Source organism: Oryx dammah, unplaced genomic scaffold, assembly GCF_014754425.2.
Source record: "Oryx dammah isolate SB20612 unplaced genomic scaffold, SCBI_Odam_1.1 HiC_scaffold_28, whole genome shotgun sequence".
Taxonomy (NCBI): Eukaryota; Metazoa; Chordata; class Mammalia; order Artiodactyla; family Bovidae; genus Oryx; species Oryx dammah.
Window position 1 is genome coordinate 54,351,349 of NW_024070212.1, and position 72,089 is coordinate 54,423,437.

Consider the following 72,089-nt stretch of genomic DNA (forward strand, 5'->3'; position numbering starts at 1 on the left):
CTGGGAGACATACAATGTCAGGTTTTCCTGTGTGATAAGTGTATTGGAATTCCGTTTCTGATATGTAGTATGGGAAAATTAGCCACTTTATCCCTCTGCACCTCAACTGTCTTCTCTGTCAAATGGACTGAATACAATATCTCCCCCAAGGAATGGTCCCTAAGGATTGTCATATAGTAACTTTATGAAATGGCTATTACTTGTGGAAATAGCCCACATTTTGGAACCATATGATAAAAGTCAGTCTAATCAAGCACAGGGTTCTGCCCCAATCCTTTAAGTATCAAAAGTAATATTCATTGTTCAAATTCTGATAGTCAAATTTCTTTAGTAAATGTTAAAAGCAGTGGGCCTCTTCACCAGTCTGCCTTGACTATTTTAAACTCAAGTGAATGCAAATGTTTTTAGTGGGATGTCAGTTGTGTCAGTGAGTGAAACTGAAGTCACTCCAGCAAATGATACAAACAGATTGTTGTAGCCTGGATGAGCGTCATAGAGCCAAACAGAGGAAGAGCATACAAAATCCCTAGATATGTCCTTCCTTTTGTGACCCAGTCCCCCTGACTGTTGTCGTGGGCGATATTCAGCTGGCAGGTGCTGTCACCTGCCATTTATGATCACCCCTTGGAGAGCTCTCAGAAGAATATTGTCATTCTGAGATTCCATACTCACCTCTTGTCTGATTTCAGCTCCACTTGAAACTGAACGGAATCCCATTAATTATCACTTCAGGTAGTAAGTCAGTTTCTCATGTGTGAAAGGAATGCGGCAACTAAAGTCCTTCTTTTTGTTTGGGATCGCCAGAGGGTTATTACAGATGGTATTGAACTCATAAGAATAATTTTAGCATTACCACAGCAACAAAGCATTTTGTAAATGTATAACCTTGTTTTTCTTAAAAAGCCCTGAATAACTGGGAAGTCATATTGCTGGCTTAAGTGCGATAGCTCTTCTCTCTCTCTTTCCCCTCCAACTTTAAAAGCATGCATTCAGTCCCCTGCTTTAAAGTCAAGGCAATGTGCCGATTGACTGTGCTGACATAATTGTGTTAATGACAAGACACGACGGCTACATTGTTAGATGGGTCGCTTATCATCACTATTTATTTAGTTCACTCTGCCAAGTCTGAATTATACTTTTATACATTGTGGTTAGACTCAGTCATTTAAAGTGCTTCACTGTTGAAACAACATTTTTTTACAAGTCTTTTAGCTGTAGTTCAACAGAAAAAAAAAAGTCCTCTACAGCATCATTAAACAGGGTTCAAAGTAAGTCCTTGCTGAAAGATGTGAAGTTTGAGCTCTTAGGAAATGAAATCTTTGATCTCCAAGATGATTAGTGAAAACATTTTTTGTCCACAGGCCCATTTTTATCTCATGGTAAAGAAAATAATACAATTTAATCGACATAATACTTCTCATTTTGAGGCCTCCAGTCAGCCTCTGGCCCCAGTGTCTACAAGTTCTCCCTGATCTTTGCTGGAGGAAGAAACTGGAGACAGGCCTATCTTTCACAGCATCAGCTCTCTTTGGCTGAATAGAGAAGGACCTCAAATAACATGGTGCCACCACATTTCAAGGCTGTGACATTCCCAGGGCTTTATTTTTTTCAGGTGAAAGTTAATTTAAAAATTAATATAAAAATGAATAACCTTGAGTCATTAGAGCTGTTGAAGCAATGGGTCTTCCACAAGCCATCCAGTGACCATAAGAAGTTCAGTCTTAGGGATAAGTGAAAGTGAAAGCATTAGCTGCTCAGTCTGGTCCGACTCCTTGCGATACTACAGACTGTAGCCCGCCAGGCTCCTCTGTCCATGGAAATCTCCAGGCAAGATACTGGAGTGGGTTGCCATTCCCTTCTCCAGGGGATCATCTCAACTCAGAGATTGAACCCAGATCTCCCACATTGCAGGCAGATTCTTTACCATCTGAGCCACCTGAAAAAAGAGAATAAATGCTAGTGTAGTTAGCACATGGGCTGAAGAACTCCAAATTGGCTTGCCAGAAAAGGATGTAAAAGAGTGGTTAAACCAAATGCTCAGATTGCCCTTAAAATTCATAGATCTGACTTCCATTCCAGTCTCATCTTTAATTTTGCTTTAGATGTATTTTAATACAATGTTTATTTACCAGGTACCAGACCCTACTCTAGTCTCTGAGCTATACTAATAAACAAAACCAAGCTCCCATCCTCATGCAGTTTCCATTCTACAGGAGAGACACCAGAGCAATCTTGTACATGAATGTTAAACACTTGAACTAGACTTTCTCTAGAATATATTATAAGGATGCAGTTGCTGGGCAAATGATATGCTTATCTTTAGCTTTATTGACATTACCAAACTGGTTTTCAACATAGTTGTGTCAATTTATATGTATGAGAGCTCACCTTCATCTCACCAACATTTGATAGTTCATTCTTTTAGATTTTGCAAATCTGATGGATAATAAATTTTATGCCATTATAAATTAAACTTGTTTTTCATGACTGTTAAGGAGGTTAGCATGTTTGTTGTTCAATCACTCAGCTTACTGGGTGTTAGCTGCTCTGTTTCTTCTTTTGCCTGTTTGTGTCTCCTGCTCAGTTATTTTTGCCACTTGCTTATTTTTAAATGAGGCTGCTTGTCTTTTCCTCATTGATTTGTTGGGAGTTTTTATATGTTCAGATAATGCTTGTTGGTTTATAAACTGCAAATAATTTCACCCAGTCTGCACTTTTTATTCTCTTTATAGTATCATTTTCAGGACAGAAGTTTCTAGTGCTGACAAATGTTTCCACTTTTTTCCTTATGACTTTATTATTGAATTGACTTGTTTGTCATTTATATCATAAAGATATTTTCTAATTTCTTCTGGATTTGTTAAGTTTTGCTTTCATCTTTAGATCATTAATTCACCAGGAATGACTTTGTGTGTTTTGTATGAGGCAGGAGTTCAGCTTTTTCTCATGTGGTTAATAAGTATTAACATGACAGATCGTAGATTTGTAGTGCCACCTGAGTCACACATATTTCTGTATTTCCATGGATCTCTTCTGGACATTGGGTCTAATTGCTTCTATTCTACTGGTCTAACATATCTACTGTGTCTGCAAGATCACTCTCAGTCATGTCCAACTCTTCGAGACCACGTGGACTGTAGCCTTCCAGGTTCCTCTCCCCATGGAATTTTTCAAATAAGAATACTGGAGCAGATTGCCATTTTCCACTCCAGGGAATGTGTCTACTACTGACCCAGTATTACACTGTCTTAATTCCTGTAAGTACAATTATAATGATAATGTTCCTTGTATATAATATGATGTGTGTGCTCAGTTGTGTCCAACCCTTTTGTGACCTCATGGACCGTAGCCAGGCAGGCTCCTCTGTCCATGGGATTTTCCAGGCAAGAATATTGGAGTGGGTTGTCATTTCCTTTTCCAGGCGATCTTTCTGACCCAGGGATCGAACCTGCATTTCCTGCATCTCAGGCTGATTCTTTACCATTGAGCCACCTGGGAAGCCCTCTATATAATATGACCTGCCCCATCTTATTCTTATCCTTCTAAATCAATGTATTTCTTTGAATTTGTATATTATTTTTATAATAATTTGTCATATAAGATTTTAAGTTCTATTTACATTTGATTCGGCTTCATAGATTAATTGGGAAAAAAATCTATCATTATAATAATGTCTTCTTATGGACATTATAATAATGTCCATAAACATGGTCTCTCCATTTACTTCTCCTTGAAAGTTTAAATATTTCTGTTTTAAACTTTGCCCTTCTCAAAATTTTTTTTGGAATCTCTTTTCTAAATATTTATCTGATTGTTCGCTAATTTACAGGCATGCACTGCATTTTTTATATTGATCATTTAGCAAAAAATTTGAAGGTTTCTTTGAAATCTTAAAATTTATTAGTACATGATCTTTGTTTTCTTTTTAATAAGTTAATGATAAATTATAAATTTTTATATTTTTATTTTAAAAAATTTCTTCATCTTATGTAATAGGTACAGAATCTCCAACACAAAAGTGAGAGCAAATCTACATTGTTTCTGAAATTTTTTAAATGTTTCACTATTAAGAATGATGTTGGCTACAGATTTAGTCATTGTTTTATTCATTTTGAAGAATTTTCTCTTTACAGGTTGTTATGGGGCTTCCCAGGTGGCGCTAGTGGTAAAGAACTCACCTACCGAAGCAGGAGCTGTAACAAACACAGGTTTGATTCCTGGATGGAGAAGATCCCCTGGAGGAGGGCATGGCAACCCACTCAAGTATTCTTGCTTGGAAAATCCCATGGACAGAGGAGCCTGGGAGGCTACAGTTCATAGGATTGCAAGAGCCAGACACAACTGATGCGACTTCTCATGCATGCACAGAGGTTGTTATGAGTTTTTATCATAAAGTATTAAGTTTCTTCAGTTTTTCCACATTTGGTAAGTGGTCTTATGCCATTTTTTTTCCTTTAATTTGTTAGTGTAGTGAGTTGTTTCCATAGATTTTAATATTAAGAAAAACTCACATTCCTGAAATGTATTTAATCTGGACATGATGCATTTATTTTTAATATAGTAACATATTATTGGATATATTTTATTCATAATTTATTTTGTTTCATTTTAATTATAGTAAAATACACATAACATAAAATTTTCTTTCTTAACAGTTTTAAAGTGTACAGTTCAGTATTGCTAAGTATATCCACATTGTTGTGCAATCAATCTCCAGAACTTTTTATCTTGTAAAACTGAAACTCTACACCTATTAAAAAAACAAGTCTCCCTTTTCTTCTCCTCCCAGCCCTCAACAATTACCATTCTATGCTACCTATTTATTTGACTACTTTAGGTATGTTATAGAAGTAGAATCACAGATAAAAATGTGTCTTATTTGTAGTTGCCTTATTTCATTTAGCATGTCCTCAAGATTCATAGGTTCATCTGATATGTTGTAGCATGTGTCAAAATTTCCTTTTTAAGGCTGAATAATATTCCATTGTACATTTCATTGTTTTATAGCCTCCACCTTTCAGCTATTGTGAATAATGCTTTTATGAACATAGTGTACAAATATCTCCTTTGTTTTATGATTTTTAATCTATATTTCACAAATGAGATATGGTCTCAATATTTTTTCTCACAATGTCCTTATCTGGTTCACATTACAATACTAATAAAATTAATCATAAACAATTTACTTTTTTCCTTCCTAGAACAGTTTATTTTTATTGAGATTTTCTGTTCCATAAATGTTTGAAAGTGTTAGTTGCTCAGTCATGTGTGACTCTTTGGAACCCTACAGCTTATAGCCTGCCAGACTCCTCTGTCCATGGGATTCTCTAGGCAAGAATACTGGAGTGGATTACCATACCCTCCTCCACGGGATCTTCTCAACCCAGGGACTGAACCCAGGTCTCCTGCATTGCAGGCAAATTCTTTACTGTCTGAGCCACCAGGGAAATCTCAGGTGTTTAGTAGAAACAATCTTTAAAAACCATTTGGATCTAATATTTTTCTTGTGGTATAATCTTAACTATTTTATGATTTATTTATTATTCCAAGGTCTATGCAGACTTTCTATTACATTTTTAGTCAATTGTGGTAAATTAGTTTTCTAGAAATTTGTCTACATCATCTATTTTTTTCAGATGTATTCACAAAACATGTCTCACACCATTTTCTTCTTAATTTGTACTTGTTATAATTATTCCTTAGTTTTTTTCTTAATATTTTTATTTCTTTTCCCTTATATCTTACTTTTTTCAACCAACTTGCCCCATGTTTGACAATAGTTTAGTAACCAGGATTTTTAAGTTCTTTTTCTTGTATTTTTAAAAATTTTTTATTAATTGTGGCTCTACTTTTGAATGTTTCCTTTCTTTGTCTTTATCTGGCTTTATTCTTGTGTTTTTTCTAACTTTTTGAGTTTAATAATAATTCAATAACATTCAGTCTTTCTTCTCTTATAAGAATTTAAGACTACAATTTTTCTTCTATATATCACTTTAGCTTTACTCTTGGCTGGATGAATCACAAGCTGGAATCAAGATTACCAGGAGAAAAATCAACAATCTCTGATATGCAGATGATACCACCCTAATGGCAGTAAGCAAAAAGGAACTTAAAAACCTCTTGACAAGGGTGAAAGAGGAGAGTGAAAAAGCTGGCTTAAAACTCAGCATTCAAAAAACTAACATCATGGCATCCCCCATCACTTCATGGCAAATAGATGGGGAAAAGTGGAAACAGTGGCAGATTTTATTTTCTTGGGCTCCTAAATCACTGTGGATGGTAACTGCAGCCTTGAAACTAAAATTTGATGCTTAGTCCTTGGAAGAAAAGCTATGAAAAATCTAAACAGTGTATTGAAAAAATCAGAGATATCACTTTGCTGGCGAAGATCCGTATAGCCAGAGCTATGGTTTTTCCAGTGGTCATATACGGGTATGAGATTTGGACCATAAAGAAGGCTGAGAACTGAAGAATTGATGCTTTCAAATTGTGGTACTGGAGAAGACTCAAGAGTCCCTTGGATAGCAAGAAGATCAAACCAGTCAATCCTAAAGAAAATCAATGTTGAATATTGACTGGAAGGACTGATGCTGGAGCTGAAGGGCCAGTACATTGACTGCCTGGTGTGAAGAGCCTACCTCATTTGAAAAGACTCTAATGCTGGGAAGGATTGAGAGCAGGAAGAGAAGATGGCAACAGAGGATGAAATGGTTGGATGACATTACCAATTCGGTGGACATGAGTATAGCAAACTCTGGGAGATAGTGAAGGACAGGGAAGCCTGGCGTGCTGCAGTCCATGGAGTCACAATAGTTGGACACAACTTAGTGACTGAAGAACAACAACAACAAATTTTATGTAGTATTTTTATTTTTATTAAATTTTAAATATTTTCAATATTGGTTATAATTTCTTTTGACACTTTTTTTAAAAATTTAATTTAAAATAAGGAATTTAAAAAATATTTTTCTTTCTTTTGGATTGTTAAATTATTCACCATCTTTAACTTTACTAATTGTTAACTTGAACTAATAAATTTTTAATTTTCTAAGTGACTTTTAATAATTGAATTTTAAAATGTATCTCCATCACCAGTAGCAGCAGACATTTTGGGTTTTGTCAGTTTCATAGTAAACAAAATAAAGTTCTATAATATAAAACTCAAGTAAATTGTTGGCTCTTAAAAATTTCTCTTTCTGTGTAATTTTTTAAAATGTATCTTCTTTTGATGAAATTTGGTAGTTAGTTCTAATAGTATACATGCTGGAGCAGAATATTTTAATGATTAAATCTTGTTAACCCTACCATTTTACCAGATTCCTAAAGAATATAATCATAAAAAAATATTAAAGGCAGAGACAATGTGGGGCTGAAGCCTGTAACCCATATGGTGACCTAGTCTACTGATCTCTCTTATCCCATGGAAGAATCAAGGGCTTCTATTGCCAACTCAGCAAACTCAGAAGTGGAAGATACATAAGCATTTCTCAATATTCACTTCCCAGGGACCAACTCTGCTATCTCTTGTGATCTTCTGAAGGTAGAAGGGTTCCTTTATCAAGATAAGGCTTTGGAACTGGCCCTACTATATCAGTCCCATGAAAGAAAAGTCAAAGAGAAAACATAAGGGGGAACCAAAAAGAAAGAAAGTGAAGTCATTCAGTTGTGTCCGACTCTTTGTGACCCACCAGGCTCCTCCATCCATGGAATTTTCTAGGCAAGAGTATTGGAGTGGGTTGCCATTTCCTTCTTCAGGGGATCTTCCCAACCCAGGGATTGAACCCAGGTCTCCCACATTGCGGGCAGAGGGGAACCAAAAAGAGGAATGTGTTTAACTCAAGTAGGTTCATTTTATCGTCTTGTTCATTCCTTTCAATAAAAGCATCACATTCCAGAAAAGGAGGGACACTTTCCATGCATAAGGACTTCGTTTTTGTCTCTGATCCACTTCAGAATTCCTTTTTCTTGAGGAGGAGATAGAAGCAATGGCATTGGTCTCCCGCCCCACACCTCAGTCCTCAATAGTCGAACTGATGACTGCAGGCAAGAGCACTTGGTACATCCAAATAGGGTTGCACCAGGACTGAAGAATCGAATGCTTCCTACAGCCAGATCTTAGCCTTGACCTTGTGATTAATTCAAGATAGAAGTGGAAAAGTGAGTTCATAAGAGAACTCAGGTGCTTGGGATTTTATAAAGTGAATTGAATGGAGGAAGGATATGAGTCTGGGAAGAAAAATGAGGATGGTATCTCTAGTGAGAGGGGGATGTCTAGCACAAATTAGGCAAATGTGATACTGAAGTTGGTTGATGGATCATTCATTATTACTGAATATTTATAATAATAATAGCAAGTATTTATATAGCATCTACTATATATTAAGTTCTTGATATTTATTAAATTATTTAACATTTATAAAAACTCTATGATGTTATTGCCATCTCTAATTTATACATGCTACAACTGCAGCATGGAAAAATTAAAGATCACATAACTAGTAGGTGACAGAACTGATATTCTGACCTAGGCAGACTAGTCATAGAGCCCATGCTCTCCTTAACCACTATGCTACATATGGTCTTTTAACATATTATTAATTGAAGTAATGCTCAAGTAAATGTTAAGTGAAATATAGCATTGAATTGTAACATACCTAAGAAAAAGTAGCTACCAAAGAATCTAAGAGAAGAACACAATGATTCTTATAGATTCATCCCAAATGGATAAAATTATATCTGAGACCTAAAAAAACAAATAGTAATTGTTCAAGAAGACAGTCAGAGGTGGATTCCAGGCAGATGAAAGAAGAATGTGAAAAGGACCCCAGGCTTGAACTATGTGCATCTAAAAGGTTCATTGAAGACACTATGGGGAGAAGCAATAGGAAAAGGCACTGTAGTAAACTGTGGCATAGCCCTACTAGAGAGGTATTACCAGAGTTGGACCCAACTAGATAAGAAATAAAATTGACAAAATTTAAAAAACCCATAAAACCCAAGAGAAACCATCCTCCTCGTGGGTAAGAAAACAAATGCTTGAAGGATAAGGGAAACAAAGACAGAAACTGTTTTCCTGACTTCTGGCAAGTTGATAGCCTGAAACATGTCAGACACATAAATTACAGTGTTCAATAATTTTTCATGTGTTTCCCTTTAGTTTTTCTACAAGACTTTAAGTTACTAAAGTACAGAAATCATGTTGAAATTATGTCTATATTCCATTAAAAAATAACCCAAAGAAAACATCATAGGTGTACGAGCATTACTTACTGTGAGCAGTAAGTCTCCACTCTAATTATTTACATCTTTATAAATATGCTTTGTTTGTTAACATTCTTCTAGACCTTGGTGTCATTGACTTCTAAGGAAGTAAATAATAAAAATTTTAAGACCACTTGATATACTATCTTTGAAATAATCTGCTGAGAGTGAATTTTATCCCTCAGAATATAATAGCTCCTTATGATCACAGTCGGAGAAGGCAATGGCACCCCACTCCAGTACTCTTGCCTGGAAAATCCCATGGACGGAGGAGCCTGGTAGGCTGCAATCTATGGGGTCGCACAGAGTCGGACACGACTAAAGCGACTTAGCAGCAGCATGATCACAATAGTGTGAGAAAGCATGGATTTCCATGGAGGAAAAGTGAAAGTTGCTCAGTCATGTCCAGTTCTTTGTGACTCCATGGAATGTAGCCTGCCAGGCTCCTCTGTCCGTGGGTTTCTCTGGGCATGAATACTGGAGTGGGTAGCCATTCCCTTCTCTAGTGGATCTTCCCAACCCAGGGATCAAACCCAGGCTTCCTGCATCACAGGCAGATTCTTTACTGTCTGAGCTACCAGAAATGGATACTAAATTGACATTATTTTTCCTATATTTTACTCTGTCACAAGAATAAATGGGCAATATAATTTTGTTGCACACTTTTTTTCTTGTACCTTCAGACAAATTCTAAGCCATTAGAAAAATCAGCATTTCCGATACTTGTTAAAAACAATAGACATACTTTACATTGTAGGCTAAAGATGCAATTTTTCTCAGATTCTTTGGGAGCTTTTGAGACCACAAGGTCATTGTGGCCATGCTACCTGAGTTTGGAAGTGAAGCACTCTTAATTTTCTTTAATACAGTGGGGACACATAGGCAAAAAGATTTCTGTTGTCCTCATTTAGCTCTGTTTTTAGAATATGGTGGGTGGTTGTATGACACAGAGTGACTTTCCTAGAAATCACTGTAAAAATTATTCACATATACATATCTGTGAGTATAAATATGTATTCTTTCTCCTCTCTTTCTCTTTGTTTCTTTCTCTCTATATATAAATATGTACATCCATAAATTATATCAGAATATCAGGAGTTTATTAACTATGAAGAAAAAAAGTCACCAGAGGAAAAAAGATACTTTTACAGAAAGTTTTTTTTTTTTAATTAATAAGACAGACCCAACTATTCCCACTATTTACTAATCTCAGGTATCATTTATTCCAAGTATAGTTACTGAGCTCTTACAAGGTGCCAGGCACTGTATTAGGCCTTGGGAATATAGTAGTATGTAAGACAAACAATCTACTCCTAGAGAGTCAGGTCTTACTGCAGAATAAATAGTCCCTTTAGGGTAAATTTGAGAGTAGGTGATGTATATGAAAGATATACCTTCTGCGGGAAGCCAATTAATAAATAGCTTCTGTCATTACCTTTGTCTGAAGCAAACACTGGGAGCTAAATCAATTGTCTCCTAAATTCATTTTGTTCAATCCTTAACTCATTCAAACAGGACAAACACCAAACAAAATCTCTGCGACTGCTGTTAAGTCACTTCAGTCGTGTCCGACTCTGTGTGACCCCATAGACGGCAGCCCACCAGGCTCTCCCGTCCCTGGGATTCTCCAGGCAAGAATACTGGAGTGGGTTGCCATCTCCTTCTCCAATGCATGAAAGTGAAAAGTGAAAGTGAAGTCGCTCAGTTGTGTCCGACTCTTCGCAACCCCCTGGACTGCAGCCTACCAGGCTCCTCTGAACATGGGATTTTCCAGGCAAGGGTACTGGAGTGGGTTGCCATTGCCTTCTCCAACAAAATCTCTACATACAAGTAAATATTCAGCAAGTTTTGACAATGCTTTTTAAAACTGCTCCATGCTAAATTTCCTTATGTGCCCATGTCTAAATGTCTCCTGCTTACCTGCATGCAGTAAAGAAACTAACATCTGGTTTTTGCTAATTGGACTCTCACATCAGACCATATCATTTAACCAACTCCAGAACTAAAAAAGATTCTTCCTTATCACATGTCAAGTTTAGTAACTGCTACAAGGAAAACATGACCATGCTTCCAAAGAGTAATCCACTTCAGTGTAACTCAAGGTTTGGTTTCAAGGGAGTTTAAAAAAAAAAAAAAGTCCTGTAGCCTACCATGAAGTTAAAGATCAGCCTAAGTGGGTATTGTGGCATTGTTTGCCTTATTATAATTCTTCATCATCTAATTATAATTAAAGAATGCTAGTAGAATTTTGTTTTCAAGTTTCTTAATAACAGTTTTTTTGTTCAAGCTCATTTCTTGTTTTTAATATTTTTTTTAAGCAATATATTTCTTCAAGAGTATTGTCTGTCTTTCAAAATAGAAACTATGAACCTTTAAGTGATTTATCCATTCTGAACTCATTCCCTTGTGAAGGCTGCCATATGTCTTTTCTTTTCCTCATACTTGGAATTATATTTTGTATTTGAGTGGTATTGTTTCTTTTTATATCAGTGATGAAAAGTTTGGCAAATTTCTAAAAGTCTACATATTATATTTTACTATCATTTTGATCAAAATAAATGGAATATATCCTGTTAATATTTTTACAGAACAAGAAAGAGAGGTAAATTCTTTAAAGTAACTTGAGAAGTTTCCTAGACAAAATGTAAGGATTTACAAAATTCTAATCTGGGAAAGATGACCATACAAACCAGTCCCGGGGAATTAGTATTTGACTTGGACTATTGTTACCCCATTGCAAAATTCTTAACTGGTAATTCCTGGTGATTCATAATTTCCCAGAAAAATTTCAGGGTGATCAGCATTTTTTAAAGAAAGTCAAATACTTTTGCAGTCATTGGTGTCATACAGTCAATGATTTATTTTTTAAAAAACAATCTGTGTGAGATTAAGTAAATTCTCTTTTATTCTCAGTTTATGAAGAACTTCTTTATGATCATTAATGGATACAATTTTTTATCCATTCTTTAATATTCATTGAAGTGACCATATTATTTTTCTCATATTTTTATTAAAGTGGGTGACTCACTGATTGATTTTTGAATGTTAACCTTGCATTGTTGGGATAAATTTGACTCCATTATGACAAACTTATTACATTTATATATTACTAGTTTCCATTTTCTAATGTATTGTTTAGGATTATTGAAGCAATATTTGTATAAGCCATTAGTCTGTACTTATTTATCCTTTCTTTAAAAGTCCTTGACAGGTTTTAATATTAAGGTTATCTTAGTCTTTTAAAATGAATTTGAAAGTGTTTTCAGTTTGATTGTCTAGGAGAATTATAAAATTAGTGTAATTTTTCTAAAATGTTTGGAATAATTCACAGGTGAAGCCATCTTGAGTTAAAAACTTTTTGTAGAAAATTTTTTATTAAGGATTCAATTTATTTAATGGATGTTAAATCACTGCAGATATTGACTGCAGCCATGAAATTAAAAGACGCTTACTCCTTGGAAGAAAAGTTATGACCAATTTAGATAGCATATTGAAAAGCACAGACATTACTTTGCCAACAAAGTTCCGTCTAGTCAAGGCTATGGTTTTTCCAGTGGTCACGTATGGATGTGAGAGTTGGACTGTGAAGAAAGCTGAGTGCCGAAGAATTGATGCTTTTGAACTGTGGTGTTGGAGAGGACTCTTGAGAGTCCCTTGGACTGCAAGGAGGTCCAACCAGTCCATCCTAAAGGAGACCAGTCCTGGGTGTTCATTGGAAGGACTGATGCTGAGGCTGAAACTCCAATACTTTGGGCCACCTCATGGGAAGAGCTGACTCATTGGAAAAGACTCTGATGCTGGGAGGGCTGGGGGGCAGGAGGAGAAGAGGACGACAGAAAATGAGATGGCTGGATGGCATCATTGACTCGATGGACATGAGTCTGACTGAGCTCCGGGAGTTGGTGATGGACAGGGAAGCCTGGCGTGCTGCAATTCATGGGGTTGCAAAGAGTTGGACATTACTGAGCGACCGAACTGAACTGAGAACTATTCAAATTTTCTATTTATTATTTTATTAGTTTTGAAAATTTGTGTTTTTCTAGAAATTTATCTATTTCATCTAAATTTTCAAGTATAACAGCTTAAAGTTTTTTCACATTATGCTCTTAGTATCCTTTCAATGTTTCTAGGATTGTAATAATATCCTATTTTTTTTAGTTCTTACATTAGTAATTTGTATCTTTTTATCAGCCTATCTGTCTGAGAGTCTTTTCAAAGAACAAACTTTTGGCTTTGTTGATTTCTTATAAATATTTGTCTTTTTCATTACTTTTTGCTTTTATCTTTAATAGTTTCTTTATTTTGTTGTGGGTTCTTATACATTTCTTCAAATGAATTCTCACAATATGGATTTTCAGCCCTTCTTCTTTTCTAGTCTATCTATTTAAGTTTATAAATTTCCCTCTGATCAGAAATCTGGGAAATTCCTAAAAGTTTTGATATGTTATAGTTTCATCTTCATTTAGATCAAAATATTTTCAATTTTCCCAGCAATCTCTTATTTTCTACAGAGATGATTTATAAATATGGTGGTTGACTTCCAATCATTTGGATTTTAAAAAAATACTACTTTTTATTGATCTCTAGTTTAATTCCACTGAGGTCAAAGAACATACTCTAATTTGAATTGTCTTCTAAAATTTGAGACTTCCTTGATTATCCAGGGTATGGTCAATTTGAGTAAATATCCCACATATACTTTAATATAATAAATAGTTTCAGCTTCCCTTCCCCCACCTCGATGGGAGCGGGGGCGTCCCGCCGCAGACCGAGGAGACCAAGCCGGGGCCCCTCACTTCGGAGTTGGGGCTGAGGCGTCCTCTGGGGAGAGGGCGCCAAGACCGCTGCAGCAGCTGGCCGAGTATTATTGTGCATGTTAGGATTCTCTTTGGAGAAGGAAATGGCAACCCACTCCAGTATTCTTGCCTCGAGAATCCCACGGACAGAGGAGCCTGGTGGCTACAGTCCATGGGGTCACAAAGAGTTGGACACAACTGAGTGACTGAGCAGCAATAAATAGTTTTAGGGTTAGATATTTATTGTCTGCTTTATCCGTTAATGTGATGTATTATACTCTCTTACTATGATTATGCATATTTATACTTTTGGGCTTCCTTGGTGACTCAGCTGGTAAAGAATCTGCCTGCAATTCGGGAGACTTGGATTCCATCCCCAGGTTGGGATGATCCTCTGGAGAAGGGAATAGCTACCCACTCCAGTGTTCTGACCTGGAGAATTCCATGGACTGTATAGACCACAGGGTCACAAAGAGTCAGAAATGGCTAAGCAACTTTCACTTTCCATTTATACTTTCATTTCTGTCAGTTTTTAACATGTATAATTTGAAACTATATTTTCAAGAGTTCATGAATTTAGATTATATAAACCTGGCAGTTTGATCATTCTATCATTTTGAAAAGTCATTACTTGTCCCTAAAACTACTCATTTCTCTGATAATATTATAAATACATTAGTTTTCTTATGGTTATGATTTGCATTATTCCTTTGTCCATTTTTCACTTTCAAATTTTATATTTACATATATTTAAAATGAGCCTTATATAAGCAACATACAGTTGGCTTTTGTTTTTCATCTAAGCTGCAAATCTTTACCTTTGATTTGGAGTTCTGGGGCCTTTAACATTAAATATAGTTAGTAATATTTACAGTTATATAGCTATAATATTCCTACTTCTTTTCTATTTGTTCCTTCTGACTTATACAGATTTTTTTTCTCTCCTTCCCCCCCCCCCTCATTTAAACTAGTTAGTTCCTGGAGGAGAAAATGGCAACTCACTCAAGTATCCTTGCTGGGAAAATCCCATGGACAGTGGAGCTTGGCAAGATACAGTCCAAAGGGTCATAAAGAGTTGGACAGGACTGAGCATACACACACAGACTAGATATTTTCAAGCATTTAATTTTCTATTAGTTTGTTAGTATTTTACAATTGTTTTAAATCATTACACTAAAGTATGAATTCTTGCTTTCTTACAGTCCAACATAAATTAATGTTTTCATCCTTTCCCAAATAATGCTGTTATTACATGTTTACGGACTTTACCCTTTCTCCCATTCACTGTTATTTTCCATGTATTTTAATTTTAGATATATTTATGCTACACAAGAAATTATATTATCATTTTTTAATCAGTTCAGTTCACTTCAGTCACTCAGCCATGTCCAACTCTTTGCAAACCCATGGACTGCAGCACATCAGGCCTCCGTATCCATCACCAACTCCCAGAGTTTACTCAAACTCATGTCCTTTGAGTCCATGATGCCATCCATCCATCTCGTCCTCTGTCATCCCCTTCACCTCCTGCCTTCAATCTTTCCCAGCATCAGGGTCTTTTCAAATGAGTCAGAACTTTGCATCAGGTGGCAAAAGTATTGAAGTTTCAGCTTCAACATACGTCCTTCCAATGAACACTCAGGACTGATCTCCTTTAGGATGGACTGGTTGGATCTCATTGCAGTCCAAGGGACTCTCAAAAGTCTTCTCTAACACCACAGTTCAGAAGCATCAATTTTTCAGTGCTCAGCTTTCTTTATAGTCCAACTCTCACATGCATACATGACTACTGGAAAAACCATAGCCTTAACTAGATGGGCCTTTGTTGACAAAGTAATGTCTCGGCTTTTTAATATGCTGTCTAGGTTGGTCATAGCTTTTTTCCCAAGGAGCAAGCGTCTTTTAATTTCATGGCTTCAGTCACCATTGGCAGTGATTTTGGAGCCCCCTAAAATAAAGTCTGTCACTGTTTCCCCATCTATTTGCCATGAAGTGATGGGACCTGATGCCATGATCTTCATTTTCTGAATGTTGAGCTTTAAGCCAACTTTTTCACTCTCTTCTTTCACTTTCATCAACAGGCTCTTTAGTTCTTCTTTGCTTTCTGCCATAAGGGTGGTGTCATCTGCATATCTGAGGTTATTGCTACTTCTCCCGGCAATCTTGATTCCAGCTTGTGCTTCATCCAGCACAGAATTTCTCATGATGTACTCTGCATAGAAGTTAAATAAGCAGGGTGACAATATACAGCCTTGACGTACTCCTTTCCCAATTTGGAACTAGTCCGTTGTTCCATGTCCAGTTCTAACTGTTGTTTCCTGACCTGCATACAGATTTCTCAAGAGGCAGGTCAGGTGGCCTGGTATTCCCATCTCTTTCAAAATTTCCACAGTTTGTTGTGATCCACAGTCAAAGGCTTTGGCATAGTCAATAAAGCAGAAGTAGATTTTTTTTTGGAACTCCCTTGCTTTTTTGATGATCCAGCAGATGTTGGCAATTTGACCTGTGGTTCCTCTGCCTTTTCTAAATCCAGCTTGAACATCTGGAAGTTCACAATTCATGTATTGCTGAAGACTGGCTCACAGAATTTTGAGCATTACTTTACTGACACGTGCTGCTAAGCTGCTTAAGTCACTGCAGTCGTGTCCTACTCTGTGCGACCCATAGATGGCAGCCCACCAGGCTCCGCAGTCCCTGGGATTCTCCAGGCAAGAGTACTGGAGTGGGTTGCCATTGCCTTCTCCATAGTGACGTGTGAGATGAGTGCAACTGTACGGTAGTTTGAACATTCTTTGGCATTGCCTTTCTTTGGGATTGGAATGAAATTTGACCTTTTCCAGTCCTGTGGCCACTGTTGAGTTTTCCAAATTTGCTGGCATATTGAGTGCAACACTTTCACAGCAACATCTTTTAGGATTGAAATTGCTCAAGTGGAACTCTGTCACCTCCACTAGCTTTATTCGTAGTAATGCTTTCTAAGGCCCACTTGACTACACATTCCAGGATGTCTGGCTGTAGGTGAGTGATCACATCATTGCATTTTTTCATAGCAAATATTAATTTTGTTTACTTGCATTATTTAACAATGGTCATTGATTTCTTTTCTTCTCCCTTTTTTCCTGTTTTTTTCTTTACACTGAGCTTTCTTAGAGGTAAGTCAGTCTGGTACTAGACAAGCTAACAAAGAAACCATTCCCACAACAAATTAGAGTTTCAGCATAGCAATTTCCTGCATGAAGACTAATAAAAGGCAACCAAGAAAGGAGTCTGAAAACCTGAATTTTATGCTAGGCACCACTGGGGGCTATAGAATATTGAACAAGTTTATCAACTTGTCTATATCCATATTTCCTTTAAAATAAGGGAATGGGAGTACAGAAAGGTGATTTCAATTTTGATTTTCTAAGATGTTTTTCCTTGCCAGGACTAGTTGAGTAGACTGTCATATCTTAATTGTTACTAATATAATTACATTAAATTAAAGAATAGAGTTTATTTTATTAAATTATCTTAATGCAATTAGAGCCACAAGTATCATTAATGTGAATTTTTTACTGTTGCTACTCACATCTAAAAGTTGAACCAACTAAAATATTTCCATTTTTTTTTCCAAATCATTATATGAAAATTATGTTCTCAGTTACATTTAACATTCTAATGACTATTAAAACATTTGCCGCTTTTCTGATTACATAATTTTATAGATTATGTATTATCTTCTGTTTATCTGTAATGGTTACTTCCAATACTAAGCATATATTCATTCACAGACAGCTATAAAGGCAAGTTTTCTTTTGTGGTGTGTTATTTTATGTTGTCAGTTATGTCAAGAGATGTATTAAAATTCTCAAACTTTCATTTTAGCTCACTTTAATTTAAAAAATACACATGCCACATACCTTTCTGGGTGCTGAACGGAATAAGAGGTAAAATATTTGGTTAAAGCAATCCAAAGAATTGATGCTTTTGAACTGTGGTATTGGAGAAGACTCTTGACAGTCCCTTGGCCTGCAAAGGGATCCAAATCAATCCATTGTGAAGGAGATCAGCCCTGGGATTTCTTTGGAAGGAATGATGCTAAAGCTGAAACTCCAGTACTTTGGCCAACTCATGCAAAGAGTTGACTCATTGGAAAAGACTCTGATGCTGGAAGGGATTGGGGGCAGGGGGAGAAGGGGACAACAGAGGATGGGATGGCTGGATGGCATCACTGACTCAATAGATGTGAGTCTGAGTGAACTCAGGGAGTTGGCGATGGACAGGGAGGCCTGGCATGCTGCAATTCATTGGGTCGCAAAGAGCAGACACAACTAAGCAACTGAACTGAACTGAACTGAACTGAACTGAACTGAAAGCAATCCCTATGAGGTTAGAAATAAAATTTAAAGAAACACTAAAATTTCTTGTTTCTTTATACATAACAGGAATTTGGTAAATATTGAATAAATGAATGAATGAATGTGAAAACAAGGGAATTAAATTTTACAGAATTTAAATTTAAACAGGGACATAATTGTGAGTGAATGAAACACATCTTGGCAATATCTGGGACCATCAGAGTTACTTGATTCATATGTTTAAAAAGAAACTTTTCCTGAATGGACCAGCATTTTTGTCATCACAAGCCCATGCTATAGTAATTAGTATCTGCCAGCACTATTCCATTGTAATCATGTAGAAATGAATACTTATCTAGGGAAGTTCAAGGCTAGGAATGTCATTCTGCTTTAAACACTGCTCCTTCTCATTTGCTCTTATCTTGGAAACTTCATGCTGAACTCTATCCATAATGTTTGACTTGTTAAAGTTACACATTATCATTCACAAAGTTTTTACAAAGAAAAGAGCATTCTATATTGTATACCTATGTTCACTGTCCAAAATTCAGCTCACTCAAAGAACAATTAGTCTTATTTGACTTAAGCAGGAAGAAAATGTTCAGTTTTCTAATAAGTTCTTACAATCAACATATTTTTTCTCTTGGAAATATATTCAAAATGCTCATTTCTTTTCCATGGTTTTCTAATGGCTGTTCTTTCATATCTCTTCATAAAACATTGTCTTTGCTTCCCTGGTGGCTCAGAGGTTAAAGTGTCTGCCTGGAATGAGGGAGAACCAGGTTCGATCCCTGGGTTGGGAAGATCCCCTGGAGAAGGAAATGGCAACCCACTCCAGTACTCTTGCCTGGAAAATCCCATGGAAGGAGGAGCCTGGTAGGCTACAGTCCATGGGTTGCAAAGAGTCGGACACGACTGAGCGACTTCACTTTCACTTTCACTTTCTTCTAGAATTTACTATGGGAGAGTGAAGAAAAGGCATCACTAGCTTCAGCAATTGGGAATGGACATTGAGATCAAAAGGGATAAGTCTTGTTCTCACAGAGAAAGGGACAAACCATGTCCTCATGAAAGAAAGTTCTTCTGGATGGATCTTCAGCATGTCCACAGCATTCTAAAGAACTCTGCGTGCACCTTCTCCTGGGCTGTGCTCTGCTGTGCTTAGTTGCTCAGTCATGTCACACCCTTTGGGACCCAATGGACTGCAACCGAATAGGCTCCTCTATCCATGAGAATTCTCCAGGCAAGAATACTGGAGTGGGTTGCCATGCCTGCTCAGAGATAGGTGGATCTTCCCAACTCAGAGATAGGTGGGTTGGGCAGGTGGATTCTTTATTGTCTGAGCCACCAGCGAACCCCAAGAATAGTGGAGTGGGTAGCCTCTCCCTTTTCCAGGGGATCTTTCCCACCCAGGAATCAAATGGGGGTCTCCTGGATTGCTGGCTGATTCTTTACCAGCTGAGCTGCCCGGGAAGCCTTACCTTCTCCTAGTAACTATAAAAACAATACATTTTCATTGTATGAAGCTTGGAGAAATAGTGTATGAAGAGGAAAACTTTAAAAGCATGAGTAATTTTGCCACACAGAATATTTGATAATTCTGTCATGATTTTCTTCATGCTAAATCAATATTGTATGTGCAATTTTATATCCAGTATTTTTTTATTATAAGTTATAGATGTACTAAAATGTATTTATTAATGTCCCTATTAATGAGCATTTAGGCTATTTTTACATTTTAAATTTTTTAATAATTTTAGATGTACATCATCATTGTCCACAAATCTTTATATTCATAGTTAATTATTTTCATATGATGAATTACTAGTCATGGAGTTAAGTCTACTTTGAGCATAGCATTTTATAGCTCTAAAATTTCCAAATTACCAAGAAGACAATTTTTTTTTGTACTCCAAGCTGTGATGAACAAGAATAGCTATTTTTAGCAACCTCAACAAACCAGATATGATAGCTTTCTTTGCTCTTTGCCAATTTGTAGAAGAATAAATGTATCTGTTAGTTTCATATGTGTTTGTTTCACAACTTCTTTGAAACAAAGAAGTTTAGCTGTATTGTAGAAAAAGGGTTTAATCAGAAACTGAAGCTAGTGAAATGCAGATACTTGCATCGGCTGAACACATTTGGTTTCCTCACTTCTCCAATTGTACAGGTATCTGCATGTGGGTCATTGCTACCATGTTACACATGGTGCCACTTTTTCTCTGCCTAGCTGGCCCACCAGCTACCTATAATCTATGCAATTGAAAGGTTCTTTTGTGCAGAGATGATCAAGCTATTGATCATCTTTGAACTAGATGTCAATGACTTTTCTCTGACAGGGTAAGTTTGTTCTGCATTTAATACAGGACACCAAGGGTGCTTAAGACTCAGGTCCATGGAACCTGAGATTACCGTATAGATGTGTATCACTACATTGTGTGATGAGAAGGAAAGGATAAGTGCTGGACCTGATGCCAAGAGCAATGATGTTACATATTCATCAAACATTATAAATTTATTTCAAAAACTGTCAGTGTAAGTCAGTACCTTCTTATTTGATCCACAACCTCAAGGTTTTCCAGAAAATAAATATGCTGTGGACAAGTTGTTTGACTTTTGGGCAGAGGTTAATCATTTGATCATAAACTTATTTTTATGCTTTCTGATGATTTTTGTTTTGTTTCCTGAGCTAAGTATTCTTAAGAAATTCTGCAGTGGTAAGTGAAATCACATTATAACTGCTAAAAATCTCCTTCTGGCTTATTCAACATTCAAACAATATTTATTAACCACAGGTAGTTAGAGTGTATGGATGAAGAACATAATCTCTGTGGTCTGACCAGACTACCCGGCTCCAATCCAGCTTCTCCACTTAGTAACTGTGACTTTGGACAATTTAGTTAGCCTCTCAGTGCCTCAGTTTCCTCTGTAAAATGGGGAGAATTCAGATCCTACTTCAAGAGGTGCTATGATTAAATAACTTGTGCTTATAACAATCTCTGAAATATGTAGCTGTTTATAGATGGTATTGATGTATGTAATGCATCTACGCACCAAACATTTTGCTCAAGATAATAATATAAATAAACACAAATTAGAGGTAGTGACTAATCTCAACTAATTTACATCACAGTAGTGAAAATAGAACATACACGCAAAGGTTACAAATTCTTCAGTGCTCATATAAATGAATTAAAGTGTTCATTAATTTCACCTTGTTCATTGTAATCTAGCACTGCACCTTAAATGGACTTCTCCTTAACAGGTTCTTAACTATGTACCTGTCTGACTACGTACCTGACTGTGTGGATCACAATAAACTGTGGAAAATTCTGAAAGAGATGGGAATACCAGACCACCTGACCTGCCTCTTGAGAAACCTGTATGCGGGTCAGGAAGCAACAGTTAGAACGGAACATGGAACAACAGACTGGTTCCAAATAGGAAAAGGAGTATGTCAAGGCTATATATTGTCACCCTGCTTATTTAACTTCTATGCAGAGTACATCATGAGAAACGCTGGGGTGGAAGAAGAACAAGCTGGAATCAAGATTGCTGGGAGAAATATCAGTCACCTCAGATATGCAGATGACACCACCCTTATGGCAGAAAGTGAAGAGGAACTAAAAAGCCTCTTGATGAAAGTGAAAGAGGAGAGTGAAAAAAGTTGGCTTAACGCTCAACATTCAGAAAACGGAGATCATGGCATCTGGTCCCATCACTTCATGGTAAATAGATGGGGAAACAGAGGAAACAGTGTCAGACTTTATATTATGGGCTCCAAAATCACTGCAGATGGTGATTGCAGTTATGAAATTAAAAGATGCTTACTCCTTGGAAGGAAAGTTATGACCAACCTAGATAGCATATTCAAAAGCAGAGACATTACTTTGCTAACAAAGGTCCATCTAGTCAAGGCTATGGTTTTTCCAGTGGTCATGTATGACTGTGAAGAAAGCTGAGTGCTGAAGAATTGATGCTTTTGAACTGTGGTGTTGGAGAAGACTCTTAGGGTCCCTTGGACTGCAAGGAGATCCAACCAGTCCATTCTGAAGGAGATCAGTCCTGGGTGTTCATTGGAAGGACTGATGTTGAAGCTGAAACTCCAGTACTTTGGCCACCACATGCAAAGAGTTGACTCATTGGAAAAGACCCTGATGCTGGGAGGGATTGGGGGCAGGAGGAGAAGGGGATGACAGAGGATGAGATGGCTGGATGGCATTACCGACTCGATGGACATGAGTTTGGGTAAACTCTGGGAGTTGGTGATGGACAGGGAGGCCTGGCATGCTGCAATTCATGGGCCACAAAGAGCTGGACACAACTGAGTGACTGAACTGAGCTGAACTGATGTACCTGTCTGTTCTTTCCTACCAGATTTTGATCTGCTTGAAACTCATGTATTTCATCCTCTCCCTCCTTGCTTCGTTCCTTGGCTGGCACATACTAAATGTGCAGTAAATGAAAAATACAAGACAGTCTATGGCAATTGCCACAGGATCAGCACAATCAACCCAGGTGGTGCTAGTGGTAAAGAACCCTCCTGCCAATGCAGGTTAGACATAAGAGACATGGGTTTGATCTCTGGATCGGGAAGATCCTGGAGGAGGGCATGGCAACTCACTCCAGTATTTTTGCCTGGAGAATCCCATGGACAGAGGAGCATGCCAGGCTACAGTCCATAGGGTCACAGAGAGTCATTCATAATGGAAGCAACTGAGCACACATGCATCACAGAACACTGCGGACACTCACCTTCATCTCTTGCCATGAAAGCTGGAGAGTCCAGAAATACTAGCCCTGATTTGCATCACTAAAGTTTTATGAAAAACATGGCACTGAAGGAGATTCTTAAACAACTGTGTAAGGTGCTCAATCCCATTGAGTTTTGTCTTCTTTAATCAGCCTTTTATGACTATTTCTCTTCATGTGAAATTCAGGAAATATGCATTTCTTTACTGAGCACATGCATCCTCAAATTTGCAGAAATAATCCAAGCATTGATTTTGAAGATGAAGTTCACCCCCAGTGCACACGTTCTGGGAAATGGAGAGATATATGACAGAGATACACATCATGCATCCAAAGATAACTTCATAATGGTTTCTGGGTTGTTAACGTTGGAGGAAACCATCGCCTTTTAGACGAAAGTTACAGTAAATGTCACCATATGAATAAACATTGTAGTGACATGCTTAAGCCTGGTTTTACTTGTTATGATTATGTTGCCTCTTACCATCAGAAGCGACTCCCTCATATTTTCCTTCACATTAACATTTACGATGAAGGGGCAGCATTCCCTTGGCGCACATGGGCCAAAATGAGCCCCATTACACCCAGCAATATTTCAACAGTCACAGACCAGTGAGAGACCAGCCTAAACCCAGCTTGCTCCGAACCTTAGCATGTTCCACCAGCTTTACCCCAGCCAACAGAACTGCCATTTGAAATCCATCTGCTACATTTCATGGACCTCAATTCTGATGTAGCACGTAGTTGTTGAGCTCAAACTGAGCAGAAAGGACCAGAGGTTCTAAGGGGAAACATTCTTCAGCTCTGCTACACGATCCCAAAGACATGAAACACCTAAGACAGCGCCGTGAGGCATAGTTTTCAGTGCAGAAGCAGCAGAAAAAAGAACATGACTCCCCACCCCTTCCTTATATACCAATGAGATTTGCTAGTTTAACCAGGGCTGCAGTACAAAAGCACTCATGGTTCATGTTATATTAATAGTGTGGCCTGATTATCAAAAACCATTACTCTTAGTTATCTAGCAGCGACTGTATGAAGCTGCTATAAGTCAGAGTGACTGCCCACACAGCATTTGCTCCCTGCTTATGATAACAGTATTCTTAATGCAAAAGTGCATTTGTAAAATTATTGCCATTTAAAGATCAGGTTTGTTATAAATGAGATGTGATCACACAATTGCTTTTCCCTGTATAAAAAAAATTAAATGCATAAATTACACATCAGTATCCTCCACTGTCATGGCTTCACAAGGGTCAGTTTCCTTGTGGTCAAACTCGGAGGTATGGCTTTCAAAGCAGACGTGTTGTTAGCTGAATCCTGGCCAGGGGCACAAGCAGTGGCTTTTCTTCTCCTGTTCTTTGATGTTGTCTTCTGTAGTACTGATTGAAGGCCCTGTGGATCCAACCCTTTTTTATGCTGGTTGAGGGGTGCTTTGTTTAGTTTAGTTTTGTTTTTTAAAAGCAGTAATGATAATGGATCGGAAGCCATACCATTTCCCCATAGATTCAGATCATTGTTTCCGGCTCTTTGCAGAATTCCATGTGGCTCGGAGTGACTGCATTCACCGCTTCTTTGAGCTAATGCCACTGGTTGACTTTTTAATTCCACCCCCCTTACTGTGACACTTTCACAGGCTCAGGGTTTGTATGGAAGAAGAGACAAAGACAGGAAGGAAAGCAACTCTAATAAAGTAAAAGAACTCAGTTATAATGCTCACTAATCTCCTTCTCTGGGTTATATGTTTCATTATACACATTACCCCAACTGGGAATAAGAGAGCTATGGCTTTACTTGTGAAAACGCAAGGGACGCTTACTGTGCATCTTTCCAAGCTCCTGAGTTTCCTTGTAAACAAACATATAAGGGGTAAATATACAGGACACTCTCTCCCCTTATGCTTTTCCTATTTGAACAGCATTTTAGAATCTTTGATTGTTATAGACAGTTAAGCTTTTCAGCCCTAATTCATTAAAAAATATATATTCATGACAAGTTGTTTGAAATGTGGTCCCTTAAGCTTTTTCTGTCTTTTAGAAACTGTTTCATATCACTATCTAAGAAGAAAAGCCAGCCAAGATTTACATTTTAATTTAGTTAACCAAATAGTTCAGACTGTGTTCTCCAAAGACAAAGACTGGTCTGTAAGTGGGCCGGATTTTCCTGTATTTTATTGCTGTAATTTGCATGAGAAACACCAGATCCTGTATAATTGTTGCTTTGTTGTTGTGATCCGAGTAGCTGTTTCCAATGTCAATAATTATAACTTGAAATGAAATTTAGTAGCAGTTAGGGGGTGGGGAGTGGAGGCGACTGCCAGCCAGTCAGAATTTCACATCAAACTAACCACAGTCTAGCCTCCTAATGTGATGCGTGCAGCCACCAGGCTTCCAACAGAACTCCACATAAAGTCCCTGGAAAGAGCCAGTCACTTGAGCCTGGCTGCACTCAGCATCTTGTGCTGTGCCATTTTGTTTGGTGTCTAATGAAAAATGAGCATGTTTTATATATGATGGCTGCTAATTGCTTCATTACCCATGCAAATTATAAAGGCAAACTGTCTCTTATCATAAAATTGGTAACTAGGCCATTGAAAACCAAAGCTTAGGAAAGCACTGTGATGTCCATGCTTCTTTTGCTCCTGTATTCTCTTTCTCTCTCTCTCTTTTTTTTTATGACTTTGTGTTAAGTTGGAGCACTTTCTCTGTGGTCATTTACTCTTTTATTCTTCAATTATGATAAGCTTGTAATATACGGAGCAAAGGGCTGTGTCAGATTGCCACTGTTGCTGAGGCTCTTAGCCCAGTGGCATCAGCGGACCTACCCACTGCTTTGCCCTGATGCTCCCAACATATGCGAGAGGAAGGACATTTCAAGGGAGGCTGCAACATCCTAGAGCCATGTGCCTACACTGACCCTTCGTCAATATGGGAAGACGCTATGGCTGGTGGTCACTCACTGCTATACCAACTGTATTCAAAGTAACATGAAGCCAACAGTGTGGAAAAAGTAGAATGAGAGGGTAAGCCAGCTGGGGAACGGAATGCCTCCTAAGACCTCCAGGAAGAGTGGGGTGTCATGACAGACACTCATCTCCTCATTGCTTGAAATTTGGGACCTCCTAAGCCCCTTCCAGCCTTGACTCAGGCTACTTTCCAATTTCCCTGATAATCAGCCCAGAGCTAACAGACAGCCATTTGTTGTCTTCCATGTTGTTTTTCTTATTGGAGGAAAAAGAAAGGTCTTCACTGAAGAAATTCCCAAAAACCAATTAATATATGACATACAACCAAAATCTTATAATACAGTTTTCATGGGGGTCCCCACCTCAAGGATGTCAGGGGTATAAATGAGAGGAAGGAAGAATCTTTTACACTCCACATAATTCCCCACTAACCAGCAGAAGTGGTGTCAAGGTAACAAAGAAATTCTGCCTATGCACTAATTCCTCACCGCAGCTGTTGGGGTGTTAGATTAGGAGGCTGTACACCTTTCCCAGGAATATTAAAGCAGACTGTCTCACCGCCTGTGTTTGTCCTCATAGCCTCATTCTTGCTGCTAGCAGAGCATGTCCCAACTGTTGTCAATTTATCAATGTAGCCTGCACTGGTGGGCACAGTGTGAGCAGCCATTAGGACAGGTGCCTCTATCCATCACAGCCAGTCACTTATTCCACCTTGTCAAGGAAACTAAATGGAGCTTTTGGAGAAATGTAAACAACTCTCTAATGGACAATCAAAGCGCCACTTTCTGAAGCAAACAAGAGGAAGAAATCTGACAAGACATTTGGGGGGGGTGGATAATATTTAAGTGTTTTCTGAAAGAACTTTTTAATGGTTGTGGTTTGAAAACACTGGGGCAGTGTGGGCAGGAGAGGAAGTAAACGGGAAAAGTCAAAGAATTCAAGCAAAGTCCTTCTTGTGGCCAAAGACGGAGAAAAAGGCTTGTGAAGTGGTGACGTGCTGAGTGAAGGAAGGGTCGACTGTTCTGGGGGAAGAGCCATAAAACTGACAAGAAATCAACTTCAAAAAAATCAAGAAACTTCTAGTGGAAATTGAAGGCTTGCAGTTGATTTTTTTTTTTTTATTAACGTATTGTTAAAGTTCCAAATGCCTAAGAAGAGAGCAGAAAAACACTAATTAAATATCCTCTACCCAAGACCACCCTTCATGGCAGAAGCCTAACTAAACAGATGGCCTTTTCAGTGTCTCCCAGAACACGGAAAGTTCTGGCTTTGTCAAACCAGAAAGGGAAGCAAATTTCTCAGAAAATTCCCTGACTTTAACCCCCTGCTTGGGACCATTCTTAGCAGATCCGCGTCCCCCTGCTGTGGTGGTGGTGAGGGGGAGGGGACGACCTCCAAAGCAGCGATTTCAAGCTAGGGCATTCAGGGTCACACCTTGAATGTCACTCCACAGTGACGAAGTGGCCAGGGCAAAGCAGTAGACCAGGTGTTCCTGGCACCACAAGCCCAGTGCTTTTTGGCAGATGGACAGCACCACACTGAGCTGGTTGGAGCTTCTGGGTGGCCTTCCAGCATTACTTTTTGCTTATTCATTCTGGAGGCAACAAGGCCTGAAGTAGGTGCCAATGGTTGCATCATGGGAGAGGAGAGGTGATTGATCTCAGAGCAGGACATAAATAAAGAGAAAAGAGAGATGCTGTGGGGAGAGGTGACTTTCTGGGATCAGGTAGATGCTAGGGACCAAGAGGTCACTGCAACCTTATCACCTGATGTGTCTGGGAATAAAGAAGCCTGAGTCAAAAGCACTGAAATTGGCCCTAACACTTTCTCACAAGAGAATGAAGGCCTGAGACTACTTGGTTTTCCCTGGTGGGGGTCAGCTACTTTGTTCTTTTCGCTGTCCCTAATTTATGGTGCCCTGGGATCTAGAGGTCAATATCCTAATCATGTAAGGTGAGCAAGCATTGGCTATTATCAGCCGTCTAGCGGCACTATGACCCCAGCTCAAAAGCCATGTCTTCCTGACAGTCAAGACCAAACAAGAGGATGGTGGTGACTAACCACTCCACTGGGAACAATGTGCATCTTTGTATCTGGTGAGCCATTTTCCAAGCCAATACTGTCCATTAGAACATTCTGTGGTAATGGAAATTTTCTGTGGCACCTAACATAAAAGTCATCAGCTGTAACTGGCTTTTGAGCACTTGAAATGTGGTAAGCATGACTGAGAAAATAAATATTTAACATGTATTTAATTTCAATTAATTCAAACTTTGAAATAGTCCCACTTGACTAGTGGCCACTATTGTGAAAGACAGTTCTTGACCCATTTCTTGAAAAAAAAGTTTGACTACATATGAATCTAATGAAGTTCTTTTGGAATTGTGCTGTTCAATATAGCTATCCACATGTAGCTATTTAAATTTAAATTAATATAATTAAAAATAAGCGAAAATTTATTCTTTAGTGTCACCGGTCACATTTCCAGTGTTCAACAGCCACCCATGCCTAGGGGTGCTGGATCAGCCAAACACAAACACAGAACTGTTCCATCATCATGGCAAGTCCAACTGGACAGAGATGCACTGGGTGTCAACCAACTCAAGGAGCAATGAAACCACTAAAAAACAGCAATTCAACAAAATGTTTACTATGTATCTACTTTTTGCATTTTTTAAGCCAAATTTTATGCTACAGTGGTAAAAAGGAGATGCGCAAATCTGCCCATATGGAATTAGAAATGAGAGGAGATTCAGAAGAGTAAATAATTTTATTTCTGTAAGTATTATAAGAGGAGTGACTATTTCGAGCTATGGTAGCTCAGAGAAAAGATCAGCTAACCTAACTTCAAGTATCAGAAAAATTTTCTCAGAGGAAGAAATGCCAAAGCCGAGACCTGAGGAATAAGGAGGCATTAACCAGCCGTGTTGGAGGCTGTGGCAAATTTTGCAAGGGGTCAATGGTGAGAAAGGTAAGCAAAAGCTAGATCCCATGGGGCCTTGTAAACCCAATGTCTGACCTTAATCTAAGAGCTCTGCTGAGCCACAGAAGGGCTTTAAGCAGGGAAAGAGACCAGTCATGGGCCCACTTTTGAAAATTCCCTGACTCCACTTGAGAAAATGATTTACCACAAGGGGAAAGACTAGAGACCAGTTAGAGGGATATTAGAATAACTCAAGCAAGACATGATGGTGGCCTAGAGTATGTTGGAGTAGGAACAGAGGAAAGTAAAAAAATTTGAGAACTGCATGAAAATTAGCACACAATCTTTCTTCATTGTTCTACAAAGTCTGCTTACTTATCTAGGTTACATTTATTTATTCAAACTATGCCATTTGAAAATGAAAACAGCAAACAAACAATTGGAAGCCTCTCTGTTGCTCATTCTAATATTCCCCCCAAATGTAATATGATCTTTATCTGTATCAATAGTGTTTATTGGAGATTAAAATCTTCTTAAGGCCAGAGGCCAAGCTTATTTCAGTTTGTACAGCACTCAGCATAGTGTCATAAGCAGATTGGTAATTAATTAAAGCTTTCTAGTAATTTGGAAATGTAGTTCAAATACTCTTAAGATAGATGTTGGTGGTACTATGTTTCAAGATATATTTCTTTCAAAGTAAAGCTTTAACTTCAGTTTTCCAGCAGAAGTTAACTCACTGAATCATCCAGGCAAGAAGGCTTCTTGATTCCTTGGTTTCAGATTTCTCAGTTTCAGATTTCTCAATTTCAGATTTTAGATTCCTCAATGGCTTATTAATTTGCATATATACCAGTGGCAAAATTAATTTTGCTTATATAGTTTAGGCATCTGTTTTCATTAATTGATTATGATGAAAATTTACCGGTTACCACTTTACAGTTTTCAATAAGATATGTGTTGACTTCGTTTAAATAGAGTGATTCTGTTATCCCTTCAGGGAAAAAAAGGAAGAACAAAGAAGTTTTGCATTAGCCTGGAGTAGAATCAAGAACAATTGAAAGATAATGAAAACCCACCTTGTGGCTTCCTTGGAGATTCAAAGACTGGGTCCAGCTACCTCTGAGATAAGATGTGAATCACCTAGGTGTTTACTCTCATCTGCAGCCTATCAGCAAATTTGCTCCCCAGATGGATCCAGAAGTATGAAAACATCTGAATTCTGTAGTACTGCTAGTGTTCTATTGTTGCCAGTTGAACCCTAAAATCGCATCATGTATCTTGGCATTCATGGCCTTAACAGTCCTGGTTTTCATTATTTGGGAGTGACCCTGAATGAAGTTAATCACCGTGGCACCCTTTTCTAGTATTATAATGAAAACAGACTCAGAGCAGCTATGTCACTTGCCCAAGGGCCCCCAGTTAGCAAAATTTGCAGACCCAGGCTTGTCTAACTCCAAAGTGAGCTTCTTTGACCACATTATCCTGCTCCCAACAACACAGTGATTTAAATATTACTGAGGCATGAAATTCAAAGGCCTGGTCTTGTGGCTGAGGCAGAGTCTGAATCACTGAGCTGGTGGAGCGTCTGGCTGGCCACCCAGGACCTCCTCTCCTGGGGGCACTAGGGCTTTCCAGTCTCCTCAATGAACAAATAAACAAAACTGCTTGGTGCGAAACTGCTGAAAAGTAGACTAATTGTTTGGGCCTGGTGATAAAACTGAAAAGGAAATCACGCTTTTTAAGAACTTCAGGATTTAAAGAGTTCTCAGTCAATGATAATCTGACGGCAGGCACTCGGGGGCAGGGCAGGTGGACGAAGCAGAGAGTGTGGTTCTGACGTTTGGAAACAGCACGGAGTTATTTCTCTGCTGATGATCAGGGGGTGTTGTTCTGGAGATTTACAGCCTCTGTAATCGCTGCTCTGGACGTGGCTGTAGTAGATGTGATTTGTGTCTGGCTAACATCATGTGACTGGGTCGTCCATGGCTCAGTCATTTCGAGGTCGCTACCTTAGTATTGCCAAGAATACGTATGTGTATTTTCATATATCAGGTGCCCCTCAATATGGGAAAACTTACTGTAAAACTAAATTCTCTAACTCCCATATTTTTTTATTGAGTCACAGTAAAAAGAGGAAGATAAAATCCAGGGGTGGCTCTTCTATGTGCTGATCATTTTAATCCTGATGGGAAAATGACCCACGGAAGGTGTGGAAACAAGACTACACTTCAAAGAGCATGTGTCATTTTTAGAGAATAAAAGCAAAATTACCATAGGCGTTCTCTTCCTCCTGAGACCTTGTCCCAGGCTCTGTTTTAACTTCCTAGGTCCCAAATCAGTCTTCACTGTTGGATTACACTGTTCTGTTTAAATAAGAAAAAGTGAGACTATAGAAAACCACAGTGCTTGAGGGAATATTCCTAAAAATCAACATTGTCCCTAATCTAACTTTCTCTCTTCCTCTTTAAGAGAATTTCTACTGTGCAGGAGATTTTTAGTTCGCCAAATGATGCTTACTGTGTGTTTGTTTTTTTTTTTTTTTTAATTGAAGGATAATTGCTTTACAGTATTGGGTTGGTTTCTACCAGATATCAGTATGAATCAGCCATAGGTTTACCTATGTTCCCTCCTACTTGAACATCCCTCCCACTTCTCTCCCCATCCCACCCCTCTAGGTTGTTACCAAGCCCTCGTTTGAGTTCCCTGAGTCATACAGTAAATTCCCACTAGCTATCTATTTTACATATGGTAATATATGTTTCCATGTTACTCTCTTCATACATCTCATTCTCTCTTTGTTTTTAAGCCTGGGTCATAAAATCAGGAGATGATTCATATGCCTTCCTTGGTCTTCTTTCCCTTGTCTTTGATTCTCAAAGCATCTGCAACAGCATCCTCCATTTACTTACAACTTTTTTTCTTATTGAATAAATGAATGCTGGGCACATCATGCAAGGCAGGCATTGCTCTAGGTCCTGGGTATTCCTGCCTGCAAAAAGAGAACAAAAGCCTCTCCTCATGGAGCTTACATACTGTGCATACCAGTGGTTGGTTGTCGATAGGGGCAATTGTTCCCTCCCCTCCCTCAGCCCCCCCACCCTGTGACAATGGCCAGTGTCTGGGACATTTTGGACATTTCTGTTTGATATTTTGTTTGACTGGGAAAGTGGTGCTACCAGCATGTCAGCTGGGTATGTTTATACAACACAGAGAATTCTGTAATTATATTTATACCTGTTTGGGAAGCTGGAATGAGAGATGGCAGGGGATCTGAAGTGAATGTTTCAGAACCAAAGCTTGAATGTGTTGGTCAGATTTGAATGTGTTGGTCAGATTCTTTGAGTTGCAAGCCACAAGATCAAGATACTCAACTAAAATGAGCTAGAAAAAGACATTGTATTAGCTTGCAAGGCTGGAAGAGATTGTAGAGCTTTCAGAACTGAAGGAAGGACTATGTATCAGAAAGCTCCAGGGGCAGAAACCAGGGGTTCTCTGTCTTTCCAGGACTATTTTGTTCTCTTTTTGCTTTTCCCATTTGCTTCTCTCTTCTCTTTGTGCAATGGCACCTCATGTGCTATGACTGCAGAAAGGATTTTACCTAGTGGGGAGCAGCCACTAGAAGCCCTGGCATAGAAACTCCAGTGGGAAAAGAAAACCTGACTTTTTAAGCATGGCAACATCCTTATATCTATCAAACAGTTTCTTGATCTTGCTCTGGTCATGTGGCCAACCCCTGGGCCAGTCTCTGTTGCCTGAAGGATGAGGTGCTTTCTTTGGTCATTTCCTTCTTTAAGGGGGCAGCAGAGAGAGGGGCCTACAGTATTGTTATCCACAATTCATTACATCACAATGACTGAACAAAAGATAACTCTGTAAAAGAAAAAATGTATGCAGGGAAAAAAAGTGTATATATAAATATATGTCAGTAGAGGTTGTAAAATTGTGGCCATGCTTTAAAGCAGTAATTTCAAACCATTTTTTCATTGAGATCCCTTATATTGACACACTTCTTCTTCCCAACCCTCTTTCATCCAAACTATTTGAGAGGATATATTTGTTATATCACAATAGATTTTTAAGTATGTTTTGAGAATTATGTGGAAACATTTAAGATAGAGACACCCTACACTACCCAACAAGGGAATCTCCTCATTGATTAACACATGTTATTTGGACACCTACTATGTGCAAAGTTTTGTTCCAGACACATAGGAGAACACAACAAAGAGTAACACATAGCACCTGCCTCTGAGCTTGTATTTTAAATGGGTTATAAGGCAGATGCACCTGAAAGTTTCCATAATACTCTCAGGCAGGCTTAATCCTGGCATCTCCTGTCCCTGCCTCAAAGGGCAAATGTCACTATTGCATCACCTGTGAGTTTTATAAATTAGGCTAGACCGAAAACAGCCCCTGCCTTAAAATCTCGCACTTGTTTTCCCTTGTTTCTCCTACATCTGATGGCTTTGGGCTGGTTCTGTTCTACCCACCAGAAACCCTAGGATCTGGTGGGACACTCCACACTGGACTGACTAGCCAGTAACAATGCAAACAGCCATTCTTCACTGGGGACCATGCAGCTGCTTCCACACCACAGTCTTTTTTGGACTATACCTAAGAATAGGATTTAAGCCCACTTTGCAAAGTTGGGATCTGAGACAAGAGTCCTGGTGAGTTTACCCAGTGATACCCATTCCTGGTGGTAGAAACAATGGGGAAGAACCTACATCTGCCAGATACTACATTAGACTCTACTACACACTGTCTCATTTAATCCTCCCAAAGCCCCAGGAGGTAGTCATCATATTCTCTCCTTAGGTGTGAAAACTATTACCCAGAATGACTTAACTGGTGGGAGCAAAGTCTCAGATGAAAGTTGAGCCACTGGGAGTAGCACACTGATGTATTTGTCTGCTTCTGTAGCCTGTGTTCTTTCCACTCTTCTGGTTCTGTCCCACCCCACCACCACCCTTTCCTAAAGCCCCAGAAAATACTGGCCTGTTCAAAACAGGAGGTTAAAAAGCAGAACCTTCCCTGCTGGACTCTCCTCTGCAAGCACAATGAATTTCTTCTTCTAAGTAAACATAGAAACCTACACAGGCAACGAAGATTCCATCCATCTTGAACAGTGCTAGTGTTTCCCTGTTTCCTGTTAAAACAAATAATTAACTTCTGTCAAGCTTGGTAAAAATGTTAACAGGGTCTTGCAACTCTCCACATGCGCAGAAATATTATTATTATTAATTTTTAAATATGAGATGGTGGTTTTCTCTGTGAAAAGTGCATTTGCCCTCACAGTCTAAGGCATTCAGTCACTCAAGTCATCACAGAAGAAAAGTGGAGAATGCAGATTGAAGGGTATGGTTTGTAGATCTCACTTATTTTTGAAATAAAGGATGACTTCCAAAAAAATGACATGAGTACAGAGCTTGTGTAATCTCCATTTGCAGTGATTTTTCTTGATTGATGTGCCATTAATACTTTAATTGGCAACAGGTGCAGCTGATTGTTGGTTCCTATGCTGAGAAATCTGAAATTGAACATAAGGTTCTGATAAATTAATAAACTCCTCTGCTCCAAACAGTTGTTGCTGTGAACTAACTTTCCATGGAGTGCTGCTCCATCAAGCACACTGAATTCTTTATGTTAAAAAGCGAAGTGTTACTTAATGATAAATTAAAATTACACAAAGAGCCACAGAAAGAACACAATAACATCCCCTCCCAGGGAAAAGGGAAATTGCTGGAAGGAGCAGAAGAATGTGATTTATGAAATAAATTGTTTCCCTTTTGTAGACCGAAGTGTTTTGTCTCTGGATTCCATGTCACATTATTAAAATAATTTTGTGTTATTTAATATAAATAGTAGAAGGGAGAATAAAGGATTTTTACATAAGGTCCTTTTCCTCCCTGAGGTAAAATTTAATATTGAGGAGAAGCCTAGGGAAAAATATCCTGAAGGTTCTATAAAGGATCTTTAAGTTATGTTTTGTTTTATTTATTAGCCTCACATATGTTGAGGCCATTTATAAATTTTTGCTACAGAAATTTGACTCCAATGGAGACAGAGGGTTGTTGGCACTAATTTTCCATCAGTGAGGAATATCCCTGGTCACGATGGCAAGTGAGCATAGGTTGTTGTCTCCGTCCCCTGAACCAAACATAGAAAATGACTCAGGATGTAAGAAGGTAGATGGAGGTCAGAGCTTTACCCTCCCATCCATTGGAGCACAAGTGGTGAGAAACCCTAACAGAGGCAGAATGTGGGCCTCGAGTAAGGAGAGGGGAATGGTAATTCAAAGAGGAGAGGGTCCCAGACTGCAGAGCAGAGACTGGATAGGGGAGAGCTTTCTATTGATAGTTATGCCGCTTTTTCTCTCCTAAATAGATTGTTGCTGCACTGTGGCTCTTACAGGTCAGAAAGTCAGCTCTAGAAACCTAGAGCCATCATGGGGCACTGGAGCTAAGTCAGATGACACCAGGCAAGGTGAAGGTCCAGTGTCATTGAGTACAGGTCAGTTGGCTGACCACATGGGTATTTTCTCCTCTTCTTCCTTCCCCTCATACTACAGGCTAGGCAGGGAGCAAATGGCTATGAGATTAAACTTGTGGAATGGAAAAAACAAGGATGTATTAAATATAGAAAAGTCATCTCTAGACATTCTTGCTCTCTATCCTGCTCATCTCAAGAAAAGCTTCCCCAGATGAGCAGGCCAGGATTTAGACTTTTGCTCCTCCTCCCATATTGACAGGACTAGCAAACGCAGCTAAGAGTCTCAAGGGGACAAAGAGGTAAGCTCACAGGGGAGAAAAATAAGGCATCTGAAAAGCATCAGAAAAATGAACAGCTGGAATACTCTACACCAAAGAGAGCTTAATAGAACAGGCAGAACAAGAGTTTGAAATAAGTATAATAAATACCTTCAGAGAAAGAGAAAGTAGATAATATAAGCATAAAATGCAAGCAAGCATTTAAAGGAACATCAATTAGAATTACTGTGTATGAAAAATATAACAATTAAATTTAAACCTGATTGGGGTGGTTGAAGAGCAGAATGGACACAGTCATAGAACAGAAGGTTCCAGTTCAGTTCAGTTCAGTCGCTCACTCATTTCCAACTCTTTGGGACACCGTGAACTGCAGTACCCCAGAACTCCCTGTCCATCACCAACTACTGGAGTCTACCCAACCCATGTCCATTGAGTCGGTAATGCCATCCAACCATCTCATTCTCTATTGTCCCCTTCTCCTCCTGCCCTCAGTCTTTCTCAGCATCAGTGTCTGTTCAAATGAGTCAGCTCTTCACATCAGGTGGCCAAAGTATTGGAGTTTCAGCTTCAACATCACTCCTTGCAATGAACACCCAGGACTGATCTCCTTTAGGATGGACTGGTTGGATCTCCTTGCAGTGCAAGGGACTCTCAAGAGCCTTCTCCAACACCACAGTTCAAAAGCATCAAGTCTTTGGTGCTCAGCTTTCTTTATAGTCCAACTCTCACATCCATACATGACCACTGGGAAAACCATAGCGTTGACTAGCCAGACTTTGTTGGCAAACTAATGTCTCTGTTTTTCAATATGCTGTTTAGGTTGGTCATAACTTACCTTCCAAGGAGCAAGCGTCTTTTAATTTCATGGCTGCAATCACGATCTGCAGTGACTTTGGAGCCCCAAAAAATAAAGTCAGCCACTGTTTCCACTGTTCCCCATCTATTAGCCATGAAGTGATGGGACTGGATGCCACGATCTTAGTTTTCTGAATGTTGAGCTTTAAGCCAACTTTTTCACTCTCCTCTTTCAACAAGAGGCTTTTTAGTTCCTCTTCACTTTCTGCCAGAAGGGTGGTGTCATCTGCATATCTGAGATTATTGATATTCTCCTGGCAATCTTCATTCCAACTTGTGCTTCCTCCAGCCCAGCATTTCTCATGATGTACTCTGCATATAAGTTAAATAAGTAGGGTGACAATATACATCCTTGACGTTCTCCTTTTCCCATTTGGAACCAGTCTGTTGTTCCATGTCCAGTTCTAACTGTTGCTTCCTGACTTTCATACAGGTTTCTCAAGAGGCAGGTCAGGTGGTCTGATATTCTCATCTCTTTCAGAATTTTCCGCAGTTTATTGTGTCCACACAGTCAAAGACTTTGGCATAGTCAATAAAGCAGAATTAGATGATTTTCTGGAACTCTCTTGCTTTTTTGATGATCCAGCAGATGTTGGCAATTTGATCTCTGTTTCCTCTGCCTCTTCTAAAACCAGCTTGAACATCTGGAAGTTCACAGTTCACGTATTGCTGAGGCCTGGCTTGGAGAATTTTGAGTGTTACTTTACTAGTGTGTGAGGGCAATTCTGTGGTAGTTTTAACATTCTTTGGCATTGCCTTTCTTGGGATTGGAAGGGGAAATGAACTTTTCTGGTCCTGTAGCCACTGCTGAGTTTTCCAAATTTGCTGACATATTGAGTGCAGCACTTTCACAGCATCATCTTTCAGGATTTGAAACAGCTCAACTGGAATTTCATCACCTCCACTAGCTTTGTTCGTAGTGATGCTTCCTAAGGCCCACTTGACTTCACATTCCAGGATGTCTGGCTCTAGATGAGTGTGAGTGATCACACCATCATGATTATCTTGGTCGTGAAGATCTTTTTTGTACAGTTCTGTGTATTCTTGCCACCTCTTCTGAATATCTTCTGCTTCTGTTAGGTCCATACCATTTCTGTCCTTTATTGAGCCCATCTTTGCATGAAATGTTCCCTTGGTATCTCTAATTTTCTTGAAGAGATCTCTAGTCTTTCCCATTCTGTTCTTTTCCTCTGTTTCTTTGCATTGATCACTGAAGAAGGCTTTCTTATCTCTTCTTGCTATTCTTTGGAACTCTGCATTCAGATTTCTATCTTTCCTTTTCTCCTTGGCTTTTCACTTCTCTTCTGTTCACAGCTATTTGTAAGGCTTCCCCAGACAGCCATTTTGCTTTTTTGCATTTCTTTTCCATGGGGATGGTCTTGATCCTTGTCTCCTGTACAATGTCACGAACCTCATTCCATAGTTCATCAGGCACTCTATCTATCAGATCTAGGCCCTTAAATCTATTTCTCACTTCCACTGTATAATCATAAGGGATTTGATTTAGGTCATACCTGAATGGTCTAGTGGTTTTCCCTACTTTCTGCAATTTCAGTATGAATTTGGCAATAAGGAGTTCATGATCTGAGCCACAGTCAGCTCCCAGTCTTGTTTTTGTTGACTGTATAGAGCTTCTCCATCTTTTGCTGCAGAGAATATAATCAATCTGATTTCGGTGTTGACCATCTGGTGATGTCCATGTGTAGAGTCTTCTCTTGTGTTGTTGGAAGAGGGTGTTTGCTATGACCAGTGCATTTTCTTGGCAAAACTCTATTAGCCTTTGTCCTGCTTCATTCCTCATTCCAAGGCCAAATTTGCCTGTTACTCCAGGTGTTTCTTGACTTCCTACTTTTGCATTCCAGTCCCCTATAATGAAAAGGACATCTTTTTTGGGTGTTAGTTCTAAAAGGTCTTGTAGGTCTTCATAGAACTGTTCAACTTCAGCTTCTTCAGCGTTACTGGTTGGGGCATAGACTTGGATAACTGTGATATTGAATGGTTTGCCTTGGAGACGAACAGAGATCCTTCTGTAGTTTTTGAGATTGCATCCAAGTACTGCATTTCAGACTGTTTTGTTGACCATGATGGCTACTCCATTTCTTCTGAGGGATTCCTGCCCACAGTAGTAGATATAATGGTCATCTGAGTTAAATTCACCCATTCCTGTCCATTTTAGTTCACTGATTCCTAGAATGTCAATGTTCATTCTTGCCATCTCCTGTTTGACCACCTCCAATTTTCCTTGATTCATTGACCTAACATTCCAGGTTCCTATGCAATATTGCTCTTCACAGCATTGAACCTTGCTTCTATCACCAGTCACATCCACAACTAGGTGTTGTTTTTGCTTTGGCTCCATCCCTTCATTCTTTCTGGGGTTATTTCCCCACTGATCTCCAGTAGCATATTGGGCATCTACTGACCTGGGGAGTTCATCTTTCACTGTCCTATCTTTTTGCCTTTTCATATTGTTCATGGGGCTCTCAGGCAAGAATACTGAAGTGGTTTGTCATTCCTTTCTCCAGGGGACCACATTTTGTCAGAACTCTTCACCATGACCTGTCCATTTTGGGTGGCCCCACATGGCATGGCTTACTTTCATTGAGTTAGACAAGCTGTGGTCCGTGTGATCAGACTGGCTAGTTGTCTGATTGTGGTTTCAGTCTGTCTGTGCTCTGATGCCCTCTCTCAGCACCTACCGTCTTACCTGAGTTTCTCTTACCTTGGATACGGCATATCTCTTCACAGCTATTCCAGCAAAGCTGCTGCTCCTTATCTTGAATGTGGGGTAGCTCCTCTCAGCTACCTCTGCACCGTCGCAGCTGCCACCCCTGCGCCATCGCAGCTGCGAGTTGTCTTAATGACAACTTGGCCAAATTCCCTAATTCTCTGATCACTGTTGGTTATTAAAAATTAAATCCCTTTAAGATGTCAAACTCAGTTTCAATATAAATCCCTTCTCCTCCATCTCCTCTCCTAACATTGATGGTATATGGAATCCTCGGGCAGCAGAAGTCACAAGCTTCCTGTGTCTCTGCTCTCTCCACTCTGGGGGAGGTCGTAAAGCCCAGGCTGATGATGACTCTGTCTGTTCCTTTCCTTAGACTTGCTAGACCTAACTCTTGTAGTCTGGAATAAGAAATCTCATCAAACTACTCAGTTTTTAGTGGTCAGGGGGTTCTCTGGTCCCTCTCTGTTTATGTTGCTTTAAGGAGTCAAGAAGCCTCAGCTCTACCTACTCCAAACAGAGAAGAGAAGCAAGAGGCTCCCACCTGTGCTCCCTACAATGCTGAACATCAAGCGACCAGACTAGCATGAAGCAGTGAGAAGAAACTCACCTCAGGCACAAAGTTTAAGGAAATACCAAAAAAACTCAGTAATCAAGATGAATAGTATACTAATGTAAATTTTTAAAAATCAAAATTAAGATAAACCAAATATCAAAATTTTAAATAATCATCAGAATTACTGATTTTTCTTTCTGCTTCAGGCTCCAATGCACATTCAGTCGTGTCCCACTTTTTGCAATCCCATGGACTGTAGTCCACCAGGCTCCTCTATCCATGGGATTGTCTCAGCAAGAATACTGGAATAGGTTGTCAAGCTCTCTTCTAGGTGATCTTCCTGACCCAGGGATTAAACCTGAATCTCCTATGTCTCCTGCTTTGCAGAAAGATTCTTTACTGCCGCGTCACCAGGAAAGCCTTCAGGCTCCAATGTGTCACTGGAACTCTTGATTGTGACTGCCTCTCTCTCCCCTCCATAGGACTTCACCATGAACAGAAAAAGAGAGTTAGGTGGTAGCTGATAATACCAGGGTCAATTTTGCTTACTCATTGTAAGCCCTGAGGAAGATACATGGCTTGTAGCACTGATGGGTCCTTTCATAAAATAGGAAAACTAGTGCCTCATGATCCACAGCAGATGGTCCTACATTCTGGCCAATTTAAGGGTATTACCAAAAAGCCCAGCAAGAGTTTTAAGGATAAAGAGACTCCAAAGAGTACCAACAAATACAGAATGCATGTTATTTTCTGAGTGTACATGGTATATTTTATAAACCTCTATATTCTGGATTCTAAAGAATCATTAAATTGCAAAGGAAATATACACTGAAGATTTTTAAAAGTACTAATATTCAGCAGTATTTGACCTACAAAAATGGAAATTTTACTTGGTCCAAGCAAATATATCCCATATACTACCTATTATATGACCATAATACTGTAATATGAGCAATCAATAACAAAAGGAGGACTTGAAAAATATTTCCAAAAGTTTCAATATAATTTCTTTAAAAATTGTCTTCAGCAAGCTTGATCTGGACTAAGTAAATTAAAATCTACTATAAAACCTTTATAATAAAACTTTTTAAAGCTTAAAATATGTTTTAAGTTGCTTGGAGAGCAACCAACACAGACAGAACTTGAAAGATTCTGATTCTTTGAGAGAAGAGAAGAATTCTGAGAGAAATCCATAGTCACCTTTTTCTCCAGGGGCGTTTGTAAATATTTAGCACAAGGGAATAGAATATTAACAGAAAGTGGCAGTTTCAATGGTCTAAGAAGATAGATCTTGGAGTTTAAGACAGCTGAAAGAGCTGGGGCTGGAGGGGCAAAATCCTGAGAGAAAAAAACAACAGGAAAGTTACTCTAAAAAGTCTCCATTAAAACTCCACGTGAGGTTTTGGCCAATTTCTAAACCACACAGAGGGCATGACTCCAAATAACTATCAAGAAGCAGGAGCTAGAAGGACAAAGAGCTGAGCAGAGATTTTAGAAGAGTTGTACAATGGTCTGGGAAGACAAAGAAAGGAATTCAAGGCTACTAATATGAAATGCCCTGGTAAACATTCCAGGCTCTCAACTGAGATACTGGAAAATCTTTATCCTAGAAGTAAAGACATCATTAATAGAACAACCCCAAATGCGAAGAGTTGACTCATTGGAAAAGACTCTGATTCTGGGAGGGATTGGGGGCAGGAGGCGAAGGGGACAACAGAGGATGAGATGGCTGGATGGCATCACTGACTTGATGGACGTGAGTCTGAGTGAACTCCAGGAGATGGTGATGGACAGGGAGGCCTGGCGTGCTGTGATTCATGGGGTCGCAAAGAGTTGGACACAACTGAGCCGCTGAACTGAACTGAATAATATTTAAATGATCTGTATGTACTTTCTGCTGCCAAAGTGATATTAACCCTCTGGGAAGGAAGAAAACACCATTCAGTCTCTCTATAATTTTTAATGCACTTAATATACAAAGTCCAGGATCCAACCGAAAAATATGGGGCATGTTTAAAAAAGGAACCAGTTAATCAAAAGTCAGATAGAAACAGACCTACTGATGAATCAGATATTAGAACTAATAGGTACATTAACTATGCCCAACAAAGGAAAATATGGAGGATTTGTAATCTATTAAAAAAATTAATGAAATTTTATAGATCCAAAAATATAATAACTGAAATTAACAATTCAGGCTGCTGCTACTTCTGCTGCTAAATCACTTCAGTCGTGTCCTACTCTGTGAGACCCCATAGACGGCAGCCCACCAGGCTCCCTTGTCCCTGGGATTCTCCAGGCAAGAACACTGGAGTGGGGTGCCATTTCCTTCTCCAATGCATGAAAGTGAAGTTGCTCAGTCATTTCCGACTCCTAGCGACCCCATGGACTACAGCCTACCAGGCTCCTTCATCCATGGGATTTTCCAGGCAAGAGTACTGGAGTGGGGTTCCATTGCCTTCAGGAGATGAGTTTAATAGTAGATTAGACAGAGTAGAAAACATAATTTGTAAACTAGAATACAAGCAAGTTTAAAGTATTCTGATTGAAGTCCTGGGAGAAAAAAACATGGAAATTAGGAAAAAGAGTACTAGAGATATGCAAACGTCCAATATGTGTAATTGGAATGTTGCAAAGAATGAAGGCTAGGGGCTCAGATGGTAACGAATCCACCTGCAATTCAGGAGACTGGGGTTCAATCCCTGGGTCAGGAAGATGCCTTGGAGAAGGAAATGGCAACCCACTCCAATATTGTTGCCTGGTGAATTCCATGGACAGAGGAACCCGGCAGGCTACAGTCCATAGAGCTGCAAAGAATTGGACAAGACTCAGCAACTAATAAAGAAAAGAAAGAAAGGAAAGTGAACACGAGACAGAAACAATATTTGAAGTAATACTACTTGAGAATTTCTGAAACTGACAGGCATCAAACCACAGCTTGATTAAGTTTAAAAACCCAAGCAGGATAAATATAAAGAAAACTACATCTAGGCACAACATAGTAAAGTATGCTAAAAAACAAAGACAAAGACAAAATCTTAAAATTTGACAGAAGGGGAAAAAAAGACACATTGCTTTCAAAGGAGCAATAATAAGTCTTGAGGCTGATTTAGCAACAAAAATTATGGCTGTCATAGGAAAATGAAAAGACGTATTTAAAATACTGAAAGTGGCCAACAACCTATAATTTTATAGCCAGTCAAAATATTCCTCAAAAATAGAGATGATAAAAAAACTTATGCTAGAAATAAAGACATGCTTAAGAAATTAGGATATATCAGAAGGACATAGGAGACTGATTAAAGGGGCTCCCACTGGCCAAATCTAAGACAATTTATTAAGCATCAAAATAAGAAAAAAAAATAAGGGATTATACCTCATTGAATAAAATAAGAATTCTTGAGTCCATACGGTTAGTAAATATATTATTGAACTAAAGTATGCTGTCAACCAAAAAAATGTAAAGGAAATTATGGATTTAGAAAATTATCATTTCACTAACAACAGGGTAATAACTGATTCAGGTCTATAGATAATAAAACTACGTGGTGAAAACATGATGAGGAAATAGGATATTTTGATGGTCTCAAAATATCTGCCTACTTATTAGTTACAGAGACATCGTGTACTTTCTAATGTGATGCTTCGAGAAAGGAAGATACATTTCTTATGTATTATTTCTGCCAAATAATGTATAATTTGACTCTAAAAATAAGAAACCCCAATTGAGAAATACCTGTAAAAAATCTGGCCTTTACTCTATAAAATGTCACTATTATGAAGGAATTAGGAAGCTGATGCTATCCATCAAACTATAGACAATATTGACATAAACTAATGCAACGGCAATGGAGATTTTGAGAAGGGATCAGAAACGTGCTATAGAAATTGTACATTTTCAACAAATAAAGACTTCTGAGATGTGGCAGGAAAGAAAGATGAAGAAGTACAAGTTTTCCAGCTGGAATATTTATCCAAAGTGAGATTTAGAAGAGTGCTTTTACATGACAAGGTAGGATATGGTTCTGTTTTAGAAGTAGACTTACCATGAGATACTCATGAGCCCTCCTTGTAATGATGTCTGGCCACTGGTTGGGTTGAAGGATGAGATCAGGTCAGGACACGAATTGTGGAGACATCTGCTTGTAGGGAGTGAGTGAAGTGGTGGGATCAGGTAAGAGCACCCAGGGGAGCAGGAAGATTAAGAAGAACAGAAGGAAGAAAGAGCATAAAGCCCATCAAAGGACCGAGCAAAGAAAGAGGAACCAGCCAGGAAAATAAAAGGGAGGATCAGAGAATTCATAGAATCTTAACAGGTTTGGTGTCCAAGAAACCAAGGAATAAGAGAGCTTAAGATCATACACCAAGTACATCCTTGTGACTTCCCTGGTGGCTCAGATGGTAAAGCATCTGCCTACAATGCGGGAGACCTGGGTTTGATCCCTGTGTTGGGAAGATCCTCTGGAGAAGGAAATGGCAACCCATTCCAGTACTCTTGCCTGGAAAATCCCATGGATGGAGGAGCCTGGTAAGCTACAGTCCATGGGGTCACAAAGAGTCGGACATGACTGAGCAACTTCACCTTACCTTACCAAGTACATCAGATACCAGCTATACTGATAGATCAGCATGTGTGCTGTGCTTAGTGGCTCAGTACTGTCTGACTGTTTGTGGCCCCATGGACTGTAGCTCACCAGGCTCCTTTGTCCATGGGATTCTCCAGGCAAGAATACTGGAGTGGGTTGCCATGCCCTTCTCCAGGGGATCTTCTCAACCCAAGGATTGAACCCTGGTCTCCCACATTGCAGGAGGATTCTCTACCATCTGAGCCGCCAGGGAAGCCCATAAGGCTGACTAACACACTATTCCTGCCCCCACAAAGCTCAAAAGTGTGTCAGAGGAAAAAAACATAACACAAAACATTTCAATCTTACACATGAATCTACACAGAACACAATGACAGAAAAACACAGATGCCTTACCATGAGAACACAAAGGGGAAAAGCTTTCTCCTCTAAGATGTTAGGTACCCATGGCCTCTGGGTTCTGTGGAGCATCTCTGGGTGCTTTGGAATGAGTAGCTGGATGTAGTGGCACTCAAACTGCTGGTCATTACCAAACCCAGGACAACCACTGGTTGGATTGAATGAACTAAGTATTTATCCTCAGAGGGTCGTAAAAAGTAGCAAATGGGAGACTTACAGCTTACAGTGTGCAGCCTGGTCACTACTTTTTTTTTTAATCACCTCTTTTCTAAAGAAAACCAAGAGAAGCTCACCCATTCTGTCCTTTTTTCATTTTTGGTCTTTTTCTTATCACATTGTTGTTTGGAAACTGTGGAGAAAAGGATATATTGAGTAGGGGAATTCTCCACAAGGTCATGGAAACTTCAAAAAACTGAGTGATAAATGCAATTAAGTTAGTGCCAGGGGAAAATAGCAAGAGATAAAGTTGGGAAGAAAGAAATCCAGTCAAGAAGACAGCTACACTTGAGATGAAGTGATAAAGAAGACAGATAAGGAAATCGTAGAACAAGTATACAGATGGTACTTAATAGGTGCCACTCTGCTAAGTGTTCTATAGGTATTAGCTCACTTAGATTATATCTGAGATACACCTATCATTATTCTCATTTTACAGATGAGGAAACTGAGGCCCAGAGAGATTAAGGACAAGAGATTAATATGTCCACAGAGTTAGTGAATGGTGGAGCCAGGACTCAAACCCCAGCAGTACACCTCCGGAGTCTATCTGTGCCCTCACCCACCACACCCTAGAGCAAGATTCATATGCAAGATAAAGACAATTGTGATAAATGCTCTGAAAGAAAAGAACGGGACAGCAAGAATCATTTCCTGGATGGGGAATCTTAGGCAAATCGAGGGCAAATGATCTTTCCCTGATTGAACCCCATCAGTAGTGCAGCTGAGGTTTACATTTGGATCTCCCATATTTCTAGCCCAGTATGGCCTTCTTTCCCTTTCCTGGTGCTGCAGTCTTGAAAAGGCTGAAATTGAAATTTGAGAAAGGACTTAACCACGAATCAGCTAGAATACCTCACGGAGGGACTGAAAGAGCTCTCGATAGGATAGAAAGACAGACATGTTCAGTCGTGCCTCCTTCATTAACACCTGAGAGACACCAGGTGGGTGTGTGGAATTCTGCACCTTGGTTTCCCCCTTGTAAAATGAGAGCATGCTAAAAGATCATTGCTGTAACCTTGCTTGGCACCTCTCACATTTTCTGACCTTCACCTCAACAAGGCTTTCAGTGGGATTGTGGACATTTTCCAGTTCAGTTCAGTTCAGTCGCTCAGTCGTGTCTGACTCTTTGCAACCTCATGAACCACAGCACACCAGGCCTCCCTGTCCATCACCAACTCCCGGAGTTCACCCAAACCCATGTCCATCAACTCGGTGATGCCATCCAACCATCTCATCCTATGTCATCCCCTTCTCCTCCTGCCCTTAATCTTTCCCAGCATCAGGGTCTTTTCCAATGAGTCAGCTCTTCGCATCAGGTGGCCAAATTACTGGAGTTCCAGCTTCAGCATCAGCCCTTCCAAGGAATATTCAGGACTGATCTCCTTTAGGATGGACTGGTTGGATCTCCTTGCAGTCCAAGGGACTCTCAAGAGTCTTCTCCAACACCACATTCAAAAGCATCAATTCTTTGGTGCTCAGCTTTCTTTATAGTTCAACTCTCACATCTGTACATGACCACTGGAAAAACCATAGGCTTGAATAGACAGACCTTTGTTGACAAAGTAATGTCTCTGCCTTTTAATATGCTGTCTCGGTTTTTCCAGTGGTCATGTATGGATGTGAGAGTTGGACTCTAAAGAAAGCTGAGCACCAAAGAATTGATGCTTTTGAACTGTGGTGTTGGAGAACGCTCTTGAGAGTCCCTTGGACTGCAAGGAGATCCAACTAGTCCATCCTAAAGGAGATCAGTCCTGGGTGTTCATTGGAAGGACTGATGTTGAAGCTGAAACTCCAATACTTTGGCTACCTGATGCGAAGAGCTGACTCATTGGAAAAGACCCTGATGCTGGGAAAGATTGAGGGCAGGAGGAGAAGGGGACAACAGAGGATGAGATGGCTGGATGGCATCACTGACTCGATGGATGTGAGTCTGAGTGAACTCTGTGAGTTGATGGACAGGGAGGCCTGGCATGCTGCAGCTCATGGGGTCGCAAAGAGTTGAACATGACTGAGCAACTGAACTGAACTGACCTGAACTGAACTAGGTTGGTCATAACTTTCCTTCCAAGGAGTAAGCGTCTTTTAATTTCATGGCTGCAATCACCATCTGAAGTGATTTTGGAGCCCAGAAATATAAAGTCAGATGCTTTTTCCGCTGTTTCCCCATCTATTTGCCATGAAGTGATGGGACCGGATGCCATGATCTTAGTTTTCTGAATGTTGAGCTTTAAGCCAACTTTTTCACTCTCCTCTTTCACTTTGATCAAGAGGCTCTTTAGTTCTTCTTCACTTTCTGCCATAAGGGTGGTGTCCTCTGCATATCTGAGGTGATTGATATTTCTCCAGCCTGTGCTTCCTCCTGCCCAGCGTTTCGCATGATGTACTCTGCATATAAGTTAAATAAGCAGGGTAACAATATACAGGCTTGACATACTCCTTTTCCTATTTGGAACCAGTCTGTTGTTCCACGTCCAGTTCTAACTGTTGCTTCCTGACCTGCATACAGATTTATCAAGAGGCAGGTCAGGTGGTATGGTATTCCCATCTCTTTCAGAATTTTCCGCAGTTTATTGTGATCCACACAGTCAAAGGCTTTGGCATAGTCAATAAAGCAGAAATAGATATTTTTCTGGAACTCTCTTGTTTTTTCGATGATCTATCGGATGTTGGCGATTTGATCTCTGGTTCCTCTGCCTTTTCTAAAACCAGCTGGAATTTTCCAGTTACCCTGAGCCTTTATGACATTTGTCAGAGCCCACAACATTGCATTGCGCCTAAAAGAAAAATGTACTTTGAATATATGGTATTCTCAAATAAGAGCTACCCTTTAAGAGACACGCCTACATATCTGTAAATAGCGAAACCAGTCCTGCGCAAATGAGGATAGCTACAGCAGAATATGCTAACAAAAAATGTTTGGTGCAACTGGATCTGAGTGGTACAAATACCTAGCAGTGTGTGACTGTACCTAGCACCTGCCCAGCCATAGTATATACCTGAGTGATATTCACTAGCCCCCTTCTCAGTTTTCTGTTAGCTGCTGCTTACAGAAGCTTCCATATATTTTATTAGCTTCCATACATCTATTAGCTTCCATACATTTTATTTCCTGGTGAATGATTTCTTACATATTCGTTGTCCCATTTATTGTTCTTTTTAATGAGTTTAGATAATGTTACAATTATTAACTGCTCTTCAAAGTAAACTATTGGCCCTAAAGATTTTTTTTGTCCTTTTATACGATTTCCCACTTTGGAAAAGGACTTTTTACAAAGTGTCAATAAGCATACCCATCTGCAAATGGGCACATTTTAAAGCCTTTGTCAGGCATATTAATATTGGTTTGAAGGAAGACACCAAGTTCAATGTCTTGCCTTTGGGAAAATAAAAATGTTTGGGATAAAAATAGAAGCTCAGCCTTCCAGGACTGATTGGTATGTCTTTAGACATCTCACACTCTTAGACATCAAATGCATCATCACTGTGACATTGGTGAATATAAATGGGCTGGCAAAATCTTTTAGATGAGAAAAAATTGAGATTTGATTGATTGACTCTCTCTGCAGTATAGATGGACTCAAACATAAATGTAAATTCATATATCCTGGGAAGTTATAAAGGGATTCTCAGAGAATAGTAATGTCAAAAATAAAGTAGCATTTATTGAGTACTAACTTCATGCCAGTTATATGCATGGCAACTTATGTATGTATTTTTAAAGCAAATCTTTACAACCACCCTGTGAGGTATGTAGTATAATACTCACTTAACAACAACAAAAAAAAAACCTAAACAAAACTGAGACTTAGAGAAGTTAAGTAACACCCAAAGAATTACTGGAAAAAGACAAATTCCAAAAAGAAGGATTCACATTGGAGGATTCACACTTGAGTGAGTGTTAAGACTCTCCTCATTAGTGTGCCTTCTGTAACAAATAACCACAAACTCGGTACCTAAAACAGCAAGTAGTAAATCCCTTATATTTCTGGAGGTCAGAAGTCCAAAATCTGTCTCAATGGGCTGAAATCAAGATATCAGCAGAGCTGAGTTCTCTTCCAAAACTTCAGGAAAGAATCCATTGTTGGCCTCTTGCTGTTTGTGTGGCTGCTGGTACTCCTTGGCTTGCATCTGCATCACTCTCCATGGCCTGGATCTTCAAGTCTCTCTCTGTTCTGCCTTCATGTTGCCTTCTCTTCTCCTGTGTTACCACTTACTCTGCCTCTGTCTTTAAAAGATACTTATGATTGCATTTAGGACCCACCTGGATGATCCAGGCTAATTTACTCATCTAAAGATCCTAGTTTCATTGCATCTTTTACCTTATAAGGTGATATTCAATAGTTCAGGCATGAGGCCCTGTTATCTTCAGGGGGCATTATTCAGCCCACTACAAAAGACACACGACATTCTCCTCCATATGAGATTTTCTGTTGTACCTGTCACTCTTTCCTGGACTTCAGGATGTTTAACAACAGTAGTATAGGCTCACAGTCCCTTGACTATAGTCATAAAATCCTGAAAACTGAAATATTTCTTCATAAATATGGTATAAATTCCTCAACAATGAGAGCTGATGCAAATTGACATGAAGCTTTTTATAGTCTTTGTCTATCCCCTTAGCATGACTGTTCATACATTCACTATGGAAATATTAATTTCTTATGTTACTGACTGCACTGCAAAGGATGTTACATAATTTACATTATTTCTATTCTAACATCTGAGAAGATCTGAACTCTGAAGATCATTTGATCCCAAGAGTTTTAGATAAAGGATTGTGAACCCATGGTAAGATAGGAGACAGAAATAATCCCAAAAGATTTCAAAAGTGATGGAACCTGTACGACAAACTAAAAATTACTTAAGGACTCTAGAGTATAGCTGGAGCCTTCAGGGAGTCAAGGAACCATCACATTTAGGAATCCCTATGAGATGCTTAAAAAATAATTTCTAGGAAGATAATAAGAGTCATAGAAAAAAGTTCAAGTAATGGGAAAAAAGGACAAGGTATTCAGAGAATAACCCCTTCATCATTTTATCTCTAAGTATTGTACCCAAATTGTTTGGATTTCTCATGCTCTCCTGAGTACCAGGATTGGAACCCCATTTCCTGACCCATAGGCAACATGTCCTGTTGTCACCATAGAGATGGTGTCAACAGCAGAGTGGCAACTGGTATGCTGGCTTATGCCCTAGAATACTGGTGCAGCCACTGCTTCAGACTCTGCACAAAGCCCCTCAGGGAAGGACTTAGAAGAGCCTCTTCTGAGACCATGATCAGTTCATGGATGTTAGGCCATGGAATCTCAGATTTCCTCACCTCGTGGAGTTACCCTTACCCTGCCATGACCACCACCGTCACTACCCGCATCGTCTTCCTCTCCTGAACTTTATCTAGCCTTTCTCTCACCTTCCAAAAACATGTCCCGGTATACCCAGTCCCTTTCTCCAACACACACACACACACACACACACACACACACACATCTTGGAGAGGAGGTGCATTTGGCACCTTTGAAAGGATGGCCTCCTTATGTATATCCACACAAACACAAACATCGTACCTCTCCAATACCTTCCTTGTAAAGATCTCAATGCAGACCTTTAAATGTTATTGCTCCCCCAAATCTTAATCTTAATCTTTAATGAGTATCCTAACATAATCCTCTTGGGTCAGCCATCTGAAAATGCGTAACCTTGGTCAAGGAGAATGTGAGTGGCTGAAGAAGGCAAATCCATCATGTTAACGAGAAAGGAATTATTCAATGAACTACTTTGGAAAGATGGAAAAAGTTTAGTAGCATCATTTTCCTTTCAAAATGATAATCTATAGAGATATCCCAAAGGAAATGATATTATCTCAGTTGGTGACTCACTGAAGTTTGTCATAAGCATTCTTATTCCATTTCTGTTATCATCAACATAAATAACATCCCTTATGGTCTCGATGATATTTTAAGTTGGCCACCAAACTTTTTATTGGTATTATAAAGGAATGAGAGATTCCATGTAAGTAAACTTTTCAAAGAAATAAAACACGCTTTTATAAAGCCAAAATATAGAAATAGGGTTATAATAATTTTAATGGAAATATTTGTGGTGCCTTGACATGGAGGCAGCTCACTAAACTCACATGATCAGTTCTTAGCAAAGAGAGCAGGAGAGTGACAAACAAGTGTCCTCAACTAATTCTTGCCGCAATCTGACAGGCTTCACAGGAGTTCCCCGGCCTTTAGTCTCAGTCTGCACCACCCTTTTCTCAGCTTACCTCATGCATCCATAGACCTCTCCCAGATATTCACTACAGACAGCAGCACTAAGCTCTCAGAGTCTGAGAGGAAGATGGTGCAGCTCCAAGTAGTGAGAGACAGTGAATAATGTGGATATGTTGAGATAAAATGTCTAGTGTGACAGAGAAAACACACCTAAAAGCAAATTTTATAAAAATATTTTGGACAATTACACTAACATGTGAATAAGTACATAGCATCCAAATGTAGGGAAAACCACAAGATCATTCAGGTATGATTTAATCAAATCCCTTATGATTATACAGTGGAACTGAGAAATAGATTCAAGGGATTATATCTGATAGACGAGTGCCTGAACAACTGTGGACAGAGGTTCGTGACACTGTACAGGAGACAGGGATCAAGACCACACCTAAGGAAAAGAAATACAAAAAGGCAAAATGGTTATCTGAGGAGGCCCTACAAAGAGCTATGAAAAGAAGAGAAGAGAAAGGCAAAGGAGAAAAGGAAAGATATACCCATTTCAGTACAGAGTTCCAAAGAATAGCAAGGAGAGATTAGAAAGCCTTCCCCATGATCAATGCAAAGAAATAGAGGAAAACAACAGAATGGGAAAGACTAGAGATCACTTCAAGAAAATTAGAGATACCAAGGGAACATTTCAGGCTTCCCTGGTGGCTCAGAGGTTAAAGCGTCTGCCTTTAATGTGGGAGACCTAGGTTCAATCCCTGGGTCGGGAAAATCCCCTGGAGAAGGAAATGGCAACCCACTCCAGTACTCTTGCCTGGAGAATCCCATGGACAGAGGAGCTTGATGGGCTACAGTTCACGGGGTCGCAAAGAGTCGGACACGACTGAGCGACTTCACTTAGGGGAACATTTCATGCAAAGATGGGCACAATAAAGGACAAAAATTGTATGGACCTAACAGAAGCAAAACATATTAAGAAGAGGTGGCAAAAATACACAGAAGAAATGTACAAAAGGGTCTTCATGACCCAGATAACCACGATGGCATGGTCACTCATCTAGAGCCAGACATCCTGGAGTGTGAAGTCAAGTGGGCCTTAGGAAGCATCACTACAAAGCTAATGGAGGTGATAGATTTCCAGTTGAGCTATTTCAAATCCTAAAAGATGATGCTGTGAAAGTGCTGCTCTCAATATGCCAGCAAATTTTGGAAAACTCAGCAGTGGGCACAGGACCAGAAAAGGTTAGTTTTCATTTAAATGCCAAAGAAAGGCAATACCAAAGAATGCTCAAACTACCGCACAATTGCACTCATCTCACACACTAGCAAAGTAATGCTCAAAATTCTCCAAGCCAGGCTTCAATAGTATGTGAACCCTGAACTTCCAGATGTTCAAGATGGATTTACAAAAGTCAGAGGAACCAAAAATCAAATTGCCAACAATTGTTGGATTATCGAAAAAGCAAGAGAGTTTCAGAAAAAAACATCTACTTCTGCTTTATTGACTATGCCAAAGCCTTTGACTGTGTGGATCACAACAAAGTGTGGAAAATTCTGAAAGTGATGGGAATACCAGACCACCTGACCTGCCTCCTGAGAAATCTGTATGCAGGTCAAGAAGCAGCAGTTAGAACTGGACATGGAACAACAGACTGGTTCCAAATAGGAAAAGGAGTACCTCAAGGATGTATATTGTCACCCTGTACATTTAACTTATATGCAGAGTGAGAAATGCTGGGCTGGAAGAAGCACAAGCTGGAATCAAGATTGCCGGGAGAAATATCAATAACCTCAGATATGCAGATGACACCACCCTCACGGCAGAAAGTGAAGAGGAACTAAAGAGCCTCTTGATGAAAGTGAAAGAGGAGAGTGAAAAGGCTGGCTTAAAGCTCAACATTCAGAAAACTAAGAACATGGCATCGGGTCCCATCACTTCATGGCAAATAGATGGGGAAACAGTTCCAGACTTTATTTTGGGGGGCTCCAAAATCACTGCAGATGGTGACTGCAGACATGAAATTAAAAGACACTTGCTCCTTTGAAGAAAAACTATGACAAACCTAGACAACATATTAAAAAACGAAGACATCATCTTGCCAACAAAGCTCCATCTAGTCAAAGCCATGGTTTTCCTTGTAATCCTGTATGGATGTGAGAGTTGGACTGTAAAGAAGGCTGAGTGCCAAAGAATTGATGATTTTGAACTGTGGTGTTGGAGAAGACTCTTGAGAGTCCTGTGGACTTCAAGGAGATCCAACCAGTGTTCAGATCCAACCAACCTGAATATTCATTGGAAGGACTGATGCTGAAACTGAAATTCCAATACTTTGGCCACCTGATGCAAAAAAAACTGACTCATTTGAAAAAGCCCTGATGCTGGGAAAGATTGAAGGCATGAGGAGAAGGGGATGACAGAGGATGAGGTGGTTGGATGGCATCACTGACTCAATGGACATGAGTTTGAATAAACTCCAGGTGTTGGTGATGAACAGGGAGGCCTGGCTTGCTGCACTCCATGGTGTTGCAAAGAGTCGGACACGAATGAGCGACTCAACTGAACTGAACTGAACTGAATTCGAAGGGAAATGGGGACTGCTCATTAGAAAGAACAGCTTCTTGGAAACAACATCAGCTTGGGAACAAGAGGACTAGGTTCTGGTCCCTCATTCTATCTTTTACTAACTCTGTGTGTTACTCAATGAAAGACATTTAACTTCACTGATACTCAATCTTCAGCTGTAACAATTATGATACATATAAAAGAGCATTTTGAGACTACAATGAGTTAATACATAGGAGTTGTTTTATAAATGCCAAAGTACAACACAAAGATATATTTGCCATTCTAAATGAGATATTCTCCATGTGTATTAAAACACTCATTCCTTTATAATCAAAGACACAACTTCTCTAGAATTTCCCTTGATAGGATCCAACTGATGATTGTTAGGGTCCACCAAAACTTGGCAAAGTTGTTTTGGATCAGACTTAATTTTGGTAGGATTTTCCACTAAGTAAAAGCTTTGATCCTCTTTTGATATTGTGTAAAGTAGCAAGATGAGAGAGTCAACATTTTAAAAGGTGGTTTCTATGTGGCTCAGAATTTGTATTCCATGCATAACCTTATAACATAAGTAAAGAGTGCTCATCCTGGTGAGATGGCAGATTAGGAAATCCAAAATTTATTCTTAATGTTAGCAGAAAAGGTAACGTCTTAGAAAACAACACTTTCTCTGCAAACTACAATAAGAAAGAAAAGAATCAAAATTCATCAACTCTTCATAAAGGTAGAAAGCAGCCCCAGTAGCCTCCAAAACCTTCTCAGAAATGTCTGTGACAAATTTACCAATGGATGCTTTCTGATTCTGATGCTGAAATTTCCATCACTTGCCAGTGAGAAAGAATGTCAGAAATAAAATAATAACTTTGTTTAATATTTATGCTATTCTCTCATATTAAATATAATTTATGTGATTGGTTTTTGTATTACACTGTTTAATTATGTATACTTGAAGAGGCTTTATATTATACATGGTTATCATTTATGATTAATTAATTCAATATGGAGTTTGTGCTCATGCCTGTAAAATGTTGGGCACAAGGCCCTGTGTCAAGATCATAATCCTCCTCTTTATCATTCTTGCTACAAGAAAATAAAGATTTAATTTACAGCATATTTTCCAGGGGTGTGCTGTGCTGTGCTGTGCTTAGTTGCTCAGTCACGTCTGACTCTTTGAGACCCTGTGGATGGCTCCTCTGTCCATAGGGATTCTCCAGACAAGAATACTGGAGTGGGTTGCCATGCCTTCCTCCAGGGGATCCTCCCAACCCAATGACTGAACCCAGGTCTCCCACATTGCAGGCAGATTCTTCACCATCTGAACCAGCAAGGAATACTCCATCCTAAATGCAAATATTCCCTTTTTGTGCTGAACATCATTTAATTTTCCTTGAAGGACTGGAATCATCATTGACAATTAGGAAGGTGCAGATAAAAGACAGTCACTGGCACAGACTACCTGAGGCTAGTTTTCCCATCAAACCAGTCTCCTAAAAGTCACTGTTAAACTTCAAATTACAAAAACCAAGGGTTTTCTTATTGAGTCTCCTTCTACTTAATATTTCTCTAGTAACCTCTTCTTTCTTAAAAATGCTTCTTTCAATGAATAGTACCTGTTCACTGTTTTACGGGTACCCTTTTTTGATTGTTCCTTCTCACTCTCCCAGGTTGGCTTTTCTTCCGTCACTCATTCTCTTCTTGTACAATTCTTGGCCATCCTGGACCTGGTTCTCCTCTTATGCTACTTAGTCTCTTTGAAAACTCCCAACCACTCCCATAGATTCAACTTGGATTCATCTGTAAAATGATAGCATCCAAAAATGATATTTTGACATCAGTAGTCCTTTTCAACCCAAATGTTCCATAGACTCCTCAAGCTCAATTTATCTAAAACACAAACAATGAATTTTTCTCCTTTTGTGAACCACAGTTAACAGCTTCATTATCCTTTCCCTTCCAAAGGTCATCAACTTTGAATTCTTCCTCATCCAATCAAATCCTAGTTATGTATGGCTGCCATGTTTCTTAGCATCCTCTTCATCTCAGCATTATTCAAGTTGTTATGATCAAATAGGAGTAAAGAAGGAACTAATATATTTAAGTGCTTACTAGACACTCTATATACATTTTTCCATTCATTCCATCAAGAACCATACCACACAGGTATTATTTTCACCACCATTTTTCTGTTGAAAATGTTATAAAGTCTCAGAAACATCCAAATGTTGGCTAATAGTTACAGAGCTACAAGGGAGCTTGAATTGAGGTTTGACTAGAAATCTTTGTCTCTTCCCACCTCCCATTTTAGCATTTCTTTATCCCAACCAATCTCCCTGTCACTAGTGGCTCCTCCCCAGACCAGTCTTTTGAAGCAGTGGTGCCTGAGCAATGTTTGATGGAGCAGCTTAGTGGTCTGTAGGTCTTCATCATATTTTGGTCAACATTTTAAAATTTAGAAATACCATCAGCCTAACAACAACAATCAAAAAAGGTGTATTCTATTTTTTTCATTAAGATGTCAGACAGTCCTGCAATGCTAGCCATAGTTTCCCACACAGCAGTAATCAATTGACCAAGTGTTGACCACAACCTGACCGCAACTCTGCAATTCACTAGACTCCATCCCTCCCAGATGTCTGTAAATATGCCCAGGTTCAGTTTATCGTTAAGATTTCCTCATTAAACTTATACTATAACTAAGATAATGGCATCTGGTCCCATCACTTCATGGCAAATAGATGGGGAAACAGTGGAAACAGTGGCAGACTTTATTTTGGGGGGCTCCAAAATCACTGCAGATGGTGATTGCAGCCATGAAATTAAAAGACGCTTACTCCTTGGAAGGAAAGTTATGACCAACCTAGATAGCATATTGGAAAGCAGAGACATTACTTTGCCAACAAAGGTCCATCTAGTCAAAGCTATGGCTTTTCCAGTGGTCATGTATGGATGTGAGATTTGGACTGTGAAGAAGGCTGAGCGCTGAAGAATTGATGCTTTTGAAATGTGGTGTTGGAGAAGACTCTTGAGAGTCCCTGGGACTGCAAGGAGATCCAACCAGTCCATTCTAAAGGAGATCAGTCCTGGGTGTTCTTTGGAAGAAATGATGCTAAAGCTGAAACTCCAATACTTTGGCTACCTCATGTGAAGAGTTGACTCATTGGAAAAGACTCTGATGCTGGGAGGGATTGGGGGCAGGAGGAGAAGGGGACGACGGAGGATGAGATGGCTGGATGGCATCACCGACTCGATGGACGTGAGTCTGAGTGAACTCTGGGAGTTGGTGATGGACAGGGAGGCCTGGCACACTGCAATTCATGGGGTCACAGAGTCGGACACGACTGAGCGACTGAACTGATTGCATTTCTAAGAACAAATTGTTTCATTCAATGATATTATTTGTGTTACCATATTGCCATTTAAATTTGCAGTTCCTAGTGTAATATAAGGGTAAAATGGAGCTGCTATAACAAATACCATAGACTGTAAGGCTCAACACCAGAAATACATTTTCTCACAGTTCTGGAAGCTGCTGGCATGGCCAGGTTTTGGTGAGCGCTCTCCTCCCATCTTAGAGATGGCCGCCCTCTCGCCGCGTACTCACATGGCCTTTGCTTGGTTCATGAATGTGGACACAGAATGAGATCTCTCTTCCTCTTTTTATCAGGCCATCCATCTTACTGAATTAGGATCCCACCCTTATGTACTTGTCTAACTTTAATTACTTCCTGAAAGCCCTATCCTCAAACATAGTGAGATCTCCAGTAAGGACTTTAATATACGAATTCTGAAGGGACACAGTTCAATCCATAAAACAGTTTAATAATAATTATTGTTGAGTATTTACTATGTACTCAACATTGTTCTAAGTACTTTACAATTATTATCCAACCTCGTCCTGATAATAATTCTATGAGATGGATACTTTCTATCATTTTCTCCATTTTCCAGATAAGGAATCAGAGAGAGGTCATGTAACTTTCCCAGATCCCACAGCTAGCAGGTGACCGAGCTGGAATTTGAACCCAAGTGGTCAGATTCTTAACTTCCATTTAAAATTGCTTTTTAAATTCCCCAAAGTTTAAAAGTTCAGCCTTTTCTTCCAACATGAGCATCACCTGCCCCTCAGGTAAATGAATCACTGGTCATTTTCTACTTCCTATTCACATCCTTTGTCTTTTTTGAGATTTTCCCCTCTTTTTTCCCAAGGGCTTGTACAGACTCTCACCCCACAAAACCCTGGTCAAGTTCCATTTCACTTGTGAACTTCTCATGATTTCTAAAACCTCTAATGTATCTCTCCTCTCAGTGCTCTCAAAAGCCTTTACTCTTTATTCCTGCTGTAACTATTGCACTACCCCATTCTATTTTAAAGCATATGTGTGTGTTTCTTCTCCTTGAAATCAGATCCTGTGTTTTTGTTTCTTTGTCTCCTTAAGACTGACATACAGAGGTACTCAGACAGGCTGGTTACACCAAGTTTCCTGAGGTGTTAAAAATATTTCCCCCAGTTTGTTTTATTGAGATATAAGTCACACTTAAGACCATATTAGTTGAAGGTTTCAATGATGATATGATATATGTATTAACCAGATAATCTCTGAAATTCCCTTCAGTCTAAAACCCTGTAATTTTTAAATACATGTATGTGAGATATGCATTCCTCTGTTTGAAATGCCCTCATTCTTTGAACTTTTCAATTGCTTTTTCAACAATTCCTTTGATTTTTAACTTTTTGTTTCTCCTTCCTTATAATCAGGGGAATTATCTTTTCCATTTGATGTGGTTTTTGATTTGAGGTGGCAGGAAGATAGAGGTAGGTCTAAATAGGAATGCTTTTTTTTCTAGATACTCTGTCATAATCTGTGCTTGAGGTTTCAGGAAGTCTTATTTTTGCCTATGTGATATATTTCTTGTTCTTAATTTTTTTTCATATCACTTTGGACTTTATTTTTAAAACCCATAATGGAAGCAGAAACCCAGAGCTGGGTTGACGTAGATATGTGCTTTACAGAGGCCTGCCAGTGACTGGTACTATCCTGACTGAGACAAAGTTCCACATTGAATAAACTGAGTCTACTTGGTTCAGTGGCATCTTAGAAATCAGCCTGTAAAGACTGCTAGACTGAGAGGCTTTGTGTAAATGCTATATTTTACTGTTACAATCACCATTTCATATGTATTTCTCTCAGGTTGGGTGTGAGCATAAGAACAGAATTCAATATTTTGGGAGGAGATAGAATAGCAGGAAAAAAGGAGAGCATCAAAGATGCCTATCATGTTTGAGCCATTTGTTTTAACTTGCAACTGTACCAAATGTCTCATTAGGTGATAACTGATTTAGGGTAGCATTGTATTTTTCAGAGCACTATCACACCCATTATCTAATTTCATCCTCAGTGTAAGTATAGAAAGTATCAATATTCTTATTAACATCTTCATTTTCTATAAACTCAGAGAAGTATAAAGACATGCCAGGGTCACAGAATCATAAATTGTGAGACCAGGATTTGAATCAAGACCCTCCAACCTCAAGCCCTAGACTCTTCCTATATGACTACAATGTCTCAGCTTTACTAGGTCAACCAGTTGGCATTTCATTGTCAGTTAATCCCCTTTGCTTCCTTTTGGCAGAAGGCCAACAGGAAGAGCAGCAAAAAAGATTCAGATCATTCTCAAGCTGAAAAACCAACCTCTGAGGAATCCAGAGCTAACTGGGTAATAATTAGTGTATAGTGGTGATGACAACCAGAGAATTTTCCATTACTGTCTTACATACTAACAGACTGGTATATCTGTTACTTTGAGAAGCCACCATTTGGATAATTCCTATAAGCCCACCCTGCTCAGTGCACCTGGTGCTTTTGTAGGAGGATTTACACTGCTCATGACCCATGCATGTTCATGGATATGTGTAAAATCCAATTGAAACATAGTATGTGGAAGGTGAAATGTGGTACTTCCTGGGGCAAATGATACCCTGCAGGAAATGTTAACCTTTCATATGAGCTAGTCAATGCTGTGCCCTCTCTGGCCCTTTTTTGTAAAGCTTTATCGCTCAGTCTATAGTACACACTGTATTAAAACAAATATTTTCAGATTTTTATTCTGCTCATGTGGTTTTTTAGATCAGGGACTCTTTTCTTTTCTCATTGATATATATTGACTTACAATATTGCGTTAGTTTCAGGTGCCCAGCACAAAGAAATTGGTTTTGTCCAATGCTCCATGGGAACTGTATGTAGTGTTAGGGATATGCATATTTGATTCTCACAAATGATATGTGGCATGTAGTTTGCTTAAAAACCATTACAAGTATGAATAATTAGAGGAGGCTCTGACCTTTAAAATGAGAAGCATTCTAAGCTATTTCATATCCACACCTTTACATATCTGTATATATATATATATATATATATAAACATTTGACGTATAGCTTGCCTTAGTCTATTATCTAATTATAAAGTTTCCTTTGGAATGGCCATCCAAAAAATTTACCCACTAGGATTGGGTTCTGAGTTCATAATCTTATTTTTTCTGTATATATGTTTATATTCAGAAAGAATGTAAAATGAAAGAGAAAAAAGAGTATGCACATGTGATTGGAAAATGTGAAAACTTCCTATTGATTCTCAGACAGAGCTCAGTAACTTACCCTGAGATACAATCTCAGTAATTCTTATCTGTCAGTTCCATTACAAAAAGAACTAAGACAGTGATGGATATAAGGGGACCAAACCTCCTCCCATCAAAAAATTTCCAGAATAAGAGAGTTAAAGGAATTAGTGTCCCCCGGAAGCCAGTAAGGGTAGAGTACTATTATAAGTTCTCTTTGGTTTCCATCATCTGATCCGAAGGGAAAAAAGGAGGGAAAGAGAGTGGGAAGGAAGAAAGGTAGGGCTACATAACACATATCAGTTGCAGATAAAATCACTTTGGGTTATGAACACTTCATTCTCAGTTACGCATATGGAATTTCAAGAATGATTATTAATGATTGTGACTCAAGAGGGAAACTCCTTTCCCTCCTTCCTTGTGCTGAAATCCAAGATTCTAATCCAACAAGTCACCTACTGAAGGACCCCGTCGCAGCACTACCTAATGACGGCTTCTTCACCAGGATCGTAGCGAGAACTGCAGCCACTGCTAGAAATCTGGCCCTAGATTCCTTTCCAACTCAGCGCTTAGTGCCATTACACATCCTACAACAGCTGCACGGATACCTCTGTGAGCCGTTTGGGTATTTCAGAACAGATAGAGAACTGCCATTTACTTATGCCCAACACTAATCCCAACATGGTCTTTCACAAAAGGATCTAAATAAAATGAGCCAACTGGACTAATAACAAAAGTTTGCAAATGAAGCTTTCAAAGAGAATGTTTTTCCACCTCCATGCACAATGGATGCTACAGACCTCAGGCATATAGGGGAGAACGGAGAACAAGGCATCATTATGTCACCCCCCCCCCACCCAAGCATCATGAAGAGGCTCTGCCTGTTTTCTTGTCTATACCATCCCTTGTAGCTGACTTCTTTGTGGGGGGTCATCTATGATTGTCATACGCGGTCACATCTTCTCATCCACAGGCAGTCACTATGACCTGCTCAGTAGGCACCTGGGGAACAGAGATGAATGACAATAAGCCCCTCTCTGTCCTTTAACAGTATAGTTGGAGAAACAGATACTTCCACAAAGAGACATACACACACAGACACATTTTGCATAGTGACCTGACCTGACCTCTACCTGGAGGGACATGGGGTTTCAAAGGAGAAACTGGCCATCTATGTTGGGGAAGAGGCAAGGAAGGGGATAGTTCATAGAGGATGCCGCCTTAAAGATTATCTAGTCCTGTGGTTTTCCAGCTGTGCTTCTTTGAGTGCTAGGTGCCACAGAAAAGGCGGTGCTGGGTCGTCCTAGGCAGCTTCGAGCAGATAGCATCAGCCTTTATCAATTTTTTATATTAAAGTGCCAAATGGTACATTGTTTAAAAAATTACTGTCAACCCCTAGTACACAGAATCCTCAAGATGGTACATTTCTTTAGGGAAAGAACAGGATTTGCTGCATGGGAGAGAAAGTGAGCCAGTGAAAGCTGGAGGGTTTTGGGTTTGGTTTTATTTTTTTGGTCCACTCCAAGGATAGAACCCATGCCCTCAGCATTGGGAACTTGGAGTCTTAACCACTGGACAGCCAGGGAACTCCCAAAGCTGGAGTCTTGATAGTCATCTAGAGAGGGCTAATCTCTTCTTCGTGAGAAATATGATGGTCAGAGATGGAGAGAAGGGATGAGAGGGAAGGAGTGAGGGAAGAAGGGAAACATTATGGGAGGCTGGGGCCCAGATTTTTGAAAAGGACAAAAATCTTTATTGACATGAGTATCTAATAGGAAATTCAAACTATTTGTTTGTAACTCCCTTCATCTTCCCAAAATAATCAGTAAATTATTTTATAACACACAGACGCACGACTGTGGTTGCTGATGTTTTTAAGGGAATTTAAGGTAAAGAGCCAAATTTTATACTTGAAGCAATGAAGTGCAGAACAAGCAAAGCATGCTGCCTGCCCAGCGGCAGTGGGGCTCATAGGATGAGGCCCTGGAAATTATACTTCCACATGCTATGCACTGAGATTTGAGTCATCTTTTCTAGATCTCAAAAGCCAAAGCAACTAAAATTTCATTTGAAACAAATAAGTGGGTTGGGCCTGCTGGTAAAACTGGTTTGAAAGACATTTATTTAACCCAAGCCTTTCATCTAATGAGGAAAAATTGCAGGCTCCAGAGAGGTGAAGGGGTCTGTTAAGGTCAAGCTCCAGCTCTTATCTGGCAGAGTAAGGGCCAGAATCTAGTTCTTCTGACCCAAGAAAAGCCTGGCTCTGTCTACTAGGCCAAGTTCAGGTTTAGAAATCTGCTAGAACCATGGTATTCAGAGGGGCAGAAGGTAAAACACTGATAAATCCCTATCTGAAATTCCAAAACCCTGCAGGGCCCAGAAAAACAAAACAAAACACAACAAAATACAGCCTCAGAAATCAGAGAGACTTCGTGGATTTTGCTGTGCAATCTTGGTCGAGTGATTTAATCTCACTGAGCCTCAGGCCATCATCTATAAATGGAGTAAATAATACTTATCACACAGACAAGATTTTCAAAAAATTTAATAAAGCGATATGTTTAAAGTGTATGCCACATGGTAAGCAATGGATAAATGGAAGCAATTATTATTGCTATCAAATGGAGATCTTTACAAATGTACCATAAGATTGATTTTTAAATGCTTTTTGCTTAATTATAAGACTAATATATTTTCTCTATCAATAATTGAGAAAATAGAAAGGAATTTTTTTAAAGACTTTCCACATTCCCGCTACCCTGAAACAACCACTGTTAGTACGTTGATGTATTTCAACAGGAATGATTTAGAATGTGCCGTTTCTTGTGCCTTGTAACCTTCCAAGAGCACTCAATTTAGAATAAAAAATTGGCAGGAATGCAGTCTGTTCTAAAACCAATTTCTTGTTTGTTTTTTATTTTAGGGGTAGTGGGAGGAGAGAAATTATACACAGATATAAACCATGTCAATACAAACATTATCACATTTTAAAATCATATTTTCATCCTTTTTTACATCTAGATTTGCAGAGTGCTTTATGGTCCATTAAACAAGTTCCCATGTACTATCTTTCTTGATGCTCTTAATAGCCCAAGGCACTAGGTACTAATATTATACACATTTTGCAGATGAGGAAATTGAGGATCAAAAAAGTTAAATGATTTATTCCAGGTCTTTCAGGTAGTGAGAATTTGGACAGAAGCCTAAGATTTCTGACTCAAAGCTGATATCTCTCTGCTAATTATCCACACCAACAGGAACTCTAATTAGCCTTAATCATGTGAACGGCCTCAAAAATGAATTAGGAGACAGCATAGCGAGCTAGAGAAAGCATAAGAGTGCAAGTCAGGAGAGCTCCAAGTCATGCCTGCTTTCAGTATTGGCAAACATATGCCTTCCCTGGACTTAAGGGTTTCTCATTTGTCCAATGGGAGGGGATAACCTCTTCGAGGAAGGCTCACACCTTCTAATACTAAATTCTATCATTTTAAGGCACATCTTTCTAACTTGTGAAAACATTTTTGATATGGTACTTTTAACAAAATATCTCCTCTAAAAATCTCATGTACAGTGAGACACCTCCGATCAAAAATGACAAGAAGCTCCAATCTGGCTCAAGTAATGGGACATCCCAGGCCCAATTCAAGTTCTGGGACTGGATGACCTGTTGCCGCGGGGAGAAGAGCTCCTTTCGCAAATCTACAGTGCTGTGGGCCCCGGGCAGGCAGAGGGAACTTTGCCAAATATGAGGATCTCAAGTGGAATTCCAAATGTGGATATCTTTTTCCTAAGTGGTGCTCCACCAGTTGAATTCTGATGACTGTTTTATGGTGTGCTAGCTTGTTATTAGCTGGATATCAATTTGAGATTTTTCACAACACATATATTTTTGGACCAGGCTTTATAAGAGATGCTGAGAGTGGCTGAATACCTTTTTTGGAGAGATGGGGAAAGAATCACTGAACATAACTGGATTATCTGAATCTTAACATCAGAGGCTCAATTATTCATCTAAGCAATGCAGGTGCTGATGGCATCAACTGTCTCCAGGACTGCCAGCCTGGTCAACTCAGGCACAAGCTCCTTTTAAATACAAATGAATGGCCACTTATTCCTCCTGATCCTTAGACTTTGCTGACTTCAGACTGCAGCAGCTTCTCCATTCCAGGAAGTCCCAGGATGGACACAGGGCCAGCTGTTGCATGGCAAAGGGTGGGGGTGGGGATTACATTGTAGCTCTCTCCCAAGCCGAAACAGCAAGGCTCTTCTGCACATTCCATTTCCTAGATGGTTGAACAGACTAAAAGAAGATGATTTTCTGAGCCATATGATTAACTGAGTCAGCATTCTTAGTTCTGAGTTGTGTTTATATTCTTCTCATTCCCCGGGTGTGCCACGTGTGTCCCCATCAGCTCAATCAGATGATCATTCCCTAAGAACAGGACTCTACCAGAAGGCCAAGGAGCATGGCGGCCTTGTCGACAGAGGTATCAGTGTGAATTCCAGCCTTACTACTATGTGACCCTGGTCAGGTACCTCTGTGCACCTGTTTTCTCATCTGCCAAATGGAGAATACGACAGTACTGACCTTGAAAATTTACTGGGGGGGGTTTAGAAGTTGTTTTAGGTAACACAGTGAGCATAGGACCTGGCATGTCTAAAAGCACTGAGTCAAGATTAACTAGGAAGTAGAAAGGCCTAAACCTACTGCCTGCTCCATGGTGTGGGCCATGGGATACACATACATACAAATTCCATGAAGGAACAGGGAGTGGGGTGAAGGGCAGCCCTAGACTCAAAGACTTAAACTACATCCTGATTAGTATGGTCACAGAGTAAAGTACCCCAAACTGCACAGCTCCCAGTACTTGATGCAGGGCATTGCCATACCAGGTACACAATCCATGAGGAATGATGTTCTGATTTGAGTGGTGCTGGTTGAAACCTATTAAGCTGGTAATCACACACACAGTACCTCAAAAGAGTCCTTTAGTGATTTTCTAATGCAGAAACTACAGACGGGTTCAATTTGGCAGTGTTATTAAGCAAATAAATGGATTTTGAGATATTTAACTTCTAATCATATATGAACTTCAGGAAGCTAAATGCTCCAATGACACAGCTAAATACCTTTCTGTTACAAAGCCGTGGTTTGACTTTTGAGGCAAAGTTGAGGGCCTAAATTCAACCCCATTAGTTCATATTCTGTCCAAAATGCAGTTTATAATGAAGCCAGCAAATTAGGTCCCTTGACCATAAACTTCACAGAAGGAAAGCAAACAGAGCATGAATCAAAAAGGCTCTAGACGGCAGTTGGCTATTAGTAACATATAAATTAAGTGTAAAATCAAGGGGGGGCGGCGTTGGGGTAGGGAAGTGAGTTGCATGGTTACAGTCTCCACGGAACTCAACACAAGCAACCTGAATACAAATAATAGTGATGATGGCCATAACAATGACGATGCAAACTTAGTTATGTTCTTGACCAACGACAAGCTCAGAAAGTTGGAGAGAGACTCATTTTCACTTCGCTGCCACTGTCCTTAACTTGTCAGCTGCTTGTACCAAGTTGTTAGGGCCCATATGGTGTTGAAACATCACAAGCCGCTCCCAGGCCTCATCCGTGGTTCTGAACAATGGGGTGAGTCATGGTTAGCCACAAGTGCGAGTCTATTACCACCGGCGATTTGTGTCACCAAACTTGCACAACTCTGCCTGAATCACATTAATTAAGTTTTGAGGGCTGCTATTTAAAGGTATTTAATTCTCCCCTAGAGTTATATAGAGTGGGAACTTGGCCCACTGCTTTCAAAGGAGTTTGAAAACTCACACATCGGCCCAATTGTTTTCCTACATATTTAGAGAATGTTAGAACACTCTGCAATGGCTCCACGAACCGTGGAAGTTTCTTCCCAGTCTCTGCGGTCTATTGGCTAAATTTATATTGACGGATACTTCAGAGCATGGATTATTGAGCTAATAGACCACAACGACTCACTATTGTGTACATCAGAACTGTCACGTCCATTTATAAGGCAAATCTGTTCCATGTGACTGAAAAGAGATATGGCAGAGAATACTTTTGAAAAGTCACCTCATAAGCACTGGTGATGTTAGTCTTATAAAATCATCTGTCGAGAAAACGTGAAGGACTCCAAGAACACTCATGCCTCGTAATGGCCTATAAATGTTTTTGTAAGAGTTCCAAAAAAGTGCACAACCAGTACATTTCTGTTTTCTATTTTTGTGTCTTAAAAAAAGTAAAAATAGCCAAAGGGCTGGGTTGTGTTTTTTTTTTTTTTTTTTTTTTTCCCTTTGACAATTTGTGAAAAAATAAAAAGTTCAGTCTAAGGCTGAAACATTGCATGCCAAGTTTTTGGCTGGAACTAATCTTTATGGTTGAGTTACAAAGCCCCTGAAAGTGGGGGGTTTCAAATGGAAATGCTGACACAGCTTTGCCCACAGTGGCAAAAAGGGAGAGGCTGTATTGCTTATTTGTACCTCGTTTGCTGTATTGTCACTTTAAAAGTCTCGTGGTCTAGACCTGGGTGTCACACACTGCCTAAAAGCATATGTCTATACATGTGTCCTGACCATCTGGGGTTTACAAAGAAGTTAGCACAGAACCCATTTTTGAAATGAATCTGACACCCATTGTGAGATAGGATAGACTTTTTCCTGATTTATAAGAGCTTTCATTATTCCAGAGACACACCTTTCCCTGGATTTAACAGCAGTCACTACCAACGGAAAATGGGAAGCAGTCCACTCTTCCTCTTTAATAGTTCTTTAAATCTTAATTTTTGACAATTGTCTGCTGGTAAAGCTACAAAAGCTAATGATGAGCTGTTTGTGTAGATTCAATGATAATGTGAATTGCTTGGAATAGAGGATGTGTGAGGCTCTGAATTACTTTTACTCTACATCACTACCAGCATTTTAAGGTGGATAGCTAATGAACTTACTTTAAGTAGAAAGATGATAGTTGGAAGCTTTTGAGAGAAGCTTCTTTTCATTTGTAGCACCTGATGGATGCTGTTCAAAAAACGCTCAGCGACTGCTATTAAAAAACAAAAACAGAACTTCAGAACCCTGCAACCTGCTTGTATTCTAAAAGAGCAACAATAAATAATTATTGGTTAATGTCAAGAAAACCCATGAAATCTGCTGAAGCCACTATCCAATATTCCTGTGGATTCCATACTATCAGTCAAAATTCCTAGGTGTGGACAGTCAGCCTTGGTTACAATGATGGTCTCAAGGAAAGCAGCCCACTGGGGTCCTTAGACCCAAGGTACATTATGATTTTGGTAGTTAGGTAGAACTACTAAACCGCAGCTCACAAACACAGCATATTAAGGAAAAAGGGAAAACCCTGCTTCATTTAATTTTTCCAGTGAGTCTTTATTCTATTAAATAAAAGAAGGGAAATAAGGCTTTTCTGAACTTTAGTGTTCTGTCGCTTGGGCTTTATTTCCACCTTAAAATCTTTACCTGGCCGTGATCTGTTGTTCCATTACTGGAGGGCAAAAATGGGAGGAATTGTCTGGGCTAAATTGCAATTAGGCAGCCCTGAGTGCGGCTGGCACCAGTTAACTTGGGATATTGGAGTGAAAAGGCCCGTAATCAGCCTTCGGTCATGTAGAACAATGCATAAAATTAAATTGACATTAATGAATAATTGTGTAATGAAAATGGAAGAGGAGAGTTAATTGCATGTTACAGTGAGTGTAATGCCTAGATAACCTTGCATTTAATGCTATTCTTAGCCCTGCTGCCAAGACTGCTACACAACCTCTCTCAGCAGGAAGTCATTAAAGCTGTGAGGAGATACTGCAGGCTCAGTGAAACCTAAGTGGCAACAATATAACAAGAGTTTCTTTCAGACCTTAGTGTTTTCCGAAAAAAAGGGGGCATGTTGAGGTAATTTGTACACATCTGAATGAAAACAGGAAACTCAGAGCAATCTATTTGCAGTGTGTCCAGTCCTGCAGATTTCCTAACTGTTTTAGAGACCAAGGTCAGATCCTATAATCAAAGACAAGCCTAACCCACTAGGGCTTACAAGGCAATAAGCACCCAGCTGTCTACCAGCTACAACTTAGTTTTGTTAATCACTTAGTGTTGCGGAGTCTGTGAAATGCTTGACCTCAGACTTGAAAGACTAGAGGAATATCCTCCAGCCCACTTCATGCTCACCACCTGCTCAAACAGGTAATCATTTCAGGAGCCCTAACTTTCTCTGAAACCCACCCTGAAACGTTCATTTCAAGCTGTGTGTACTTTGACCATAGCAAACAGAGCTTTCTGCATCTGTGTTTTAGGAGAAAAGTTGTTTTAAAATTTGCAAGACAAGAAAGCCACAGTATTTTTCTCTTTACTAAGTTTCTTTTTTCCTGTTTCCAACTTTTGAGTCATTACCAGATATTTGCAGGTTTGATCTGTCTTATGTTTTGGCCTCATCTGCAGACTGTCCAGAGGGAACTGACTCTGACAAAAGAGTACCTTTTCAGCCTGGAAGGGTGTGAGTCAACCAGCATGCGGGATTGATCACCATGGAATCAACCCCGGCCAGTGGTCCTGGGTGGAATGCACACACGGCAGCATTCAACTAGAAAGACCAGGTCAAAACAGATTCCAGGGGAAGTGCTTGGAGGAGGTGAATGAGTTTAAATATCTGTCATTTTGCATTATTATAAAATATAGTTTTAGACTTCACTGCTGCTGCTGCTGCTGTTAAGTTGCTTCAGTCACGTCTGACTCTGTGTGACCCCATAGTCGGCAGCCCACCAGGCTCCCCTGTCCCTGGGATTCTCCAGGCAAGAACACCAGAGTGGGTTGCCGTTTCCTTCTCCAGTGCATGAAAGTGAAAAGTGAAAGTGAAGTCGCTCAGTCGTGTCTGACTGTCAGCGACCCCATGGACTGCACTAGAAAAACAAAACTCTGTGTTAGCAACGATAGCCAACACTTATTCATTGAAAAGGACTCATTCTTTTTCAGTATCATATTTCTGTTTTGCAGATCCGAGTGTCGGTACCTATTTCAGCCAAAGTGATTTTTGATTGAGGGATTATTTCATCCTTAGGGCTTTATTTTGTTGTTTTTGACTTGCCCAGAAACCTGTTCTTCTCACATTATTAGGGATGGATCTTCAGTGGTGTTTGGTGGAGGCCAGTCTTCTACTCATATTGCCAAGTCCTGCTGGGCATGGCCAGCATGTAGAGCCCCTGCTTAGGACTCAAACAGTAAAAGATGCTTCTTCCATCAAGAAATTCTCAAATGCTAAATCTCTGAGAAAAAGATAGCTTGGACAAATAGCACTGGGGAATGTGTCCAAGGCACTGGGCAATGTGTCTAGAACCCCAAGCATAACATTAGGTTCACTGGCCAAGTTAATGCTTATACACTTAACATTCTCAGATTAAAAACAATAGTAATAAAGAGAAGACGGAGGGAGGGACAGAGTAGAAGTAAAAGAACTAGAAGAATCCTGACTTAGAATAGATGTAAGCTGTTAGCATTTTTTTGTTTCCAGAGTTTAACCAGTCCAAGAGCCCTGTCTCTTGCTTCCTCTGTGATTTTGGCAAACTATCCTCTCTAAAACCTCACTTTTAAGATAACAGGGCTCACCTCCTCGGAGCTGGGCAGGCTAAATGAGATAATGTTTATAAAGTAAGTGCTGCTAAATATCACTACTATTGCTTATCATCTTCATTCTCATCAATTCTAAGATCCTTGCCCTTCTGGAAATGCTTTTCTCCTTGCCCACCACACAGACCATGCCCATTCAGTATACCTTTTTTAAAATTTAATTTTTGGCTGTGTTGGGTCTTGGTTGCTTCACATGGTTTTTCTCTAGTTGCAGAGAGTAGGGGTTACTTTCTAGCTGCAATACACGGCCTTCTCCTTGTGGTGGTCTCTCCTGTTGTGGATCACGGGCCCCAGTAGTTGTGGCCCACAGGCTTAGCTGCCCATGGCATGTAGAATCTTCTTGGACCAGGGATCGAAACTGTGGCCCCTGCATTGGCGGGCAGGCTATTAACCACTGACCACCAGGGATGTCCTCTGTATACCTTTGATTCCTGCAAATGCCTCTTAGCCAAATCATTCTGCCCATTCTGGTATCTCTCTATATAATTCTTATTTGAAATATCTTTCCCCGTTCTAATTTCCCCTGACTTATATGTCTCATCTTAGAAACTTAATTTTATTTTCTTATATGCAGTGTTAAGTCTTCTTTATAACATTCAGCTTGTGGGGCCCTTACTCGATTAGAACAAATAGTAATGCTTCATATAAGTCTTGATGTTAATGTACATTAACTCTAAAATTAAAGTACAAGGAACAAAAATGTTCAAATGTGAGAAAAAGAACACTATAGTTGAAAATATATTCAACTAGAATTAGCAGAGAATATAGAATTTTGATTGAGTTTCTGATTAGGTGGGGAAGATTTGTTTCAAAGCTTTCTATAGAGACTGTAAAAATAAAATGTCCCGTCTTAATGAAGGACAGTGTTGTGACTATGACAATGTTTATGTAATGAATGGGGACTTCAGCATGTATCTGGCCACCGTGTTAAACAATTATTAATACTGAACAGATAAAGATGGGAGAAGTATTAGAGACTAAGCCAAGTACATTCTAAGTTTTTGAGAGAGAATCATTAATATGAGTTAATTTTTTTGGCATTTTTGGAGGAGGAGGGATAGAAATGATCTGCTGGAATAGAGAAAGGATGGTTATTTAATGTTTACTACCATGTGGAATCACTCAGAATAAAGAGATTTTGCCTACATACATATAGACCAAGAGATTGCAAAGTTTACCTATTGTTAAAACTAATGAAAAGCGTGGATTGGAGGGAAGACTTTTTTTTTTTTTCTTTTCTGAGTCCCTTTGAGCACCTGAATAAAACTTGCATTTAAAAGGTTACACCAAGGAGAAGAAAAGAGCCTGGGTTGAGTTCTGGTTTCCAATACTTCCTGGCCACAAGAACTGGAAGGGAAATCTGACCTCAATTCCATTCACTTTTCTCACCTAGAGAGTGAGGGGCTCTAGTACTGTGTGGATCCCAAGACCTTCATCAAGACAATATTTTGAGATAGTCCTGCAAAATTAAATATACCTTTGTGTGTGTTAGTTGCTCAGTTGTGTCCAGCTTTTTGCGACCTCATGGACTGTAGCCCATGAGGCTCCGGTGTCCATAGGATTCTCTAGGCAAGAATACTGGAGTGGGTTGGCATTTCCTCCTCTGGGGGAAGTATACCTTTATTGAGCATTTATTATGTGGAAAGTATGTTATCTTATGGGGTACAAAAGCACTGGAATAGTTGTTCAGTTGCTAAGTCATGTCCACCTCTTTGCGACCCCGTGGACTATAGCACACTCTCCTAGAGACGGCTCCTCTGTCCTCCATTATCTCCTGGAGTTTGCTCAGTTTCATGTCTGTTGAGTCAGTGATGCTATCTAACCATTTCATCCTCTGCTACCCACTTCCCCTTTTGCCTTCAGTTTTTCACAACATCAGGGTCTTTTCCAGT